This window comes from Triticum urartu, chromosome 3A (assembly GCF_056163025.1).
Source record: "Triticum urartu cultivar PI428250 chromosome 3A, HENAU_Tu73, whole genome shotgun sequence".
In the NCBI taxonomy this organism is placed as follows: Eukaryota; Viridiplantae; Streptophyta; class Magnoliopsida; order Poales; family Poaceae; genus Triticum; species Triticum urartu.
The window spans coordinates 698487444-698559532 of NC_141875.1; the positions used below are offsets into that span (position 1 = coordinate 698487444).

Sequence of the window (72089 nt, forward strand, 5' to 3'; positions counted from 1 at the left end):
GATGTCATTTGGTTGACACCAAAGGAATTTTTTCATTGAGTCTAGGCTTTTTTTTATTTTCCTATGAAATGTGGAGGATAGGAACCAATCCTATGTAGGAATAGGAATCCATTCCCATAAACCAAAGGGCTCTAAAGGAAAAAATCCTATAAGAATCTTATCCTCTAGAATTCCTATGAAATTCCTCTAAACCAAAGGAGGTCTTAGTTTTCTTATTAAACCATGTATTATGAGTCAAGTGTTCTCTTCTGTTTATTTTTTTTCAAGTTAAATTTGGTACTTTCCTGAGTTTGAAAGTTTTCAGAATCCAGTTGTAAATGTTACAATCTATGTTTGGAAGTTCAAACTATTGAGTTGAAAATTTCATTACCCAGAAATAGTGGATGCTCACTGCACACAACCTGTTGTTATAGACAGGCAAGATTCTCTGGGTTTGTTTCCAATTTTCATTGTCTACACAGCCCATGGCCGTGCTTAGATTTGCTACAGGATAGAAAGAATTAGCACACATGCATCCACCTAAATGCAAACATGTTCAATATTACTTATAACTATATTGGTACATCTGATTTCATCAGCCATGTTCCATCTGCATCTATGTGTTTGTTTCTTTCTAAAGTTAGACCGACACAGCTATATACAAGATGAATGGAAATGTTGTTCATCTTTAGTAATTAATTTTTGAAGTTTGGCAGAATCACTTGGACTGATTCTTCTGAAGGACGTACTCTAAACCCTGTGATGCTAAGGTTTTCTTTATCATGTCACGGTTTCTTTACTACATATAAACTCCTGTAAATTCACACTACAAATGACAATATTTTTTTCTGTGTTTTGAATATTCCTAGTCTTCCTTTACCATGCTCTGGTTTACTTGAGCCTCAGCCCTCTTCCAGGGTCAGTCAGAAGGAGCGGCGGGTCATCAACGGCCTCGTCAACATACACGATGAGGATGAGCGAGTTGCAAAAGGCCATCTGCTCACCGCGGAGGAGCGCCAGCACCAAATGGACATGTGGTGGAGGAGCATCTTACTCTTGATTGATAGGTCTTCGTCGAATTAAACCATGTACGAGATAAGTTAAATTCTGCACTTTCCTGTGTCATGTGGGGCACTGCTTACAGGCGTGGGCCACGCGGCCAGGAGCGACAGCCGCCGGCCGCAACAGGCGAGGCGTAGGCTGGGCAGGAGTCCTGGTCCTTATACATTAGTTCCTAGAATAAAGGAGTAGTTTGTTAGGCATAGGTTTCTAGTTTGTTAGCAGTCCATGGGGCCTTTATATATTGTATAATCAGCACCCTTTGAGGGCAAGCAATAAAGTTATTATCAAATACCTCTTTCTCTACTCCTATCCTCTCCTTCCGCGCCATTGAGCAGCCATGCAAAAACCTTAGCGCTCCTATCCACCGAGACTATGAACTACGTAGTCGAGGCCCTGCTGTCCTGGGCACTGAGACCCTTGACAACTTGGTATCAGGCTCCAGGCGTTCCTTGTCTGCTTCCACGCTGCACCCGCCGCCCAGCCCACATCCATTGCCGCCATCCGGCGCCGCCTCGGTTTCTTCAGCCATGACGGAACCCACCACCGCTGATTTGGCCACGATGATCGAGGCCCTGACTGCTACCGTGACGTCCCTGCAGACGTCCGTGGCAGCCCTGGAGAAGGAGAAGTCGGCCTCCTCGTCAGGCGCCGATGTCGGCCACGACGGACAGCACCACAACGATCAACCCCCGCGGTTTCAGAAGATGGACTTCCCCAAGTTCGACGGCAAGTCCGACCTGCTCCCTTTCCTCAACAGATGCGAGTCCTTCCATCAACAACGGATCGCCGAGGAGGAGAAAGTCTGGATGGCGTCATACAATCTCGAGGGTTCTGTCCAGCTGTGGTACATGCAGGTCCAGCGTGACGAGGGCACTCCGCCGTGGCGCCGCTTCTCCGAGCTGCTCAACCTCCGCTTCGGGCCGCCCCTGCGCACTAACCCGCTGGGCGAACTGATGGCGTGCAAGCGCACGACGTCCGTCGTCGACTTCCAGGAGCGGTTTGAGGCGCTCCTTCCCCGGGCAGGCTACTTGTCGGACACACAGAAAGTTCAGATCTTCAACGCGGGCCTCCAGCCACCCCTTAGCCTCGACGTGGAGATCCACAACCCGCAATCCCCCGCTGTCGCCATGAGTCTCGCCCGCAAGTTGGAGCTGCGCGACCAGTGCGCGCTCGCCCCCGCGCCCCCGGTTCGTTCTCAGCAGAAGGGCATCCTGCCGACGCCCGGACCACGCCTCGCACTCCCCGCACCGGCACCACCAGCCACACCCCCGCAGGCACCTGTTCTGCCGGAAGGGCGCCCAATCAAGCGCCTCTCATAGGCGGAGATGGAGGAACTCCATCGCCTGGGCCTCTGCTTTAATTGCAATGAGAAGTTTGGCAGGGGCCACAACCGCGTGTGCCAGCGCATCTTTCTCCTCGACCTGGCGCCAAACAACGACGACGACGACACGGCCTCCGCCACCGATGATGGCTCGCCGGCCGGCCCTCACATCTCGCTCCATGCAATCGCCGGCGTCCGCATGAGCGAGACCATGCAGATGCATATCACCCTTGGGGGAGTCTCCCTCCTCGCCCTGATCGATTCCGGCTCCACCCACAACTTCATCGCCGAGGAGGCGGCCCCCCGCGCCACATTGCCACCCCTACCCCCGAGAAGACATGCGTGATGGTGGCCAACGGCGAGCGCGTTCCGTGCCAGGGCGCGTACCGTGCCGTGCCCTTCCGCTCGCAGGCTACGACGTCGTCCTCGGCACGCAATGGCTTGCAACGCTTGGACTGATCTTGTGGGATTTCCGCGCCCTCTCCATGACGTTCTGGCGGGAGGACCATCAGGTGTGCTGGCGCGGCCTTGCGGGACCGGCCGGGCCCGTCCTGAAATCATGCAGTGGCCGCGACTTCCTCGACGCCATCATCGCCGAGTTCGAGGGCATCTTCGCCGAACTATCCGGCATGCCACCACCCCGCGGCCGCGACCACGGCATCACCCTGCTGCCCGGTTCCGGCCCTGTAGCCGTCAGGCCATACCGCTACCCAGCCGTGCACAAGGACGAGCTGGAGCGTCAGTGCGCCGCCATGCTCACCCAAGGCATCATCCGAGTGAGCTGTTCGGCATTCTCCTCGCCGGTCCTGCTGGTCCGCAAGCCCGACGGGTCCTGGCGCTTTTGCATCGACTACCGCGCTCTGAACGCCATCACCGTCAAGAATGCGTTTCCAATTCCGGTGGTAGACGAACTCCTTGACGAGCTCCGGCGCGCTCGTTTCTTCACCAAGCTCGACTTGCGCTCCGGCTACCATCAGGTGCGGATGCGTGCGGAGGACATCCCCAAGACCGCCTTCCGCACCCACGACAGCCTCTACGAGTTCCTGGTCATGCCGTTCGGCCTCTGCAATGCGCCGGCGACGTTCCAGGCACTCATGAACGACCTACTACGGCCGTACCTGCGTCGTTTCGTGCTCGTCTTCTTCGACGAAATCCTCATATTCAGCGAGACGTGGGCCGATCATCTTCGCCATGTGCGCACCGTCTTCACCGTCCTGCACCAGCACCGGCTCTTCGTCAAGAGGTCCAAATGCTTGTTCGCCGTCGAGTCGATCTCCTACCTGGGTCACACCATCTCCGCGGCCGGAGTGGCCATGGATCCGGAAAAGGTGCAGGCCGTGGCCGACTGGCCGCAGCCTCGCTCAGCGCGCGCGGTCCGGGGGTTTCTCGGTCTTGCGGGGTACTACCGCAAGTTTGTCAAGGAGTTTGGCGTGGTCGCCGCGCCCCCGATGGCCCTGCTTCGCAAGGACGGCTTCTCCTGGTCGCCGGACGCGGCAGCAGCTTTTACCGCCCTCAAGACGGCGGTCACCACGGCTCCTGTACTCGCGTTGCCGGATTTCACACGGCCGTTCATCGTCGAGTGTGACGCATCTACATACGGTTTCGGGGCCGTCCTTCTCCAGGATCAGCACCCGGTGGCTTTCTTTAGCCGGCCGGCCGCGCCTCGTCACCGTTCCCCGGCGGCCTATGAACGGGAACTCATCGGCCTGGTGCTCGCTATTCGCCATTGGAGACCGTACCTCTGGGGGCGCCAATTTGTGGTAAAAACTGACCACTACAGCCTCAAATTCCTCCTTGACCAGCGCTTGGCAACCATTCCGCAGCACCATTGGGTCGGCAAACTACTGGGGTTCGACTTCACCGTGGAGTACAAGGCCGGCAGTACAAACACGGTGGTGGATGCCCTTTCCCGCCACGACACGGAAGAGACGGGGGTCATGGCTATATCTGGTCCTCACTTCGACTTCATCGATCGCCTACGGCAAGCTTCGTCCACCGACCCAGCGCTCGTCACGCTGCGCGAGGATATCACGACAGGCGCTCGGCAGCTGCCGTGGTCGCTCTCCGACGGCCTCGTCACTTTCAACGGCCGCCTCTACATCCCGCCAACGTCTCCACTACTCCAGGAGCTTCTCACCGCAGTGCACGACGACGGGCACAAAGGCATCCTGCGCACGCTGCATCATCTCCGCCGCGACTTGCACGCACCTAACCTTCGCAAGACGGTGCAGGAGTATGTCCGCGCCTGTGGTACTTGTCAGCGGTACAAGTCCGAGCACTTGCACCCAGCCGGTCTGCTACTGCCGCTGCCGGTGCCCACGGCCGTGTGGACTGACATTGGCATCGATTTCGTGGAAGCGCTCCCTCGCGTGGGCGGGAAGTCTGTCATCCTCACCGTGGTGAATCGCTTCAGCAAGTACTGCCACTTTGTGGCGCTGGCCCACCCGTACACGGCGGAATCAGTGGCGCAGGTGTTCTTCGCCGAGATTGTGCGTCTCCATGGCGTCCCGCAATCCATGGTCTCTGACCGCGACCCCGTCTTTACCTTGGCTTTTTGGCGAGAGCTCATGCGCCTCACCGGGACAAAGCTGCACATGACGTCAGCGTTTCATCCCCAGTAAGATGGCCAAACGGAGGCTGCCAACAAGATCATTGTGATGTACCTCCGCTGTCTCACCGGGGATCGTCCCAGGCAGTGGCTCCGGTGGCTTCCCTGGGCCGAGTACATTTACAACACCGCCTACCAGACAGTGACCCAAGAAACTCCGTTCAAGCTTGTGTATGGTCGTGACCCTCCCACTATTCGCTCTTACGAGCCGGGCGACACGCGGGTGGCCGCAGTAGCTAGGAGCATGGCGGAGCGCGACGAGTTACTCGTAGACATCCGCTATCGTCTACAGCAGGCACAAGCGGTCTACAAGTCCTACTACGACAGACGCCATCGGGACATTCGGCATGACGTGGGCGATTGGGTCTGGCTTCGTCTTCGCCAGCGCGCCGCGTCCTCTCTCAACTTGCCAACCAAGGGCAAGCTCAAGCCACGCTTCTATGGGCCGTACCGCATTTCAGAGGTCGTCAACGACGTGGCCTACCGCCTGGAGCTTCCGGCACGCTCACGCCTCCATGACGTGTTCCACGTGGGCCTCCTCAAGAAGTTCTTCGGCACGCCTCCAACTGCACCACCGGGTTTGCCTCCGATCCACAACGGGGTGGCTGTTCCAGAACCGGAGCGCATGACTCGTGCACGACTAGCACGCGGCGTTCGCCAGCTACTCGTCCACTGGAAGGGTGAAGCAACATCATCAGCTACATGGGAGGATCTTGACAGTTTCGTCGAGCGCTACCCCGCTTTTCAGCTCGAGGACGAGCTGCTCGTCGAGGGGGGGAGAGATGTCATGTGGGGCACTGCCTACAGGCGTGGGCCACGCGGCCAGGAGCGACAGCCGCCGGCCGCAACAGGTGAGGCGTAGGCTCGGCAGGAGTCCTGGCACTGGTAGAAAAAGGGCCTATAGTCCCGGTTCGTAAGGGCCTTTAGTCCCGGTTCCTGAACCGGGACTAAAGTGTCGGTACTAATGCCCCAACCCTTTAGTCCCGGTTCAATCCAGAACCGGGACTGATGGGCCTCCACGTGGGCAGTGCGCAGAGCCCAGGCAGGAGACCCTTTGGTCCCGGTTGGTGTCACGTGTCAGCTAGCACGCGTCAGCATTTCTGTGGCTGGGGTTTTTGGTTTTCTTTTTGGAAAGGGGGGGTTTGGGGGTTTTGGGGGGTTAATTTAGGTGTTTCATATATTGTGTTAGCTAGCTATAATTAATAGAGAGAAGTGTCCTCTCTTACGTCCGTGCTTGCTCGACGCTACGTACTATACATACGTATAGAGAGGACTAGACACGCTAGTTAGCTAGTAAGCAAACGAAGGAAACAGAAGATCGTCATGAACATATATGCATACAGAGAGAAGTGATATCGACCACCTCTCCTTCTCCGAGAGATTGGTCGAACAACAAGTTCTCGTATATCTATCCGACACTACCGGCTACATATATACAATAATTATCTCTTACAAATATAATCATACGGACTCATGGTCCACATAGTATTCTCCGTCTTCAGCGATCACTTGGTCAAGAAAGAATGCCGCCAATTCCTCTTGAATTGCTCGCATGCGAGCTGGTGCTAGGAGTTCATCCCACTTCCGAAACATCTAATTTGAAGAAGGGGGTCAATACATATATATATATATATATGAATGAATGAAACTCAATACAAATGATGTTAATAAAATAAAATTGTGAATGTTGTTATTTACGTACTTCATATTGTTCGTCAGAGTACCCGCCCCGCTCACAGGTCGTGTGGCGGATGGACTCGCAGACGTAGTATCCATAGAAATCATTCCCTTTTTCCTGCCACAACCACTTTACAAGAAATAGAGGTCAATCAAACTGATAAGCAAGAATGCTAAATGGTATTGATGAAACTAGCGCTTGAATCACTAGGAGATGCGCGGAACATGCTACTATAGTACTTACTTTCGGGTGTCTAAATTCCAGCTCCTTCGGCAGTCCCGGAACTTTTCTGGTGAATTTTCTCCAAACCCTGCTGGACAAAGAAAACAATTACTTGATATCAGGAAATGAACAAAGTTGCTAATATGGTGGATAATGATCGATTTAACTTACTTCTTGAGGATTTCAGTCATGTCCGCATACTCCTGGGGATCTTTTCGTTTAGAGTCCAAGACGGTTACTACTCCCTGCTCAAGCCTAATCTCTAGGAGAATATATTGGAAACTGCACACGCATGCATAACTCATCAATTACATTACTATAACCTGGACTAATATATAAGGGAAACCGAATATGCACAAGACAGTAACACTCACTTGAAGTTGTAAGGAAAGAGTATTATATCTTTGTTTTCATTTTTTTTGAATGATCGTAGCAAGTTGGCCTCGGTATCTCCGGGGCGATGTTCAACCTCAGTTGCATCTGTGAGATATGTGTTAACAAAGCCAATATCACCGACTTGTCTTTCTTCAATTCGGCGATCTTCATTCTGCATAATATAGTGAGGATAATTATAAATACATGCAATGAAAGAGATGAGCTATATAGAGAGACTTAATGACAGAAGTAGTAGTACTTACAGACAGTAGCAGGTGATCGTTGTTTTATCGAGGGCCAATTGATTAAAAAACTGATAGAACTCCTCAAATGGAATAGGCAACAGTTCAATTCCAACGAGGTCATGCTCCGGTTTAACTCTCACATACAAAGTACTCCTCCCCCCAGACTCTCTGCAGATTTTCAAGTACCAATCATGTAATCTTCGCATCATCGTTGTTAAAGATTTTTCATCTTTGACGAGAGGCTTCCCGTACTCGTATCTGTGTATCTGCACCTCCATGGTATCATAATGTACATCGTCGGGCAGGTAATCGTCAACATTGCCATAACCGGGTTCCATCCTCGGATCGGCGATGTCGCTAGGCACCTTGAGGGGGGGGGCACGATTGCTTCGCTTGTTCGCCGAGCTGGGCAATTTGTTTCCCAGTTGCTCGTCGTTCTTTCAGCCTTTGATCACTGACTGTACTTCCTGACCGCTCCGCTTCGGCCCATGTCTTTGCAATAATGCGCTCATAGTTGCCTTTCGGCGGAGACTTGGGTGGTTTTGCCAGGGCAGCCAGAGTGCGCTTCACTTTCACCGGATCTACCTTCTCCTCCGGAGGTGGATGTCTCTTTGCTCTCAACCCTTGAAACCAGTCATCCACTTCGGTTCGCGCGATCTCGGCGTTCTCCTCCGGTGTCCTCTCATATGGTAACTTCTCTGGAGTCTTCAGAGAAGGACCGAATCTGTATGTCCTCCCGCCTCTGGTTGTACTGCTAGACGCCGACCGAGCAGACAAAGCGGTTGTCTTCTTTACTTGCTTACGAGGCGGAGGAGAAGGACTACGACGCGCCGAAGCAGCTGGAGCGGCGGCAGGTCTCTTCCGCCCTTGCTGACGAGGCGGAGAAGGAGGAGGCTGGCTGCTCGGGCGCGTCGGCGCAGGCGGAGAAGGAGGCGGAGTGCCGCCACGCGCCGGAGAAGGAGCCGGCCGAGGGCCCTGATCGTCACTCGCTGGAGGAGGCGGTGGAGGAGGCGGAGTCCCCTGACTTGTCGGAGAAGGAGGAGGAGGCGGAGGCGTCCAGTTCGGAAGGTTGATGAGCTCCTTCCGCCATAGGCATGGAGTCTTCAGAGCAGACCCCAGCCGAGTCTCCCCTTCACCGGTAGGGTGGTCAAGCTGGAGGTCCTCAAATCCCTCCGTTATTTCATCCACCATCACCCTAGCATATCCTTCTGGAATCGGCCGGCAGTGAAAAGTTGCACCGGGTTCAGTAGGATAAACAGAGCCAACAGCCGCCTTGACCTTCAAATTCATCCATTGCGTCATAAGGTGGCAATTTTGAGACTCCGTCATAGCATCCACGGGATAGCTGGCAGGAGCCATCAAGGCATGCTCCGGCTGAAGCAGCTCGGTGGAAGCCACGCTGCTTCTGTGCTGAGATGGCGGGGTAGCTTTGGGGGAGGCTTCGGCAGTACGTTTGCTGCGATTTGTTTCTCGTTCCTCTATCGCGTCTACCCTTGCTTGCAGCGCCTGCATTTGGGTCTACTGCACTTTTTTCCTCCTCTCATGGGATTTGTAACCGCCTGCGTCCGAAAACCCAACCTTCCACGGAATGGAGCCTGGCGTGCCTCGTGTCCGTCCAGGGTGCTCAGGATTCCCGAGGGCCATTGTGAGCTCGTCGTTCTCTCTGTCTGGAAAGAACTTCCCTTGCTGCGCTGCTTCGATATACTGCTTAAGCTTACTGACTGGTATGTCCATTTGATCGTTTGTCCAAATGCACTTCCCTGTTACAGGGTCCAAGGTTTTGCCAGCCCCGAAGAACCAAGTCCGGCAATGGTCTGGCCAGCTAATTGTCTCTGGTTCGATCCCTTTATGAACCAGATCATTCTTAGTCTTGGCCCACTTAGGCCGGGCTACGAGGTAGCCACCTGACCCCGTGCGATGGTGAAGCATCTTCTTCGCAGCATTTTGCTTGTTTGTCGCCGACATCTTCTTACTCTTTTCCGATGTCTTGTGGGCCAAAAATGCGGGCCAGTGATCTCTGATCTTCTCATATCTGCCCTTGAATTCTGGTGTCTCATTATTTTCGACAAACTTATTCAGCTCTTTCTTCCACCTCCTGAATAGTTCTGCCATCCTCTTAAGAGCAAAAGACTTGATTAATTTCTCTTTTATTGGGTTCTCTGGATTATCCTCTGGCGGTAGGGTGAAATTTGACTTCAGCTCAGTCCAAAGATCATTTTTCTGCATATCATTGACATAAGACACCTCAGGGTCTTCTGTAGCCGGCTTAAACCATTGCTGGATGCTTATCGGGATCTTGTCTCTAACCAGAACCCCGCACTGAGCAACAAATGCGCTCTTTGTCCGGAGGGGTTCAATCGGTTGGCCATCGGGCGCGATTGCTATGATCCCAAACTTTTCATCCGAGCTCAACTTTTTCTTCGGGCCTCGTCTCTTTACCGAAGTTGTGCTTGATCCGGAGGGCTAGAAAAAAGAATAAAGACTTAATTAATATGTGTACATACCAAAACAATGAATGCATCAATCAGCTAGTCAGCACAGGCTTAACTAATATATATACCTGGCCGGACTCGGTTCGGTCACCGGAGCCGTCATCACGGTCTCCTTCTTGCACCGGCATTGGGTCACCGGAGCCGTCCTCATGTTCTTCTTCTTGCATAGGCATTAGGTCACCGTACCCAGCTTGTTCACCCTCTCCTTCCAGACCATCGGTGTCGTTGAGAAACAACGAGACGGCATCACTTCCTTCTGCGATTATGTTCCTCAACAACGCTTCTTTTGCTTCGTCTAGGGCGGTGTCCATAGTTTCTACAAATATTTACAACATGGCAATTATTATTCAAACATGACAGATGGATATATTAGTGCCAAACGTAGAACTAGCTACCTAATCATAGTAAGCTATCGGGATGGGGTATATATCGACAACGACGACACTACATCTATGTCCCTCGACGACCCTTGTTCCCGATAAAAAAAAGAGGAAGAAGAAGAAAAAAAGAGGAGAAGAAAGAATAGAGGAGAAGAACTCCTCTATTCTTTCTTCTCCTCTTTTTTTTCTTCTTCATCTTCTCTTTTTATCCTCTTCTTCCTCTCATGTTCGGGAGCATCGCCGAGGGGTCGGGAGGTTGCGTAGTGTCAAAGGATTCAACAAAACCATGTCTTCATCATTAGGCGAAAGTAACATGTGCATGATGGTACGAAGCTCTTCAAAGTTGTTCTGGAACGGAGTCCCAGATAGGATAATTCGCTTTTTGGTACAAAGTTCAGCAAGAGCCTTCCGAATATCGCTAATTGGAAGGCCTTTGCTGAATTCGTACCAAAAGGCGGATTATCCTATCCGGGACTCCATTCCAGAACAACTTTGCAGAACTTCATACCAACATGTCCTGGTTACTTCCGGCTAATGATGAAGGCATGGATTTCTTCAATACTTTGACACTAGGAAACCTCTCTCGACCCCTCGGCGATCCTCGACCCCTCGAACCCTCGACGACCCTGGAACCCTCGACCCCTCGGCGATCCTCTTCTTCCTCTCATGTTCGAGAGCATCGCCGAGGGGTCGGGAGGTTGCGTAGTGTCAAAGGATTCAACAAAACCATGTCTTCATCATTAGGCGAAAGTAACATGTGCATGATGGTACAAAGCTCTTCAAAGTTGTTCTGGACCGGAGTCCCAGATAGGATAATTCGCTTTTTGGTACAAAGTTTAGCAAGAGCCTTCCGAATATCGCTATTTGGAAGGCCTTTGCTGAATTCGTACCAAAAGGCGGATTATCCTATCCGGGACTCCATTCCAGAACAACTTTGCAGAACTTCGTACCAACATGCCCTGGTTACTTCCGGCTAATGATGAAGGCATGGATTTCTTCAATACTTTGACACTAGGAAACCTCTCTCGACCCCTCGAACCCTCGACGACCCTGGAACCCTCGACCCCTAGACGACCCTGGAACCCTCGACCCTCGACCCTATAGAACCCTCAAACCCTCGACCCTGAAACCCTCGACCCTTGACCCCTCGAACCCTCGACCCTGAAATCCTAGAGGAGAAGATCGAAGAAAAAAAAGAAGAAAAAAAAGAGGAGAAGAAGAAAGGAATAGTGGAGAAGAAGAAAAAATAGAATATATTCTATTTTCTCTTCTTCTCCACTATTCCTCTCTTCTTCTCCTCTTCTTTTTCTTATTTTTTCTTCTTCTTATTTATTTATCCTCTTCTTCCTCTCCTCTTCTTCTTCTTATTTAGTTCTCTCGACCCCTCGTCGCTCTCTCGACCCCTCGACGACCCTCGTCCCTGATAACATTTTTTTTCTCCCCTCGACACCTCTCGACCTCTCGTCCCACTCTCGACTCCTCATCATCATCTATCACCCCCCTCGTTTTCTTTAGCATATATCCATGAAGAAAAAAGAAGTCTTCCTCTTCTTATTTTCCTTTTTCCACTCCTTCCTTTTCTTCTTCTTCTTCTTCCTTCTTCCTTCTTCCTCTTTTCTTCCTTTTCCTTATTTTACTTTTTCCTCTACACTAACCTAAAATCGATATCTACTAATTAACGACCTAAATAAAAAATGAATACATATATGAAAAAAAACATCATATGAAAAAAAACATCTAGCATCTCATCAAACACCTTCTATATGGACAAAAAAATTCAGAAATTCCAAAAAATTCAGAAAAGTGGACAGTGCGTTGCTGCTGCTCCACTTCTCCTCTCCTCTACTTCTCCTCTCCTTCTGCTCTTCAATGCATCGGGGCCGGCGGCGACCATGGAGCAGGGGCGGAGCAAGGGGCGCTCGGGCGCAAGAGTGGCACTTGAGAGGGGGGCTCACTTTGAGGGGGGCGGCGACGGCTGGAGTCCGGCGACGAGGACGGAGGGCTCGAGGCGGCACGCGGTGACGGGGACGGCAGCCTCAGGGCAGCACGCGGTGACGGGGACAAGGAGGCGGGCTCGGGGAGGCACGCGGCGACGGGGACGAGGGCGGCGGGCTCAGGGATGCCGGCGACGAGGACGGCGCGGGCTCAGGGAGGTGATGACGTGGTCCAGAGGGCTCGGTGGCGACGAGGACGAGGAGCAGCCTGGCGGCGTCGTCAGAGGAGAGGACGAGGAGATGGATCGAACTGAATCGAGAATTTCACAAGTCTTGGCTTATATAGCCAGAGCACTAGTCCCGGTTCATGAAACCAACCGGGACTAATGCCCCTCTTTAGTCCCGGTTGGTGCCACCAACCGGCACCAAAGGCCAATTTTCAACAGCCCAAAGGGCGGGAAGCGGCGGCCTTTGGTCCCGGTTGCTGGCTCCAACCGGGACTAAAGGGGGGCATTGGTACCGGTTGGTGCCACGAACCGGTACCAAAGGTGGGCATTGGTCCCGGTTCATGCCACCAACCGGGACCAATGGCCTTGCACAGCGGCGTGGTGGTGGGAGTTTAGTCCCACCTCGCTAGTTGACAGCGCCCAACACCTGTTTATAAGCTCTGCTGCCTCCTCCCTCTCGAACTCCTCTGAACTGCAGGCCTATGGGCCTAATCTGACACTGCTTTGCCTGTGGGCCTATTGGGCCTTCTGCGGGCCTGAATCCTGCCCATGTTGGGTTTCTAGTCGTATTCAGGCCGTGGTGGCCCAATAGGTGGCAATTTTTTTATTTTTTCCAGTTTTTTGTTTTTTTTTGCATTATTTATTTCCTTTTGTTTTTTGCTTTATTTTTTAATTCTTTTTGCTTTTAGGTCAGAAAAATAATAAACTTTCTGTTAGTGCCATTACTTTTCAAATTTGAATAGTTAAAATTTGAATTCTTTGAAATTTGTGTGAATCACAAGTTTGTGATTAACTTTACTATAAAAATATTTTTTTTTCCATTTTTTGTTTTGTTTTTTGCATTATTTATTTTCTTTTGTTTTTTGCTTTATTTTTTAATTCTTTTTGCTTTTAGTTTTAGAAAAAATTATAAACTTTCTGTTATTGCCATTAGTTTTCAAATTTGAAAACACTTTTTTGTTTTTTGTTTTCTTTGTTGCTTTATTTATTTTATTTTGTTTCTACTAACAACAAAATACTTATTTTTGCTATTTTTATTTTTTTTCCAATTTTTTGTTTTGTTTTCTGCATTATTTATTTTCTCTTTTTTTTGCTTTAGTTTTTAATTCTTTTTGCTTTTAGTTTTAGAAAAATTATAAACTATCTGTTAGTGCCATTTTTTCAAATTTGAAAACACTTTTTTGTTTTTTGTTTTCTTTGTTTCTTTCTTTATTTTATTTTGTTTCTACTTACAACAAAATACTTATTGTTGCTATTTTTAATTTTTTTCCAGTTTTTTTGTATTGTTTTCTGCATTATTTATTTCCTTTTGTTTTTGCTTTATTTTTTAATTCTTTTTGATTTTAGGTCAGCAAAATTATAAACTTTCTGTTAGTGCCATTAGTTTTAGAAAAATTATAAACTTTCTGTTAGTGCCATTAGTTTTCAAATTTGAATAGTTAAAATTTGAATTCTTTGAAAATTGTTTGAATCACAAGTTTGTGATTAACTTACTAAAAAATGAGAATAGATGAAAGTTGAAAGTTTCTGTTAGTGCCATTAGTTTTAGAAAGTTGAAAGTTGAAAGTTAAAAGTTGGCATGGGCCAGGGACTAATGGTCATGGTATTACGAGGGCCGAACCATAAGACATGAAAGCATTTCAAATGAACTCTGAAAAAGTTGAAAGTTAGGATGGTATCATAATTTCACCCACATAGCATGTGCATGTACAAAACGGACAATGGTAGCATATTCGTGTGTTGCAAAGTTGCGGGAGAAAGTCTTCACTTTTTCTTCGCTTGTGTCATTTGCTTATTGCGCCGTAACCATGGATAATCTTCATTGTTTATTAGGATGCTTGGGTCAGCCTTGACATTGAAGGGAGGAATTTCATGAAACTTTTCATAATCTTTAGACATGTCTGTCTTGCCGTCCACTCCCAGGATGTCTCTTTTTCCAGAAAGTACTATATGGCGCTTTGGCTCATCGTATGATGTATTCGCTTCCTTATCTTTTCTTTTTCTCGGTTTGGTAGACATGTCCTTCACATAGATAACCTATGCCACATCATTGGCTAGGACGAACGGTTCGTCAGTGTACCCAAGATTTTTCATATCCACTGTTGTCATTCCGTACTGTGGGTCTACCTGTACCCCGACGCCTAACAGATTGACCCATTTGCACTTAAACAAAGGGACCTTAAAATTAGGTCCGTAGTCAAGTTCCCATATGTCCACTATGTAACCATAATATGTATCCTTTCCGCTCTCGGTTGCTGCATCAAAGCGGACACCGTTGTTTTGGTTGGTGCTCTTTTGATCTTGGGCGATCATGTAAAATGTATTCCCATTTATCTCGTATCCTTTGTAAGTCAATACAGTCAAAGATGGTCCCCTGGACAACAAGTACAACTCATCACAAACAGTGTTGTCACCTCTGAGACGTGTTTCCAACCAACTGCTGAAAGTCCCGATGTGTTCACATGTAATCCAGTCGTCGCATTGCTCCGGGTGTTTGGAGCGCAGACTGTTCTTGTGTTCATCGACATACGGGGTCACCAAGGTAGAGTTCTGTAGAACTGTGTAGTGTGCTTGAGACCAAGAATATCCGTCCCTGCATATTATTGAGTCTCTTCCAAGAGTGCCTTTTCCACTCAGTCTCCCCTCATACCGCGATTTAGGGAGACCTATCTTGTTAAGGCCAGGAATGAAGTCAACACAAAACCCGATAACATCCTCTGTTTGATGGCCCATGGAGATGCTTCCTTCTGGCCTAGCGCGATTACGGACATATTTCTTTAGGACTCCCATGAACCTCTCAAAGGGGAACATATTGTGTAGAAATACGGGCCCTAGGATGACAATCTCGTCGACTAGATGAACTAGGACGTGCGTCATGATATTGAAGAAGGATGGTGGGAACACCAGCTCGAAACTGACAAGACATTGCGCCACATCACTCCTTAACCTTGATACGATTTCTGGATCGATCACCTTCTGAGAGATTGCATTGAGGAATGCACATAGCTTCACAATAGCTAATCGGACGTTTTTCGGTAGAAGCCCCCTCAATGCAACCGCAAGCAGTTGCGTCATAATCATGTGGCAGTCATGAGACTTTAGGTTCTGAAACTTTTTCTCTGGCATATTTATTATTCCCTTCTTCTGAGCCGTGACATTCATACTGAGCAGGCATTCAAAGAAGATTTCTTTCTCTTCTTTCGTAAGAGCGTAGCTGGCAGGACCTTTATACTGCTTCGGAGGCATGCCGTCTTTTTCGTGCAAACGTTGCAGGTCCTCCCGTGCCTCAGGTGTATCTTTTGTCTTCCCATACATGCCCAAGAAGCCTAGCAGGTTCACGCAAAGGTTCTTCGTCACGTGCATCACGTCGATTGAGGAGCGGACCTCTAGGTCTTTCCAGTAGGGTAGGTCCCAAAATATAGATTTCTTCTTCCACATGGGTGTGTGTCCCTCAGCGTCATTTGGAACAGCTAGTCCACCGAGACCCTTTTCAAAGATTACGTAGTGTAAATCATTGACCATAGCAAGCACGTGATCACCGGTGCGCATGGCGGGCTTCTTCCGGTGATCTGCCTCGCCTTTGAAATGCTTGCCTTTCTTTCGACATTGATGGTTGGTCGGAAGAAATCGACGATGGCCCAGGTACACATTCTTCCTGCATTTATCCAGGTATATACTTTCAGTGTCATCTAAACAGTGCGTGCATGTGTGGTACCCTTTGTTTGTCTGTCCTGAAAGGTTACTGAGAGCGGGCCAATCGTTGATGGTCACGAACAGCAACGCCTTAAGGTTAAATTCCTCCTGTCTGTGCTCATCCCACGTACGTACACCGTTTTCATTCCACGGCTATAAAAGGTCTTCAACTAATGGCCTTAGATACACATCAATTTCGTTGCCGGGTTTCTTAGGGCCTTGTATGAGAACTGGCATCATAATGAACTTCCGCTTCATGCACATCCAAGGAGGAAGGTTATATATACATAGAGTCACGGGCCAGGTGCTGTGATTGCTGCTCTGCTCCCCGAAAGGATTAATGCCATCCGCGCTTAAAGCAAACCATACATTCCTTGGGTCCTTTGCAAACTCATCCCATTACTTTCTCTCGATTTTTCTCCACTGCGACCCGTCAGCGGGTGCTCTCAACTTCCCATCTTTCTTTCGGTTCTCACTGTGCCATCGCATCAACTTGGCATGCTCTTCGTTTTTGAACAGACGTTTCAACCGTGGTATTATAGGAGCATACCACATCACCTTCACAGGAACCCTCTTCCTGGGGGGCTCGCCGTCAACATCACCAGGGTCATCTCGTCTGATCTTATACCGCAATGCACCGCATACCGGGCATGCGTTCAGATCCTTGTATGCACCACGGTAGAGGATGCAGTCATTAGGTCATGCATGTATCTTCTCTACCTCCAATCCTAGAGGGCATACGACCTTCTTTGCTGCGTATATACTGTCGGGCAATTCATTATCCTTTGGAAGCTTCTCCTTCAATATTTTCAGTAGCTTCTCAAATTCGTTGTCAGCCACAACATTCTCTTCCTTCCACTGCAGCAATTCCAGTACGGTACCGAGCTTTGTGTTGCCATCTTCGCAATTGGGGTATAACCCTTTTTTGTGATCCTCTAACATGCGATCGAACTTCAGCTTGTCCTTTTGACTAATGCATTGCGTCCTTGCATCGACAATGACCCGGCGGAGATCATCATCATCGGGCACATCGTCTAGTTCCTCTTGATCTTCAGCAGCTTCACCCGTTGCAGCATCATTGGGCACATCGTCTGGTTCCTCTTGATCTTCACCAGCTCCCCCCGTTGCAGCATCATCGTATTCAGGGGGCACATAGTTGTCATCGTAGTCTTCTTCTTCGCCGTCTTCCATCATAACCCCTATTTCTTCGTGCCTCGTCCAAACATTATAGTGTGGCATGAAACCCTTGTAAAGCAGGTGGGAGTGAAGGATTTTCCGGTTAGAGTAAGACCTCGTATTCCCACATTCAGTGCATGGACAACACATAAAACCATTCTGCTTGTTTGCCTCAGCCGCATCGAGAAACTCATGCACGCCCTTAATGTACTCGCGGGTGTGTCTGTCATCGTACATCCATTGCCGGTTCATCTGCGTGCATTATATATAATTAAGTGTCCAAATTAATAGAAGTTCATCATCACATTAAAACCAAAGTGCATACATAGTTCTCATCTAACAACATATAGCTCTCTAGAGCATCTAATTAATTAAACCATACATTGAAACTATGTAAAAAACATTTCAATGCGAAAACAAATGCGATCATAATCGCAACCAAGGTAACAATTGATCCAACGGCATAATGATACCAAGCCTCGGTATGAATGGCATATTTTCTAATCTTTCTAATCTTCAAGCGCATTGCATCCATCTTGATCTTGTGATCATCGACGACATCCGCAACATGCAACTCCAATATCATCTTCTCCTCCTCAATTTTTTTATTTTTTCCTTCAACAAATTGTTTTCTTCTTCAACTAAATTTAACCTCTCGACAATAGGGTTGGTTGGCATTTCCGATTCACATACATCCTAGATAAATAAAATGTATGTCACGTTGGTCGGCATAATTTTCATAAACAATAAATGAACCAATAGTTATAAAGATAATATACATACCACATCCGAATCATAGACAGGATGAGGGCCGACGGGGGCGGATACCAAAATCATCGCACTATATAAGATGCAATAATAAATGTAAGAAAATGATACAAGTATCTATCTAAACATACAAGTAAGAATATTTTTCCTTTCAGAAAGAAGATAAGAACAAGAGGCTCACCACGGTAGTGTCGGTGATGAGATCGGCGCGGGTGATCGACGGCGGTGAAGACGGGGACGGGGCGTGACGGACCGCTAAATCTAGACAAATCTCGAGGAAAATGGAGCTTGGAGGTCGAGCTTCGAGAGGAGAAAGCTTAAGTAGTGTGGCTCGGGCATTCCATCGAACACCTCATGTGCGTAGGAGGTGAGCTAGAGCACCACAAAGCCCTCTCCCCCTCGGCCAGAAAAAACAGAGCACTGTGCTCTGCTCTTGCGCGAGGGGGTATATATAGGCACCTCATTGGTCCCGGTTGGTGACATGAGCCGGGACTAAAGGGGAGCCTTTGGTCCCGGTTCAAGCCACCAACCGGGACCAATGGTTGTGGGCCAGGAGCGAGGCCCATTGGTCCCGGTTCATCCCACCAACCGGGACCAAAAGGTCCAGATGAACCGGGACCAATGGCCCATGTGGCCCGGCCGGTCCCCTGGGCTCACGAACCGGGACCAATGCCCACATTGGTCCCGGTTCTAGACTGAACCGGGACTAATGGGCTGACCCGACCTGGACCAAAGCCCTGTTTTCTACTAGTGTGGTCCTTATACATTAGTTCCTAGAATAAAGGAGTAGTTTGTTAGGCATAGGTTTCTAGTTTGTTAGCAGCTCATGGGGCCTTTATATATCGTATAATCAGCATCCTTTGAGGGCAAGCAATAAAGTTATTATCTCCTACCTCTTTCTCTACTCCTATCCTCTCCTTCCGCGCTATTGAGCAGCCAGGCAAAAACCCTAGCGCTCCTATCCACCAAGACTACGAACTACGTAGTCGAGGCCCTGCTGTCTTTGGCACTGAGGCCCTTGACATCCTTAGTTTCAACTATTTCAGATTCCTGTTGGAAATTCTGCAATCTCGAAATTTCCGGCAACATTCTGCTAATCCCAGACTAAGTTTATTTATTTAAACTAAATTTAAGTGAATTGAATTTCCGTGCATCGTCCTTTGTTGTTCTCTACCACTGTACCACATATATATGCTGCAGAGAGTGAATTCCAACGTGGCATGTTCAACTGATTTAATTTTTATTAGAGACTGGATCGGATTTAATCGCCACAGACCTAGTTTTAAACAGGGTTTTACTTACCACTAGAGGTAAATATTGGTGGAACAGAGGTAGCTTTGGTTACGGCTGAATCACTGATACTCTTTACCGCCCAAAGTTCTTTAATAATTTGCTACAATTTGATTAATTATTTTTTGTATTCATACAGACTATATCGAAATGGTTTTGCAGCTATATAACTGTTGAACATGTGGGAGTGTCGTTAGGGTGTATGATGTGAACTGGGGCCCGATCTTTCGATGAGAGGGAGATAACTACAATTTTGGGTGGGACTTGACCCTCACGATCCGGCTACCAACCGTACAGGAAGAATCGTACACGACTGATATCCATGGCAATCGCTGAACCAACTCCACGGCGTTATCGATCGAGCCAATGGCGCGATCGACCTATCCATGAAGGATTTTTCCTGCAAGCAAATCGAAGAACATGCAAGAAAATAATAGCCAAGCAATCTCAAAATTGCGAATATGCTAGATGGGATTAATCTCAGAAGACGGGGTTCCGATAGGATGTCTTGACGGTCGCACTGGCCGCTACGAGCGAAGACAAATAAAAGTAGCAATATAGCTAAATTTCTCTAAACAAAACCCCCAGTCTAAACCCTAACAAAGGCTAAGAATTTATTGTAAATGGCGCCGCCGTTGACGGTCGGTACTGCGCGCAGTCGTGTCCAATATGGACAGGTACGTACGGTCGAAGGAATCACCAGCCAGCCCACAAGGTGACCGAATCCCTTCATTATTAATTAATGAGATGGGCTGAGATGGGCTGGTGTGTACGTGGCTCTAGTCCATTAAGCCCGGTCCTCTTTCTCTTGTCTTGTATTTGGAACATTGAGCACGTAGCATGCAATATGTATGCCTCTGTTGATTGTGTGCATGCATCTAAATCCTTGTAATCTTCTCTTGTCCTCTCTTCAGCACCTTTGTTCCTGAGTACAAGCAGATCATAACATGAAGGCAGTATCAACTTCTTATTAGTTAAATCACATGCACCAAGAACAAAAGTACCTAGTCTTTTATTCGCCGTGAAATATTCACAGACGTTTTTATGATAGCTATGTCCGCATCAGTGTAGCTATAACCCTCGTTTGAACCAGATTTTCAGATCCAACATTTGGTTCCTATCCTGACCGATCAATGTAACAAAAACAATTTCACCTCTTCCGAGCTTCGTCGATGAATGGGAACTTCAATCTAGGGATTCTTTCAGCCACGTACAAAATCACAAGTATGTCGGGCCGAGGGCAAGATAAGTTTGTTTGAACTCCAAACTTCAAGATGCAGCACTAATAAGTAATAGCTGAGTACTCTTGGTCCCATACAGACAAGACAGACTCTATAGAAGGTAAAAAACAATGTCGAATTGTGCAGAGCTCAATCTTCCAGGAGAAGCATCAGTATCCTACTTAAATTTCCAGACAACACACAAGCACACACGCCACAGCACCACACCATTGAAGAGCTCGCTTTCAAGCAAGAAGAATGGGTGAGCCGCCCGTGAAGCTCATCAGCTCCTTCGGCAGTACGTTCAGCCACCGCGTGGAGGTGGCCCTGCGTCTGAAGCGAGTGCCGTACGAGCTCGTCGTCGAAGACCTTCACAACAAGAGCCAACTGCTGCTCACTCACAGCCCCATCCACAAGAAGGTCCCCGTGCTCCTCCACGGCGATAGACCAGCCATCAGCGAGTCGCTCGTAATTATCGAGTACGTGGATGAGGCCTTCGCCGGGCGGCCCCTCCTCCCCACCGACCCCTACGCCCGCGCCACCGCCCGGTTCTGGGCTCACTTCATCGACGAAAAGGTATACGCAAAGCTGTAAACGAGCACCATAGTTGTGTTGAGAACTTGAGATCCGTGCGCAGATTTTTTTTCCTCAAGAAAAGAAATACATTTGAACTTTGCAAGCCTAGAGCACATGTGTACTGCACTATGCAGAACAGTTTTTTAGTTATTATTCTTTTGAAGCATCAGAAATATCTGAAATGAACCATAGCGTCTTAGATATTTATGCCGCAAAAAAAACATGAAACCATTTCTGCACACTCTATTATACTTGCTTGCAATGTTGCGCAACCCATGGGCGATCTGAAACAATATGTTGATTAAATATGCAGTGCATGAAGCCGTTGTGGGTGGCGCTGTGGATGGAACCTAGCGAGGCACAGAGACGGTCCGTGGTGGAGGCAAAGGGGAGCCTTGCGTTGCTAGAGGAGCACCTCGGGGAGAAGAGTTTCTTCAGTGGTGACTCCATCGGGCTCGTGGACATAGCAGCTAGTGTACTGGCACACTGGCTTGGAGTCATGGAGAAGATCTCCGGAGTGACCGTGGTCACCGACGAGGAGTTCCCGGCCCTTTGCCATTGGGCTAGACGGTATGTTAGTGATGAGGATGTGAAGACATGCTTGCTGGAGAGGGGTGAGCTTGTCGCCATGTTCTCTGGGTGCAAGGAGATGTTTCGATCAATGGCAATGGCGACACCACAGTAGTGAAGTTGTCCACTTTAATTCGTCTTTTGTGTTTTGTACCTCTTAATTTCCCGTGATCTTATCCTTTTTTCCCCTTGCACTGTAGCACACTTCTATGGTTTCTGCTAAACCGGGATTAATAAAGTGAGAGCTTTCTTCAGCATAATACTTCCCTCCATCTCAATATACAAGGCTACTACACATTTTCATGTCTAAATTTGACCATCAAAATGCGAATTATATGCCACAAAATGTCAATCATTGGATGCACATTTGAAAGAACTTTTCGATGATATATTCTTGATGTCATATAACTCATATATTTTTGACTAAAATATCAAGTTTCAATTTGACAGAAAAACAAGGTGGCCTTGTATACGAAAATGAAGAAAGTACTGTGTGGCATCGGTATCATAACCTATAAATAACCATTTATACCTGACTGCTGTCAGCTGTTAACCGAGAAATAACCATTTATAGATTGATGAATCATAGCCGCTCTCACAAAATTGTTCATACTTCTATGTCAGCAAATAAAAAATCCATAGCTAACAAAAAAATCAAAAAAAAAAATCCACGATCTACTTTCTATGTCGATCAAGAAACTTTGACTTTGGAAGTTCGGATGCCATTGCTCGCTTGGAAACGTACACAATAGTACCACTACATTAATTGATACGTATGTCATTGACGCAGCTTCGGTGCCTTAAAGGCACCTGCGTTTGGGTCACTGACATATGGCCAGCCACCTGTGGGGCCCACATGTCATAAACACAAAGGCAGGTGCCTTAAGGCACCGAAGCATAGTCCCAAACAAAGTCACCATCGTTTTGCTAGATTATATTATCTCCTGTTTGATCTGCCCACTGCAATCTAATATATTGTCTAGGTAAACCAAATCGGTTGTCTGATCTGCAGCTGCATCAATGACACAGCGAGCATCGACCGGATTTCAATGACACTAATCTTTTTAATCTTTCTCCTTTTGACTGATAAGATAGTTGACTAAGCAAAACAACCAAAAAGAATTGCATGTTATCCGATCTTTATTGGAGCACCATTTGGATCAATCAGGTCCCATTTACCCCTATAACTATCGACCTCCAAACTAGTCTAGGACCCCTAGCAGGCTTATCGGCAATGGTGGAACCAGTGAAGCTCATGGGCGCCTTCGGCAGCCCGTTCGTCCACCGCGCCGAGGTGGCCCTGCGCCTCAAGGGCGTCCCGTTCGAGCTCATCCTTGAAGACCTCAACAACAAGAGTGAGCTGCTGCTGAAGCACAACCCCATCCACAAGACGGTGCCGGTGCTCCTACACGGTGACCGGCCGGCCGTCTTAGAGTCCCTCCTCATCGTCGAATATGTGGATGAGGCCTTCGACGGCCCGCCGCTCCTCCCAGTCGATCCCTACGAGAGGGCCATGGCTCGCTTCTGGGCCCAGTTCATCGAGCAAAAGGTATGATTTTCTTCTCAAGTCACTCAGTTTCTTCAGGTACGGTACGTGACATGGCCGGCCATTCATGGCGGATCGACCTTGCCTATGTACATGCAGTGCTCGAGGCCGTTCTGGATGGCGGTGTGGCTGGACGACGGGGAGGCGCGGGAAGGCTTCGTGAGGGACACCAAGGAGAATCTGGCGCTGTTGGAGGCGCGGCTGCAGGGGAAGCGGTTCTTCGCCGGCGACTCCGTTGGGTACCTGGACCTGGCGGCCTGCGGGCTGGCGCACCTGCTGGGCGTGATCGAGGAGGTGGCCGGGGCGAGCCTTGTGGGCGCCGGCGAGTTCGCCGCACTGCGCCGGTGGGCGGAGGACTACACCTCCGATGCGATCGTCGCGGCGTGCCTACCGCCGAGGGAGCAGCTCGCCGCACACTTCGCCGGGAAGAAGGACCGAATCAAGCTCGCCGTCAACGCGATGGTGGGGCGGGCGTAGTTTGTCAGTTTGGGGCATCGATCAACACAGCAGGCGTCAGATTACGAACTGTATGATTTGTCTATTATGTGTGTGTTGCCTATGGAGCGTACTGAAATAAAATTCATATTAGTATTTGTTGGCACGCAATTTATGGCAAATTATTGTCAGTATACGAAATTGCTAAAACGCTGGCGCCTGAATATTTTAAGTTATCATTGAATTTTTTGGCGAATAGTTTCGTTCACTTTATGGTTAGCAGTGTACATGCGCTTTGTTTTTTGTTTTCGAATGTATGCGCTTTGTTCTGGTGCAATTGGGCAATGCTTTTATTTTGTACAGTCACAATTTATTTTGCGCTTTGTTATGGTGCAATTGGGCAAAAAAAATCATGATTTTTACAAAATAAAAGTGCAATTGTGCAAAAAGGGCAATTACAACTAAGACAAAACAAATAATTAACACAAAAAGACTGAAAGTTCGATAAGTGATTGAAATTTCAAAAATGTTATTACCGAGTTTCACATAAATGATTAAAATTAGCAAAAGGTGATTGAAACACTATTAAAGAAAGTGAATCAAACACTATCTTTTTTCAAACGCCTTTGTTTTTGCAATTCTGGTTTTCTAATCTATGTGGGAGAAGGACAATAAGTTTTAAAGTGTTCAGTCAAGCCCAAAGTTTTTGAAATTGCTACTTGAACAAGGAATGTTGGATCAAAATTGTATGCGGGCCAGGCATAAAAGGGTCATATGCAAAGCAATTTCGTATACAAAAAGTGATTGAAACATTGAAAATATTTCAAACGCCTTTGTTTTGGCAATTCTAGCTTTCTATCTATTTCAGTAAAGGAGAATGAGTTCAGGAGTGTTCAGTCAATATCAAATTTCTGCAAGTTCCAGTGTGGGCTTTGAAGCACCTAGCCCATCAGACAATCAATCATTTCGTTCCGCACACGGACTGGCTAAAATCAGAGTTTGCAGGAGTGACAACCCAATTCGAGAGCACACAAACCCAATAGAGCTTTTCAGGAGGTGAGGCCATTAGGGGGGAGGAGTGGCGTATGCCAAAAGAACATTATCTAACGAAGTGTGCTCTCTCTTTCTTGAGAGTGGTGGCTACGTTTGCTTGTTGCGGTTGTGGGATATATTTTTATTTTACCTATGATTATTGAGCAATAAAGTGGCCATGTTAACCCTAAAAAAAGTTCTGCCAAAGGCGGCACGACGCAAGTACTAGCCAAGGTAGGGTTTCACTGGTGTCCTTCACTTGCATTGGACAAGGATCACCAGGATCCCGAGAATAGCTGGCAGCAGAGAAAAATGATTATGCTCACTGGAAGGTCGGGATAATGATCTTTTTTTTGTAATCTAGCGAATGGGAGCCATTAGGCAGAGAAAAATGATTATGCTCACTGGAAATTCGGGATACTTCCTTATACCCATGACTATTGCTTTTCTTAGACTCACAACATTTTCAAGCTGCTCTGGAACACTTCTTGCCGGCTTCGACACAAAATCTTCTTCTGGATGTTATATCATGATAGGGTCAACAACAGGAACTTGTTACATCGCAAGCATATGCATCTGGATGATTATAATTGTGTGCTCTGTGCTGACAAAACAGAAGAAACTTCTCTTCACCTCTTTCGGGACTGTCCTTTTGCATCTAGCTGCTGGAACTATCTCATCCAAGACAGGAGAAGAGGTATATCATTTCATGATGAAGCCACCTTAACCATATCCTCACTACCTTCAGATATAGCTATGGACATCATCATCATCATCATGAGCTGTTGGAGTATATGGTCAGTCAGAAATGAAAAGATCTTCAGATCAGCAGCCCCACATTTCAATACCTGGAAATTCTATCTCAAGGAAGGACTTTGGGCCTCCGGGACTGGGTGATTCAGTTTATGGACCAGGGCTAGAATACTTTTATTCGTCCATGTGTATCATGTTTCCTAAGTCGGGCATTGGATGATTGTATTTTATCTTTTTTGTACTTTTGTACTTTTTGATATATTAATGAAAATACCATAGAACGATTGTTCTACGGTTTCAGGCTAAAAAAAAACTCTTGCCTAGCCCTAGATTCGAGTCTAGCCCTGTCGTAACAGACTTGCTCAAGAAAAGAAAATTTGGAATAGAATCCGGTACAACCAAGATCGTAATGCAGGTTGACCCTTTTGGCCACCCCTAGTAGCCGTACTATTACTCATGAAGATAAGGCCAGTTTGGATGCTTCTTGATGGAGCTCGTGCCGCCAAACGGCTTGGGGAGGAAGAGAAGGGGATAGAAAGGTGATAACATTTGTGCAGACCTCACCTCGTGGTGCCGTGGTGAGACGGCGTGGAGGCTTCTTGACCATGGTGGCGCAAGATGGTGGTCCGTTTGGTGGCAGGCTCTGGAGCACCCGAGGTGAAGGTTGGGATCGGGGGAAACCCCTGTCGGCCTGTCCGACACCGACGCGGCGACGCCGGTGGGTGTCGCCGGACCTTCCTGGAGGGCGTCGGGGGCGACCCTTCCTCTCGCCTCGTCGGGTACCGGGGGAAACCCTTGGCAGCAGCGTCGTCTTCGTCGCGGTCCTTCTTGGAGGTGCTGATTGGTACCGGTGCTTCGGAGCCTTGGAGCTTGGTGGGAGATCCTCGGTAGGCGCAGTGATCGTGAAGCTTCTTCGTTTCCGTCGATCTGCCGTTGTCGGCATTCTTTTCTTTTCTTTTGCTGTTTCTCTTTCGTTTCTTTTGGGTGTGATTGTGTTGCTTCCGCCCCAGCACCTATCCTTGAATGTATTGGTTGGTTGCTTTGGAATACAAAGCGGGGGGGAGGGGGGGGACCCTTTTTCTTAAAGGTGATAACATTAACGGATTCAATAACATGGAGGGTCTTAGAGTACAAATGAAGGGCGAAAGGAAGACATGGTGACCTGCACTATGTGGACACACTCAAGGGCCTCCTTGATTCACAAGATTGCTTAAAGCACATGAATATGAAAAATACTGGATTGGAATTTCATGCCCATTGGAGTACTGTAGTATTTGAGTCTGTTTGATTGCATCACCGGAAAAACAAAAGAATTTATTTTCAAGTAGTTGAGTGGATTTCAGATATCCAATGGAATGTAGTATTACAAATGATTCCTTAGAAAAAAGTACTGTGTGATTCAATCCAATAAATCAAATGCCCACTAATTAAGAATGATCGTCAAAAAATCCTATGAAATCCTTTTAAACAGAGAGGCACTTGGTGTGGGAGGAAAACGGACAACGAACAAGTGTTTCCACTGATGCTAAAGTCTGAACAGACGATTCTCATGTGTACATCAGAAATAGAAATAGTTGTTTGAAAATATGCTAAAAATGGAAATCTTATCTGGCGTACGTCAACCGAGGGGTGGTTCCAAGAACGCCTTCTATCTGCCAGATTCGTTTGCATGAATCTTGGCATAGGATCCCAATCACGTCAGATTTTCAAACCAATTCGCTATTAGAAAAATGCCATCGAACTATTTCAAAAATTCTATAGCAACCGCACTAGTTAGTATCGCGACCCTCACCTAGGCACCTGGTTTCGAACCCTACTCTACCCTTTTATTTGTTTTTCTTTACCAGATGGCAATTTCTCCAGAAAAAATGAACATGGCAGTTTTATAACATGTCAACTTAAACATTTTTTCCTTCTTTTTGTTTTTTTCTCAAATCAAGCTTGTTTTTGTGCATGGCATTTTTTATTAGGAGACGACATTGTTATTATTAAGAGATGGCATTTTTTATTAAGAGATGGTATTTCTATTATTAAGTGACATTTTTATTATGATTATAAGAGATGGCTTTTTTTATTATGAAGAGATGACATTATTTATTATTATAAGAGATGACATTCTTTATTACTAAGATATGGCTTTTTTATTAAGAGGTGACATTTTTTATTATTAAGAGATGACATTTTTTATTAAGAGATGGCATTTGTTATTTCTAGATGGCATGCTAAGTTTATTAAGATATGACATTTCTTATCATGAATTTTTTTCCTTTCTTTCTTGTCCAATGGCAACTCAAATTGTAGGACCACCGCAAGTTTGTATATTTTTTTGAACATCCACTGTTAATTGTGATACTAGAGGACAGCATTTTTTTATAAATTCAGAGCATGGCATTTTTCAATTTTTAGTTTTTTATGTGTTTTATAAGAAAATGATTATTTTTGGTGTTCATGATATTTTTTTATATATAAAACAACTAACCGGGGCTTTTTGGGTCAATCGCAATGAACGATGTAAAACTTGGGAGCTGCCCCGGGCGAATGAAACACTCGACGGGGTTCTCCCATACATCAGATGCTAGATATTGGGGGTCATAAAAGGGAAAAAGATTCCCATCACCCGGCGGATTACAGACACTGTGTCCGCCCCTTCTGACGTTCAACACGTGTCCTGTGAGAATGAACCGAGCAACATACTAAGTCATTATCCTTATCTATTCTTCGTGTCTTCCTCTCAGCCGTGCTCCAGGACCGCCACACGCCACAAGGGTCGCAGGAAGCCACTCATCCTGCACACTACCGCAAGCCTCTCTATTGAATCCGCCGCCGGTGATCGTCAGAGGAGACCGCGGGCCGTGCTTTCTCCTCCCCTCTTCCTCTCCAACTCCTCCTTTCCTCGTCTCCCTATGCGCGCTTGCCAGACCTCTGCTCCAGCCACCATCGACGAGTTGCACCGCTTCATCCTCCCCTCTCGCTGTTCGTCGTCGCTCTGACCGATGATGTTTTTTTATACTTTCCGCAACAAGGGCCTTGTTGCAAAAGATCTTTCGCACAACATCATCTCTGTTACAGAAATTTCTTGATTCACACCACAAACTACATCTTCTTTTCAGTGAAAAAATTCTGCAACATTATTCATGTTGCAAGGGTCCTCCCGCAACATTGTCTATGCTGCAAAAACTATGAAGAAAAGCAGATCTGCAACACCACTCTGTTGCAAAAGTCCTCCCACAACATCATCTATGTTGCAAAAAAAAATTGAAGACAAAAGAAAGATTTCAGGCGAAAATAATGCTTTGGTGGTTTGCAACAAAACAACTGTTGCAGTGCGAGTTCTGCAACATATACCTTGTTGCAATTCATGACACATCTCACTAGGGGAGATCCGATGGCTATTTGTAGCACAACCAACGATGTAGGAGGCGGCAGATGTTTTCAATTAATCACCGGCAGACGCGTAGCGTTGCCCAAAACAATGAAAAAACAATGTATTATTTGCTTAAAATCCTCATTGTCAAACTAGAAAAGATAAGGATTCAGTGTTAAGAGATGACATTTTTTTATTAAGAGGTGGCATTTCTTACTTTTATATGGCATTTTTTGTTTATTAAGAGATAGCATTTTTTCTTTCTTTCACATGACAATTCAAATTTTAGGACTGCGGCAAGTTTAAATATTTTTTTAACATCCACGATTAATTTCGGATATTAGAGGACGTCACTTTTCATAAACTCAGAGCATGACATTTTGCAATTTTTATCTAGATGTTTGTAAGAAAATGATTTTTAAAAATAGCTAACTGGGCCTTTTCAGGTCAATCGGGGTCGCCCCGGCCTGCCATCCAGCGAACAATCTAAAACGATCCCTAAAAACTGTCACCGGGAGAACGAATGTTCAATGGGGGTCCTGCCCAGCGAAAGTATGCCAGATATTGGGGTCCTAATAGCATCTACAGCCCGACTCTACAAACGTCCGCGAACGCGCCCTGGTATGTCACGGACAGCGACCGATCACCCCTCAAAAAATGCATTCTACATCCAGATACCTCAAATTAGAAATCTCAAATCCATATTATTATGCGCAACGAAAATATAATCTAAGCGGGGCTCGTCCGGTTCCACTTCCTGCTCGCCCGGCTCCGCCCTGACCATGTATGGCGGCCGGCTGCGCCCCTCAGAGTGTTGGTCTGGTCGCCGGCAAGGTAGGGTAGGGCATGGGACACGAGCTGGCTCACGGGACTCAAGGCCCTGCCGTCTCCCATGCTCTACTCTTCCTCATCGGAGACCAGAACCTGAACGGTGCCAGTGGACGTCAGATCGATCACGGATCCATCCGGGGACGAGCCGCCGAGGTCGACCACGATGCGGTTGCGGTGCCTGGACTGATGCGCCACACGGGGCGCCGGAGAATGCGACTCTGCCTCGCCGACGTCCGCCGCCGCCTCCTGCGCCCGGTGCCTTGCACGACGTGCCAGCCGTGCCATGGCCTCATGGGACGATGGTGCATCCCCAATATCGGTGCGCCATCGGAGGGTTGCGTGTCCACCAGCGCATTCGGACGCCAGACAGACCGCACGGTGTCCGGGAAGGCAGCTACGGCCGGCCTAGTGCCGGATTCATCCGCCATTTCGGCGGATGCAATGGATTCCCGACGGATGGAGTCAGAGCGCAGCCGTCCACGGGCCTCCTCCCGGGCACGACGGAGCGCAAGCCGGACGACAATCTCCTCCTCGAGGCCGCATAGGATGAGTTAGGGGTCGACGGATCTGGAGGTGATGGACGACTCGAATTCGCTGCCCGCCATGCCTGAGATGAGCGGAAGGAGCCGGATACGAGCATGGGTGGCGGATGGGAGTGGAGGGGAGGGGAGTGAAGTGGCTAGGGTTTGGTCCGATGAGCGGATGGGGAGGATTTTATGTGGGTCGGGTGGGCCAGCGTGGGCCGGGTCCGACGTGACAAATGTGCCCGGGCGTGCCTAGGCGTCCCCATATCCATCCCATATTTTGGCTGGATATAGGGGTGCCGTTTAGCCCGAGCGTTTGAGGGGCCCGTCTGGGTCAAAAAATCGTGTCCGGACAGTGACCGGGCGGCCCGCCCAAGCGTATGAGACGGGTTTGAGGCGCCCGGCGTAGATGCTCTAAAACAATGGCAATTTGCTGTAAAATCCTCATTGTCACACTAGATAATATAAGGAAGTTAGTTTTTTTTTTTGAAAAGGATGGTCAATTCTGACTTTCTGATCAAGTGAAAACTGAAAAGTACATATCTCATGAGGCCATGACCACCAGCATTATACAATTCGTCTATGCTGCCAATGCTAGCCGTTCAACCCCTAGTTTCCAACTTAGAGCAACTACAGTAATGGGCTTATAGTCTGCTTATATAAAAAATTTGCTTATGTGAAGGAAAAAGACATGAAAAAGTAAGGAGAGTGAACTCTCATGCAAGAGTCTGGCTATATGCGTGCTTCAAGAAAGATGCAATAAATGTGAGGTGAAGTTTCCCGCTTTGTGCCAGTGGCGGAGGGAGTACACCGCCGACGAGGCCGTGCGGGCATGCCTACCGTGCCGGAAGCAGCTCGTGGCCTACTACACCGCCAAGAAGGACGGCTTCGTCGTCAGAGGCAATGTATTTTTTTCACCGACGAAACACTTCTAGTTCGTTTCGCATGAATATTGTTAAGAATGCTTCCGATAGTAACACAGTCATCCACAAAAAAAGTTCAGAACTTCTTTAAAACATTTTTCATTTTTTTGAGTTACTGTTCATCCAGGAGCAAATGCACGAGGGAGCCAAAATGACTGCCCCGTATGCACACATTCAGATCACGTCCTAACATACTTCTGTAACATCTCCTCTCCACCAATTATAATGTTTTTTATTTGTTGGCCAAAAATATTCATAACAAAAGGTTGGAAAATAGAATGATATAAATGCAAGTATAATAAAATTCACTCTTTGTCGGAAAAAAAGTATAATGAAATAATTAATACAATCCTTAAAGGGGTAGGTAAAATTAAAGAACATTGTAATAAGAGTAAAAAAATTGGAAAGCACACGGGAAACCACGAGCTTATTCTTAAGTCTAAAGCGTCGACAAACTTGTGGTACAAGATCTGATTAACTGCCCTGGTACGTGTTAATGACACACAAGCTCCTCCTGATCTTGCCGTTGGCCATGGTCTTGAGCTAAGATGGCACCCAAAATCACCATTGTGGCCTTGAATTTCTCCTCCCATCGATTGCTGACCTCGGTGTTGGAACACAAAACTTTACCTATGTTCGACGCCATCACAGGTGCAACAACTTAACGAGCAGGTGGGCTCAGGGTCTGCGACGAACGGCTTGGTGTTGATGGCGGTGGTGGAGGACTCCTCGAGATAGGTGGGGGAGGACTTGAAAACCTTGAGATGGGAGGTGGAGGGCTTGATAACACCGTTGGCGGCGGCGGTGGGCTTGATAACATCGGTGATGGCGGTGGAGAGCTTGGTAACCGCGGGGTGGGCGATGGTGGGCTTGACAACCTCTGGGCGGGAGGTGGAGGACTAGGCATCTGCAACGGAGGAGGCGATGTCCTTGGGACAGGAGGCATCGGATTGGGATACCGGTACCCTGCTTCGCACGTCCGCAACACGCTGCCGAGCAATGCGAGCACAGCGAGGACAGTGGAGAGCTTAGCCATCGGCCCTGTTTGGATACTCTAACACAGTTAGAGTTAGAGTTATTTTCTAACCGACTTTAACTCAAATAAGCACCTCTCCATCGGGATAGTTGGGTTAGATGAAACTAACCCACTTTAACCCTATCTGTTTGGATACTTTTAGGTTATTTAAGCCCCCAACTAATCCAAACTAGCTCTAACCCCATGATCCAAATAAGGCCATCGTCGCCATGGGTCGTGCCTGGTTGGACTGTGTAAGACATTCGTTGCTCACCATGGCCATTTATAGCCGACCAGTTACCTCCAAGCCGAGAGATACAGACGACCGAGGCAGAAATGCAAGCTGATGCACCGAACGAACGTGGGTTACGGTACAGCTCAAGCAGTTGACATCCCTCTGCAGTCTTGAGTAAAATATGTCACTTGATACTAATCCCCGCGTTGAATAGCTAGGTAGATACTCCATTAAGCATTGATTGCCGCGGTGACCACCGATCATTGGCTAACGCCGACGACGCCGGCTAAAAGAATTACACACCAGAACGAATCATGGGAGGGGAAGCTCTACTCGAATGTTTTTTCTTGCGCTAACTATGCGTGTTGACAATGCCACTGTCCTAAGAACAACTCTGTTTTATTTCATTCATAGGGCACATCTGACTCTTCTTTACAAAAGAAGAAAGAAAACAAAATTCAATAGTATTTTGGACCTTCATTTCCTTAGTGGAATCTTCATTCGACTTCATTCATTAATAGGCTACTCTCTCTGCCCCATAATATAAGACTTTTTGCAAACTCAGCTTGCAAAAACGTCTTATATTGTGGGAGGGGGGCAAAGCGAAGCCCGCTGAACGAAGCAATAGAACCAGCCACAGTTCATCGTGCCACAGACTACGAAGCATACAGAAACATCAACTCGTGCCCCCGCCAACAGCTACTTGGGCCTGTTTGCTTCGCAGGTTTCTCTTCTGCAATGCAGACCAGGGAGACGACACATAAATCTTCATGTCAACTCCATGGAAATAACATCATTATTAGGTTTAGCATGGTGCAAAGCACCTTCAGCAGAAACAATAACAATACTCCAGAAATACCTATAGGCATAGCACAATGCATTCTTTGCAGCATGAAGAACGAAATTTCTCGTCAAACTTCCAAGCATAACTACCAAAGTTCTAAGGCAGCGGCGACTTAGCTAAACTATAGTGCCGATCTCAATTAAAAAAAATCCTTAGTGCCATCACACGACTTCTGCTACAATCTTAATGTGAACTACATGGTTTGGATCCTGAATGGATTTGGCAACCTCGTTATAGTGTAAGGCTACAATTACTTGACTTACCCAAACAAGGTGTTCGAGTTGTGTCGAATATTATGTACAAGGTAGGTTACAGTTGGACTATGAGTTGTATTGTGTTTACATAGGATGTGGAGTCGTGTCCTAGTAGGACACTTGTATCCTAGGCCTCTCATATATATCCGGAAGAGAGGAGGAGAGGTTCTTCCCCTTGTGCTTCCTCCTCCATGGCCTCCCCCCTCTGGTCTTTGGCCTTCATGATGATGATGGCCCCTCCAGGATCCTCCTCCATGGCCATCGATGATGATGGCCCCCTCCGGCAGGGTGCCGGAGAGGGCATAGATTGATTTTTCGTGGCTACAGAGGCTTGCGGCGGCGAAACTTCTGATCTAGGTTTCTTTCTGGAAGTTTGGATATATATAGAAGAGTTTGATGTTGATTTCACGTCAGGGGGGTCACCGAGGCATCCACGAGGCAGGGGGGCGCGCCCTACCCCCTGGGCGCACCCCCCACCCTCGTGGGTAACTCGGAACTCCCCTGGTCCACCTCCGGTGCTCCGTGGGCTTCTTCTAGTCCAAAAATAGGCTCTGTAAAATTTCAGATCAATTGAACTCCGTTTGGTTTTCTTTTTCTGCGATACTCAAAAACAAGGAAAAATAGAAACTGGCACTGGGCTCTGAGTTAATCGGTTAGTCCCAAAAATCATATAAAACAACATATAAAAGCCCATTAAACATCCAAGATAGATATTATAACAGCATGAATACTTCATAAATTATTGATACGTTGGAGACGTATCAATGAACCTCGTTAACAAATCTCGGTGTCGTGCCTCGTGTGATTGCTTGGTCTTCGATAGATCGACGGTGGCCTCGAATTTATTTTAACAAGTGGTATCATGAGCTAGGGTTGCGAAGATCGAAGGTTGTGTAATCGTTGGTCTACGAGGAAGAAAATATCAACAAAAATCTGCAGGATGTAATATGGGCGATGTCGTCGGCGAGTTACGATTCCGAGGCGGATGTTGGTCGTAATTTTCACGGAAAGCGGTCTCGGCGAGAAAGCAGCAGGGGACGCGAGATCCCGCGTGCAGAGGCCCAGGCAGGAGCCCTCTCTGTGATGAGAGGTCCAGGTGCGGGCCTAGGGGCTCTCGGCCAGCGAGGCCCATGTGGGGCACTTGCGGCTGGTGTGTTTTGACCCGGTGGGCAAGACGCTGGGAAGTTGATGGAGGCCGCGAGACGCGTCTGCGCAGCTGCTGGAGATCTACGGATAGCCACATCGTGAGGATTTGTTTGAGAAAAAAAGGCTACAGGACCACATGTGTGTGCATGAGAGCAGTTTGGTTGGATCAAGTTCGGTCCCTTGTTCTGCTATATGGTACACGGAGAAGCAACAACAAACAGTGACAGAAAAGAACAAGAATTGTGCAGTTTGCATGGAAGTTTTTTTTCTGGGTCGGTTTGCTGTGATGGCTTGGAACACGTGGGCAGGTGGCGGAGGCGCGCGGGCAAGCGTGTCATATGGATGTGCATACAAGGCTTGTGAAGTCTGGTGCATGTCGTGCAGCCGGACATGTTCGTCTGGGTCGGGCTAGATAGTCTGACAGATCGACGTGAGTCTGTGGGAACAGAAGACGGTGGTGGGATCAACGACATCAACATAGGATGCTGATGATGACCGACTTCTGGAGCCTAGTGGTCTGATGGAAGCGTAAAACTCGTCACCGGTCGCTGATGATCGGTGGTTCTCTGCAGTGGGGGTTGAGTGCCGTGGGTTCACGACCCTTAAGACTCAATTGAGACAGCAAAGGCTCGATGCGGTAATAGCGGCGAGGCGTGCGGTATGCACGGGGCATGGAGACGGGCCAGGGATCTGGTGGTCATACATGTAGTGAGACAACTGTGAATTTGACTCGGAATGACTACAAGCAACGGTGAAATTCCGTCATGTTTCAGACAGGCGGTCAAGGAAGAGCGGTGATGTTGAGTTCAGGTAACTCTTATGCGTGACACCCAATATGTGAGTTGTTCACTTTCATGCATGTCAGTGATTGGTGTGTGATGGAGTTGACGGGTACTCTGGAAGTTGGAAGCGCAAACTAGAGTAACTAGATGATGCCCCGCGCGTTGCTGCGGGATTTTCTAAGAAAGGTGAGGATCTAAACTGAAGTGACAAAACTGCACATCCAACTTAGCATTCTGTAGAGCTGGCAATCCACATTAAGACGGTCAATAGGAAACACATGAATATAAGTGGAACTTTGCAAAAAAATAAGATGCACATGATGCCAACAGTTGCCGCAGATACATGTAGTCCCACATCATAATATATTTGTAGTTTTGTACCGCTGAAAATCATCCTGAAGTATGAGAATGTTTCTTAGTTACAATAGGTAGCGATCAAGGTAACCATTATTGATAATACTATACTATAAGTAACTGGCATGGATGGCACTGAAGCATGTATCATCATTGTAGCATAGCTTGATGTTGCCCTGCATAGTGTACAAATTTGTAGCATTGTTAGGAAGGTATTAAGTGGATAGAATGGAGACTGGTTTAATCTGTGATGTGGTGCATTAAACCTCTGATTTTGTTTTTGTAGCAGCATTACTCTGCCTGCCCTAAAATGTTTCCTGCGTTCTTGTTGTTTGTAGTGCTGCATGAAGACGTAAAATGAGAGCGTCATGGAAAATTGTGATATATTGCTGATGGTAATAGCTAATAGTAGCCTTCCCATGGAACTATACTGATTAAATATGTATAAGAAAACACTCAGAAAATTACATAAATTTAATGATTTTATAGAAGATGAAAAAAATGTTTCCTAAGCTCCCATGTATGAGAATAAGAAGCAAGCCAGATGACTATCATCACAAAAAAAGGTTCATTTCAAAAATCACACATATAGTCTTCAATGAAAAGATTTATTAGAAACCTGTGATCAACTAATGGGATAATGGAACCCTTTGTGTTCTGCATACTAATCAACCTCTTCAAAATGTTATAACAAAGTGGGCTATACAGTGATCTAGCTAGTAACGTGGTTTTTCTGAATGATCGTACTGATTTTGTATTTCTACCAATTTGTGAGTCAATCACCAGAACTGCATATATGCTGCTACAGCACAAACACGTTTGAGACCATTGGCCATCTGCATATGCATCTCTAAACCTCATATTATTGTTCAGTTTGAACTCTCACCTACACATCTATATTACACAATCAGATGAGTAGAACATCTATTTATATAGCAGCTCTAAACTCCAAAGAGACTCCCAAAGCAAGAGTATAATATATTTTCAGAGGTATATACTTAAGAATGTCCGGTCAGTAACCAAAAAATGAATTGGCCTGCAGCTATGTGCTAGAATTTATGATACAAACATTGACTCTCTGTGAATATATACTAAACGAAAGCAGGGCGAAAAGGATCAACAGGCCAAGCGCATGGTAGTGATCTAACAACAAAGAAACAACATGGTACAGGGAGACTGGGAGTGGATGAATGAGGGAGAACCTCGTACAAATATGGGATTGAAATAGATTGCAGGTGGCATTGAGGCCGCAGAGGTGACCCGGCCTAGGATGTTTCCAACCTTTCGCTAACTGCAAAAAAAGAGGGCATGCATATAGTTCCAATTCAGCATAGTTTTGCAAAAAAAAAAAAGAACAGCGAGTAATACTAACTTATTGTATGAGGAGGTTGCGGGGAAGCAGGTACGAACAGGGGCTGCGAAGAAGAAGGTACAGACAGGGGACGCGGCGTCGAGGGAGCAGATGTGTCCAGCCAACATGCAGAGCACCAGCAGGCGATGGGTGTGGTTGATTTATATAAGGGAGAACCCGGCGACTCTCGAGCAGCTCCACTGATTAATGGGGAGAGGAATTGCATCGGTTACCTGGGCAGGGGGAATTAAATCCATCCGTTTCTGTTGGAGAAAAGTAGTGGGGCTTAACTGAGGCTGGAGAAGGTGAAGAGGAAGAGGTGCTGCAGTGGAGAAGACAGAAGGCAGCGAGCCTACCATGGGGAATCCTTTGGGCGACAAAAGGGCGCTGCCGACCGCCATGGAGAAGGGTTGAAGCAGCGTTGCCGCGACGGGGATTCCTACTCTCGTGTGGAGAAGAAATCGAGCGTGTGGTGGGCCAGCCTTTTGGGCGGAGAAAAGGGAGGCTAGCGAGCGGTCTTATGGGCTAGATTTCAGCGTGTGATGGGCCAGCGTTTTGAGCGGAAAAAGAAGGGGAGGCGAGCGAGCGAGTGGTCTGGCCAGGCTAGTGCGCGGACACGAAGCGAGGAGAAAAAATAAATTAAGTGATGTCTGCCCATGACGTGGCATCACCAAATTGCATGAAAATTTCTTAGTGGGAGGTAGCTATTTAAGAATAGAGGATGACATGGCACATCGTTGATGTGTATAGTGTGCATGGTGAGAGAATAGAAAGTAGTGGGGAGCAACTTCTTAAGAATGGTAGATGTGGAACTTAATTTCGCTCGAGCGTTGACTGTGGCCAGGAAAAGGAGGGAATACAAGTTGCATGAGGAGTCACATGGAGTCTTTGGAGTAGCAGTGATACTCAAGTTCAATGTACATGAAAGTTTGACGCATGGACGAATCCAAGGTGGTGGAGAATATTCGTCAAGGTGGAGTTTATTGGAGTTGTGTCGAATATTGTATACAAGGTAGGTTACAGTTGGACTATGAGTTGCATTGTGTTTACATAAGATGTAGAGTCGTGTTCTAGTAGGACACTTGTATCTTAGGCCTCTCATGTATAGCGGAGTAGACACACGTATAACATATGCCAACATAATAGCACATGCACGCGGGGGAGCCGGCGCTGTGTGCCGGCGCCCGGGCGGCCAGGGTGCGGTATTGTGACGGTGTCATGGGGAGGAGCATCCGTAGTCAGGCCCAGGATGTAGCCATATCGGTGAACCTCGTTAATAAATTTTGGTGTCGTGCCTCGTGTGATTGCTTGATCTTTGATAGATCAACGGTGGCCTTGGATTTATTCTAACAGAAGATTGTCCAACTACCGCTGCATATGCCATTGCTTTGAGGGGCGTCAGATCAATTATGCCATCAATCGCTTGCGTCAAAGCACCCTCAAAACACCTCAGCATGACAAACAACACTCAGTTTTTTCAAGATAGATAAGAGGCAAGAGCATTGTAAGGGGAGTTGGTATATTTGGCATTTCGGACAAGCGGCCGGGCCTATTGCACGACCAGTTGTAGGCTGAAAATTTTAGCCCCCACTCATTGCAGGAGCAGAGGAAGCGCCACACACTACCAAAGCCTGTCTACCCAAGCCCGACGAGGCAATTAATTAGATTGAAATCTAGATATACAATATGTATGGATTTTTTATTAAGTGAATGTTCTCCATTCATTCCCTACACAACTAGAAAAAGGCCTGTTAGTGACGCATCTATTTTTTTCCATTAATGGCGCATTATAGGTGCGCAAAAGGTGCGCCATTACTATCCGAGATAATAGAGGCGCACCACATAGTGTGCCATTACTATGCCCAACAATGCGCCATTATTATCTGACTTAGTAATGATGCACCACACAGAAGTGCGCCATTACTAACAAATTTTTTTTCAATTTTTTTTCAATTTTTTTAATTTTTCTTTCAGAATTTTTTTCGTTTTTTTCTTAATCTCGGGTCAATCTGCTTAATCTCAAGTCAAATCGCACTCCGTGGTCAAACTTCTCGAAAGGTCACCCATCCTCACACTACTCCAACCCGAACACGCTTAACTTCGCAGTTTTATCCAACTCTAGCACCAGCTCACTTAACATGCACTTATTGATATATCTATCATATCAATCCTATTAAACCTTGTTGATGTTGTTCATGTTCATGAGTGTGATGAAATTTTGAAAAAAAAATATATCAAACTTCCCGGTCCTATTACGTATCATATTTTGAACATTTCTTCCAAAAAAAGTTCGAAACCAATTTTTTTTGTTACTAGTGGCGCACCTAGCAAATGGTGCGCAATTACTAAGTTTGAATTTTTTTTTCCATTTCCCCCCTCTTGATCTTAAAAGCCCCATATCTTTTATTCTGTTAGGTTTTTGGGGATTATAAAAATCTTCAACGGGGTTTCCCCAGTTGAATTCGGATGTAACTTTTCGAGTAGATGATTTTTCATATAAAAAACTTTTTAATCCGAATTCGTATGCAAAAGTTATGCCCATTTTACTAAATTCCAGAGAGATTTTGCAAATAAAGTCGAAATTCATATTTGTAAATTTTCCCAACAACTAGACCACATATCACATGGGAAACTTATTTTCTTTTATTTCTTTGACATTTCTATTATTTTCTTTTTTTTTTCTAAAACTGAAAAGGCGGTCCACGGGAGGGGGGTGCATTTAGTAATGGCGCATTTTGTATAGGTGTGCCATTATTAAGTTTGACATAGTAATGGCGCACTTTGTGAAGGTGCGTTATTACTATGTCAACTTAGTAATGACGCACTATCCCCAGGTGCGCCACTGTTAACATTTTTTTTTCAAAACTAGTAATGACGCACCACACACCAGGTGCGCCATTAGTAATGTGGCCTATAAGCAGACCACATACATGGTGCGCCTATAATGGCCTATAAGCCGTTTTTCTAGTAGTGCTAGGTATCTGTTCCACTATTTGTTGCTGTCATCAAGAAGAGAAATAAGCAGACCATACCCCCAGACAAATTTTGTGAACACAATTGTCAAATATTTGAAGAACACAGTGAGCAGGATGTCAATTCATATACATTTGTTGCTAAGGGCATCTCCAGCCGCGCCCCCAACAGGCCCCCCCAGGCCACTTTTTCGGCGCCGGCGCCGAAAAAACGGCCCAGTCGCGCCCCCAGGACGCCGAAAATCGCCGACTCGGACCTTTTTTCCGCCCGGCGGTCACAGGCCGAACCCGGCGCGCTGGGGAGCCGTTGGGGGCTCCGGCGCTAGGGAAAAGCACGCCTGGACCACACCGACAGGGGAAAAGTCAAGGTTTTCTTCCCCCGACTTACCTCACACCCCCCGTGCCCTCGGCCACCACTAGCTATATCCTGGCGACGGCCGCCGCCCTACTCCGCTAGATAGCCATTCCCCGCCGGAAAATAGCAGCACTTCGCCGCGGCAGCCCCTCCCGCAGCAGCTGGGCGTTTCCGGCCGCCGTTTCCGGCCGCAGAGGCGCGGTTTAACGGCGGGTACACGCCCACCGAGCGCAAGGTGTTCGGCGTTTTGCCTGCCTCGGCGATGGACTCGGACGAGGAGGAAGAGCTCGCCGCGCTGCTGGAGGAGGAAGCCGCGGCCGACGTCCAGGAAGAAGAGCATCTCATGGTGCTCGCCGCCCTCGCCCAGCTGCTGGCGAGCAGTGAAAAGCCGCGGCGAGGTGGCTCGGCGCCGGGGCGGGTGAAAGCAAAGAACCGACATCGTCTGCAAGGCTACTGCATGCTCTACTCCGACTACTTCGCCGATGCTCCACTTCATGGTGAGAGAACATTTCGGCGCCGTTATCGGATGAGACGAAAGCTCTTCCTCAGGATTGTGAATTCCATCCGGGAGTTCGACAACTACTTCAAGTGCAAGATGGATTGCACTGGCGCTCTTGGATTCACCTCCATCCAGAAGTGCACGACAGCGATGAGGATGCTTGCATATGGAGCTCCAAGTGATTCACTCAACGACTATGGGCGCATGGCCGAGTCCACCAGCATAGAGTGTTTCTACAAGTTCTGTCGGGCAGTGGTGGCAGTGTTTGGGCCACAATACTTGAGAACACCCAATGCGGAAGACACTGCTCGGATCCTAGCCCAGAATGCAGCAAGAGGATTTTCTGGGATGCTTGGAAGCATCGACTGCATGCATTGGAAATGGAAGAACTGCCCATTTGGTTGGCAAGGGATGTACAAAGGCGCCAAAGGCGGTTGCAGTGTGGTGCTTGAGGCGGTAGCCACACAGGGCCTCTGGATTTGGCACTCCTTCTTTGGTATGCCAGGAACTCACAATGACATCAACGTGCTGCAGTGCTCTCCTGTTTTTGCCAAGCTCGTTGAGGGTCATTCTCCTCCGGTGAACTTCGAGATCAATGGGCACCAATACAACAAGGGCTACTATCTAGCTGACAGCATCTATCCGAGATGGTCGACATTTGTGAAGACGATCTCAAACCCTGTGCCAGGAGGCAAGAACGCCTGGTTTGCGAAAGTTCAGGAGGCTTGCCGGAAGGATGTCGAGCGGGCATTTGGTGTGCTCCAATCTCGATTCGCTGTTGTTCGGTACCCCGCTCAGACTTGGTCGAAAGATCAAATGTGGGAGATCATGACTTGCTGTGTCATCTTGCACAACATGATCATCGAGAGCGAGCAAGAAGACCCAGTGATTGACACTGAACCATACTACAGGCAGGGTCCTCTAGCCTAAGTTGATCACCAGCAACCGGCAACTTGGACTGCCTATCTCAGTATGCGTCAGGAGATCCGAGACCCACAGGTGCATCATCAACTGCAGAAAGATCTGATTGAGCACCTATGGAGGCTTAAGAGGGACGCCTCGTGATGAAATACGAGTTTTTATTTGTTGAACAATATAATTTGTATTGAATTATTTGTTGTTGTAGTATTTTGTTGAAGTATTTGATTTTTCTATGATGAAATATGTGATAAGAAATAATTGTGTTGATAATTGAACGCCGAGACACGGCGAACCACGCCGGATATAGGCCTATTCTCGCCCATATGGGCCGTTTATCCGCCGAAATTGGGCTGCAAAGTGGGCCAATTTCGGCGCCTGGGGGCGACGACTGGGCGCAAACCCGCCCCCAGCGCCGAGTGCATCGCCGGCTCGCCCCCAGGGGGCGTTTTTTATGCGTCTTGGGGGGGCCAACGGCTGGAGATGCCCTAAGGAGTTACTTCAGTATTTTGATTTACACACAGAACATGCAAAGAAAAAGACATTAACAAGTCGCAAGTGTAATGATTCAGCAAATGTACCTTGAGAACTTCTGGGCAGTACTGATAAGCAATTGTACTGATTCAAATGGATGGAAGGACCCAAGCAACTAGTACTCGTATTCCTTCCTTACTTCTCGCCCTGGGTAGTCGGCAACAGTTTCATGCAAAGATCTATCAACCAAAGAATACTCACTTCAGTTCCCAAAGGGTCCAGTAAAGTATAAGCAGTCTCTTCGAACTCCCGGATGATCTGGACCAAGGCAGCCTGCAAATGAGGACCATTAAAGAACAAGCTACAAGCACCAATGCTATCGGTCCTCACCACTTCCTCTCCCCGGATTGCCATCGGAAAACATGGTACAACCCGGTTCTAAAAATGAGCAATAGATCACCAAGGCACTCCGCAAGCCAGAAAGTCGAACCGTTCTGATGTGCGCTAAATTTATCCCGAAGAAACGACAATACCACCAAATTGTTGTCAAGCTCGGACTCGGTAACAGCGAGACGATAATTTGGATAAATCAATGCATAGAGGGTGCCTTTCACGAATATCAGACTGTAAACGTGGCAGCCTTCATTCAACTGCGCCGCTTGCCACTAAGCATCCCCAATGCGGCAGTAGTTGATTTTGTGTTGCCATGACGTGAAGGTGAGGACAAGGTTGCCGGAAAAGATAACACCTCCAACGCATTCCGAGAGATCGGGCAAGCGGGCTCGCTCTGTCGTGAGGAGGTGGTGGATGCGGAGCTCGTGGCGGCTGCAGCCTCTGATGTCTTGGATAGCAGCGTGGCAGCCGAAGGAGTTGTAGGAGGTGATATCGATGTTGTCGGCGCAGAAGAGCCGGTCGAAGCACCGAAACCAGGTGAGGACGTGGCTGCGCGGGAGACGGAAGCGGAGGGGGACGTGGAAAACAGCCTCCGAGGTAGAAACATAAATAAAACAACAAATAAAATAAGGGGCGATTCTTGAGTAAAATGCATTCTCGAGGCGCTCAGAATCATTACTACCCGCACGTCCTACGAGTACTTAAGCCAGTTTTCATGTAGATATTTGTGGGCGGAGCCCGTACAGTATACGGAGATAAGTCGTAGTCAACCGTATCACGCACGCCACCACCGTTCCTCCCTGAGCGGATTATGGCAACGATGATTAAGGGTTTCCCTGTGTACACGGCCAAAGGTTTGTCTATGTTATTACCCTGTCGGATTGGTAGAGATGGGATAGGTAGAGGTTACTTCTGTCACATTTATCCTCCACTTCCCTAAAGATTGCACTGTCACTTGCTTTCTTCACTCTCTACTTCATCCAATAGTAATATCCTTGTGTCCAAAATTGGCAAATGTTGGATGATGCACTTCACCCAACATCACAAAAAACATTAACAATACATGAAAAGGTTATTTCATATCACGCAAAATTATTCGGTTCTAGTACAAACTAGAGTTCATCCTATTCTGCAAGAACTAGTAATTCACTCAAACATGTAGATGAAGTACATAGAGGATAGAGGCAAGTTACAAGCCAACATGATGTTGGAGATGGAGAGGAGCCTGGTGGCAGCGGCGATATGGAGAGGGCACCGGCCCTCCGGCCGGCGCCGGGTGTAGGGGTGCCTCCTCCTCTTCTTCTTCTTCTTGTCATGGCCCTCTCTTTATGGTGGAGTTGCTACCCTGGCAGTGTGGTGGCGGCTAATGGAACTTGTGAAGGATGGAGATGGTGATCTCTGGCGGCTAGGGTTGGAGGTCTTCTTATAGGAGGCTTCCTCGGGTCTCCTCTGTTGATATAACCTCCTCCCCTTCATCCAAGGGCTCTAGGGAATCCAAATCCACATCCAATACAAGCCTTGGCCGTCAAGCATTCCGTAGGGAAAATCGGGGACAAAATCGGAGCACAATCGGCGTCGTTATTGCTGATTTAGGAGTTGTCAGGAGGTCAGATGACCGTCCATACGAGAAGCTCCGCTCGTATGGAAGGCCGTCCTTCAGCCTGGCTTCGCGAGCTGTTTCGTATTTTGGTCACCATTTTTAATATGAACTCCGATTTTGACGTTCTTGGGCTCGTTGGATTGCTAAATAAAAGCTTGATGCATCTGTGGTCTTGGATCTTCATTTTGGACACTTTGATAAACGTCAAATCATCAAACTCTCCAAAGGGTATTGATCTGGTGCCTGGGACTTCTCTGGTTTGACCCCTAGCTTGATTCTATTGATGTCGCAAGCCCATGAACATGCCAACATACCTACAAAGACCATTAAATAAAGGACATACCTCCAAAGGGTATTGAAGCGGTGCCTGGGACTTCTCGGGCCATGCATGGTACCCGTCCTCCGAGGTAGGCTTGCTCGTTATCCTTAGGACGCAACGCTAGGCGACCATGAGATCATGTGGTGCTGCGTTCGAGCACTGCTCTGGGCACTCTGGACTATTAGAAAGAAGATTACTATGAATTCGGTGTTCCCTCCTCATCTTACTCACTGCATATTCAAATGCATTCTCTTCGTACAACAACCGACTCCATTGGGGTCACGTCCGGATGTTGAATCAATGCAACAAGCGATGGACAAGATGTGTAACATCCACACCATGGCGTGTCACCCTCCAGAGGTGATCTAGGGTATCCGTCTCTCTTGCGTCACGAGCCTGCATTCTCCTCTTATGGGCCATTGGCCTTGTACCTCAGTGTATAGCTTCGGATTTGTGTTCCATTTAACTCATGTCACTTTGCTAAGTTTGTCGGCTTTATTAATTTTAAACTAGACGCTTTTTTCGTCTTCGTTCTAAAAAATATGATCCTATCACACTTGATCTTTTTTTTGAATCTTGGCAGGAGAGCTCGCAAATTCATCCGGCGCCTCCATGGTTACCTCCATTGGTGGAGCTACATGCATCCCTGCAGTTGCCATGGCCCCCCAACCTGGGCAAATTTAGTGAAGAATTTTTTATAGAGATTTTTAGATTGGAAAAAAATAGAGATTTTTGTCTTCCCTAGAAATTGTGTTGTGTTTTCTCTTTGCCCCCCCCCCCCCCCAATCTTCCTGGCCTAGCCTCGCAACTGGTCACATTCTTGTTTAGATTAGCTCTGGCACACATAGGAGACAACGACAAACTGGGCCGCCATGCGAAGAACCACCGGTCGCCACCCAACAGATGTCAGAGACTGTGTGCCTCTCACGCCCCGTGCGCCGCAAATTCGTGCTTGGAGCAACTCATTGGCACCATGCTCATGCGCTGCCCTGGATCTGATGGCAATCACCACGCCGCACCCGGCAACTGTTCACGACGCCCAGGCACACATCTCCTTACGCGTCCACCATACAACACCTCGCGCGTCTGTCGCATGCTCGCCGCACCTGCCTAGGCCAGCACGTCGTGCCCCCCTAACACCCCACTATTGCCGAGCCCCCGCGCTGCTGAGGCCACATGAGAGGGCGAAGAAAGAACGGCTCGCCGTCGTCGACGCCATGTGGGTTTTGCCTAACGGCGACGGGGGAGGGGCGAAGAAGGAGAGGGTATTCGGCGGCGGCTTTGTTCCCTGCCCGAGTTGCGCGCGCGGTGGAAGAGGGCGGGGAGGGGGGGTGCTCCTCCTGTCAGACTAGACCCCTAGATATGATAGGAAAATATCTTGTGGGGCTTAGGCTTAGGTGCACCTCTGCATCGCGATTCATGCAAGAACTTTTCTCTTTTTTTTCTTCCAAATAGAACAACATATGAGCTTCAAACTTTGCAAAATAGCAAAACATTCTTACTACAATGAGAGACAAAACTTTTAGATTTTTTCGTGCATCATAAGTACTAAAAATAACATTTTTGAATAAAGAAAATCTCATTTTGTATATTCATTTCGGTCAAAAAAGTCTATAAGTTTTTTCTCTCATTGTAGTAAGAATGTTTTATTATATTGCAAAGTTTGAAGTTCATATATTGTTTTATTTGAAAGCAACGAAAAAGAGAAAATTTCACACAGTAAGTTACTCTCTCCGTTTCAAAATAAATTACTTAACTTTATACTAAAATTAGTATAAAGTTGAGTCATCTATTTTAAAATGGAGGGAGCAGTTGTCTAGTACGGGTCTCAAAACTATATTGAAGGTATATCTTTAAAAATCCACGTCCAGATATGATAAGGAGTTTGAAAACGATGGCCAATTGTGATCAATTTAGAAGTGACGCGTACATGCCCACAATTCGTGTAGGCTACCCATGCTGACCGGTCAACCGCATCTTATCCATCGGACAAAAAATCCGACAGGTCATGTGCCCCACGCTCACTCACTCGCTTAACCCAATTTAACTACCTCTAAAAAGATTCCCGTGGGAAGGCTTTCTCTTTCTAATCCCAATCAGAAGAAACAAAAGACAACAGAGGTTAGAGGCGTAAAGATGAGCTCTGGCGAGCCGGTGAAGCTGCTGGGCTCGTTCGGGAGCCCGTTCACGCACCGGGCCGAGGCGGCGCTCCGGCTGAAGGGGGTCCCCAACGAGTTCGTCGAGGAGGACCTCGGCAACAAGAGCGCCCTGCTGCTCGCCACCTCAGGATGGACACGGTCCGGGTTGGTCCGGTCCCTGACCGAGCTGTCGTTTGGACCGGCCGTCGGCAGTCCGGACCGGATCGGACCGAGTAGTGTCGCGGTTCTGTTTTCAGGGACCGGATCGCGGCAACGAAAGCCCGAGCCGGACCGAGTGGCTCATTTGTACCGGCCGATGGTCATCCCAAAGCTCGCGCCGGAGCACGGCGACGCGGGAAGAGCGCTGGAGGCAGCGGGGCTCGTCGTGGAGGTGTCCATCGACTTCGGTGACTCATGGTGGACGGCACGGCGGCCAAGCAGAGCTCGGGCAGCAACAGCGACGATGAATCTGACACGACGGCCGGTGCACGACGGCGGTGTAGGGCCTCCCGCTTCAAGTTCTACCTTCCAGATGATAGATCCGAGCATGGCGCATCCAGTAGATATGCTTTCCAGCGTCAGGGAGACCGGTGGCCGCGCGGATGAACGACGGCGGCGCAGACCAACGCACAACCGATGCGCCCACCACGCGCCCGCCACGTAGCTCTGGCCACACGCTCGCCACGCGCCCGCCACAACCTCGACACACGCCCGCCACGACCTCGACACGCCCCCGCCACGTCCCTGCAACGCCCTTGGCACGCCCCCGCCACGCCCCTGCCTCGTCGTGACATGCCCCCGCCACGCTCTCGCCATGCCACAGCTCGTGTTCGTCGGTCCGCTCGGTTAAAGGCCGGACCGGACCGAAGCTTTGTCGGGCTGGTTTGCCGAGCTCGGACCGGCCGATTTTTTCAGCGGGCCAGGACCGAGCCGGCCGGAGCCGAGCAGGCCACGAGCCGGACCGCCGGACCGGACCGCGTCGTCCACCCTGATCGCCACCAACCCCGTGCACAAGAAGGTGCCTCTTCTCCTTCACCGCGGCCGTGCCGTCGCCGAGTCGGTCGTCATCATCGAGTACGTCGACGAGGCCTTCCCCGGGCCGCCGCTGCTCCCCGTCGACAGCTCGACCGTGCGGATGCCCGCTTCTGGGCGCAGTTCACCGCTGACAAGCTCTCGCGGACGCTGTTCAAGGCGCTGTGGGCGGAGGACCGCGATGCTCGGCGCGGGTTCGCGGAGGAGACGAGGGCGAACCTGGCGCTACTGGAGGCGCGGCTGCAGGGGAGGCGGTTCTTCGGGGGAGACGCGGCTGGGTACCTCGACGTCGCCGCCAGCGCCCTCGCCGCCTGGCTCCCGGTGCTGGAGGAGCTCGCCGGAGTCGGAGCGGAGGGCACGCTGATGGGCGAGGAGGAGTTCCCGGCCCTGTGCCAGTGGCGGAGTGAGTACACCGCCGACGAGGCCGTGCGGGCGTGCTTACCGAGCCGGGACCAGCTCGTCGCCTACTACGCCGCCAAGAAGGACGGCTTCGTCGTCAGAGGCAAGTCGCTGCAGAAGCAATGAGAAGAGATGATCCACCTACTGATCATGATGCCATTGTGAGTCGAATAATCTCCTAGCTGATGAATTGGTGTGTTCTCTATTGAGATTTCAGACTTCATCAGAGGGCAGAAGTAACGATCAATATATGATGAGTTGCAGTATTGTTTCAGACTTCAGGACCAACGTACCAATCATACATTGAGTGCTAGTTGAGGATAAACATAGGATCTTATTATTATTATTATTTACGTGATATAAACATAGGATCTGAAACAGGCTACTAAGGGCATCTCCGACGCGGACCCTCGAACCTCCCACAACTGTTCAGACCGCATTGCCCGGACCGCGGAAGCCATCCAACACAATTCTGTATCGGTCCACAGAACGGTTCGGATAGCGATTTCTCCCGCAAACTGGAGACAAATCTGAGGGCTTTGCGGTAGTCCGGACCGATCTCATGCCCGCTTCTGACCCCCCGGGCCATAAAAACCTCCTCACCCACCCCTCCCCGGACAAATGTGATGCACATGCCGCTTACCATGCCGCATTCATGTCGGCCCAGAGCACGCGGAGACCAGCATCACTAGTAGAAAAAGGGCCATTTGTCTCGGTTCTTAAGGGCCTTTTGTCCTGTTTATTGAACCGGGACTAAAGTGTCGTTACTAATGCCCTGGGACTTTAGTCCCGGTTCTTACATGAACCGGGACAAATGGGTCTCCACGTGGCCCGTGCGGCGAGCTCAGACAGGAGACCCTTTGGTCCCGGTTGGTGGCACAAACCGGGACCAATAGGCGTCCACGCGTCAGCAGCTGACAGGAGCTAAGATTTTCTTTTTGAAATGGGGTGGTTTAGGGGTTTTGCGGGGTTAATTTAGGTGTTTCATATATTGTGTTATCTAGCTAATTAATAGAGTGAAGTGTCCTTTCTTATCTCCGTGCTTGGTCGACGTACGCTACGTATTATACGTATAGAGAAGACTCGACACGCTAGCTAGTAAACAAATGAAGGAAACCTCTCCCCCTCCCTTCCCGAGTCGCCCCCCGCGTGGGCGGCCGGGAGGCCCCCAGATCCCGTCGGCCGGCCCTCCCCCACTCCTCCTCCTCCTCCCTTGCCGCCGCCTAAGGGCACGGCCTGGCGAAGCCTGGTCGTCACCGCCAGCGGCGGGGACTCGAGCCATCTCGCTCGCATGGGGCTGGCGCGGGCCAGCGCCCCCGGGCCGGAGCATGGCGGCGGGCCGGATGCCACGGCGGGTGGTGGCGGCGCCTCGACGACTTCTCTCCCCCGCGGCAGGAGGCCTCGCGATCTGGTGCGTCGCGGCCGCCAGGGACGGCGGCGGCGTGACCGGATCGGGTTGCGGCGGCGCGGCCGGATCTATGCCCAAGAGTGGGCCTTGATCGCTGGTCTGCCGTCGGCACGGTGGCGGGTGCGACTCGTCGGCAGCTCGGCAGATCCGCCGGGATTGTACCCTTGTCTGGTCCTTGACAGCACGGGCATCTCCGGGGAAAACCCTAGATCTCCTTGGGGTCGAGCGATGACGGCGATTTTGCGTCGTAGTCCCTCTTTAGGGCATCGTTTTAGAGTTTACTCCGGATGAAGGGACCAGCGACGTCGGTGGCGCACGTCTGGTGGAGCAACTGCCGATGAAAATCGCGCCGACTACGGTCATGGCGGACGATGATGGCGTCTGAGATGTCGTTCCCTTCTCGAGGCATCGTCATTGCAGTCTGCGTCATCAGGCTTGGGATGCTCCGGGAGAAACCCTAGATCTGGGTCTTCCGGATCGGATGATGATGGCGTTTTATCGCTTTCCCTCCTAGGGGCATCATTTTGGAGCAAGTGGTGCTAGGGGGATGGTGGAGCGGTACTTCATCTCACACATTGATGGCGGCGGAGATCGGCGGCATGGCGCTGTGGAGGCTCGGCGTCTGATGCGCGGAGATGGACTCGCGCAGGAGGAGGTAGCTGTCTAGCGTCATGGTGACGTCGATGGCAGAGTGGCCAGACAAGGTAGAAGCCTCAATATGATCTGAAGACGGACCTGTGGAAGATGGCGGCGACGAAACACAAGTGCGTCTGACCGGATTGTGCCCCAGACCCTGTATGTGGCTCGGCTGGAGCTTTCGGCTTTTGATATTAGGTTTAGGTGAGTGGTTTGGGTAGTGGCCCAGCTAGCATCCCTTCATCATATGGATATGAGTAGTGGCATATGTTGCCAAGATGGTGGATTCGGGTATATTGTTTGTAATACTTTGTAAGGTCCTCGAGAATAATCAATAAAGTGGTCGTATGCATCTCCCAGATGCAGAGGCCGGGGGTCATCCTCCTTTTCTAAAAAAATGAAGGAAACAGAAGATCGTCATGAATATATGCATACAGAGAGAAGTGATATCGACCACATCTCCTTCTCCGAGAGATTGGTCGACCAACAACTTCTCGTATATCTATCCGATGCTACTGGCTACATATATACAATATAATTATCTCTTACAATATAATATCCTAATTATATATGAACACAGGGTTCACATGGTATTCTTCGTCTTTAGCGATCACGTGGTCAAGGAAGAATGCCGCCAATTCCTCTTGAATTGCTTGCATACGATCTGGTGGTAGGACTTCATCCCGCATCCGAAAAATCTAATTTGAAGAAGGGGGTCAATACATATATATATGAATAAATGAAACTCAACACAAATGATGGTAATAAAATAAAATTATGAATATTATTGCTTACGCACTTCATATTGTTCGTCAGAGTAGCCCCGCTCACAGGTCGTGTGGCGGATGGACTCGCAAACGTAGTATCCACAGTAATTATTCCTGGCTTCCTGGCACAACCACTTTACAAGAAATAGAGGCCAATCAAACTGATAAGCAAGCATGCTATAAATGGTATTGATGAAACTAGCGCTTGAATCTGTAGGAGATGCGCGGAACATGCTAGTAGTACTTACTTTCGGGTGTCTAAATTGCAGCTTCTTCGGCAGCCCCGGTGCTTTTTTGGTGAATTTTATCCAAACCCTGCCAGACAAAGAAAACAATTACTTGATATCAGGAAATGAACAAAGTTGCTGATATGGTGCGATAATGATCAATTTAACTTACTTCTCGAGCATTTCAGTCATGTGTGCATACTCCTTAGGATATTTTCGTCTCGAGTGTAAGACAGTTACTAGTCCCTGATCAAGCTTCTTCGGCAGTCCCGAAGTCTAAGACGCATGCATAACTCATCAATTACATTACTATGACCTGGACTAATAAGGGAAACCGTATATGCACAAGACAATAACACTCACTTGAAGTTGTAAGGAAAGAGTATTATATCTTTGTTTTCATTTATTACCAACGATCGTAGCAAGTTGGCCTCGGTATTTTGGCATGAAATTTAACCTCATTTTCATCTATGAGATTTGTGTTAACGAACCCAATATCACCGATTTATCTTTTCTTCAATTCGGCGATCTTCAATCTGCATAATATAGTGAGGATAATTATAAATATATGCAATGAAAGAGCTGACCTATATATAGAGACTTAATGACAGAAGTAGTACTTACAGACAGTAGCAAGTGATCGTTAATTTATCGAGGGCCGGTTGATTGATAACTAGAAGAACTCCTCAAATGGAACATTCAACAGTTCAATTCCAATGAGGTCATGCTCCTCTTTAACTCTCAACGTCAAAATATCTGTCCCCCCAGACTCTCTGCAGGTTTTCATGTACCAATCATGGAATCTTCGCATCATCATTGTTAGAGATTTTTCATCTTTGACGAGAGGCTTCCCGTACTTGTAGCTGTATTCGTCCACCTCAAAGAAATCATAATGTACATCGTCGGGCAGGTAATCTCCAAGATTGCTATAACCGGGTACCATCCTCGAATCATTAGCAACAATGTCGCTAGACACCTTGAGCGGGCGGCACGATTGGTCCGCTTGTTCGCCGAGCTGGGCAATTTTTTTTCCCAGCTCGTCGTTCTGCTAACCTTTGATCACTGACAGTACTTCCCGACCGCTTCGCTTCGAGAAATGACTTTTCAATAATGCGGTCATAGTTGGCTTTCGGCAGAGAATTTGGTGGTCTCTTCAGGGCATCCAGAGTGCGCTTCGCTTTCATCGGATCTATCTTCTCCTCCGGAGGTGGATGTTTCTTTGCTTTCACCCCTTCAAAGAATTTCATCACTTTGCCTCGCACGATATTCGTGTTTTCCTCCTCGGTCCTCTTGTATGGTAACTTCTCTGAAGTCTTCAGAGAAGGACCGAATCTGTATTGCCTCCCGCCTCTGGATGTACTGCTAGACGCCGGAGCAGACGGAGCGGCTGCGGCTGTCTTCTTTCGTGCTTGCTTACGAGGCGGAGGAGAAGGACTACGACGCTCCGGAGGAGCCGGAGCGGCGGCGGGTCTCTTCCGCCCTTGCTGGCGAGGCAGAGAAGGAGGCACTACTAGGGAAAAGCCTATACACAGAATTTTACCAGTAGCGCTGTACAAAATCAAGCGCTGCTGCTACTTAGTAGCAGCGCGCGTAAATAAACCGCGCTACTGCTATGACTTTAGCAGTAGCGCGTACTAGCGAAAAGTGCTGCTGCTACGTTTGAACTAGGCGCACATGGCTAGCCCAACCTAGCAGTAGCGCGTATAATGGCCCAACGCTACTGCTAATCTTCTTAGTTGCAGCGTGTATTCCAGAATGCGCTGTAGCTAACGTAGCAGTAGCGCCCTTTCTGGAACACGCTACTGGTACTTCCGACTTAACCACGCGGTTCGTCCTTCCCCACGGCCACTTCATCCCCCAAATCAACTCCACTCTCGCCGCCGCCGTCGCCCCTCGGCCGCCGCACGCTCTCCCCATGCCGCCTCGACCCCAGATTCAACGCCGGCCCCGCCCCGACCTCAACGCCGCCCAGGACGCCACCCCTGACCCCGACCTCAACGCCGCCCAGGACGCCGCCCCCGACCCCGACCTCAATGCCGCCCCCGCCCCCCGACCTCAACGCCGCCCCAGAGCCCCGACCACGACCTCGACGCCGCTTGCCCCTCCCTCGTCGCAGGCACCCGAGGTGAGCACGCCTGCTCCTCCCTCTCCCCTACCTCTGCCTAGGGTTTCTACCTCCATCAAATTAGTTAGGGTGGAAACGAATTGGATGCGGATGCGGCTCAAATGAGTTAGGGTTCATGTAAGGGTGGAAACGAATCAAATTTCTAAGATAAATCATAAAACGAGTAAAATTTGACCACTTATTTCACTTTATAGTTGGATAATTGGAATATCCGCTACCACTTTCCACCCCTATAGGTTCATCAAATTAGATGGTAATTAGGGTAGTAGTTCTTAGGTACTAATTAGTTAGTAAGAACTAGGTACTAATTAGGTACTAGAATATTTTTATTTATAGTAAGTTTATTTTTAGTAAGAACTAGTTGAATTAATAGAACTAGTTAGTAAGAACTTGTTGCTATTTTTTTAGTTAAAGCAATTTTCCTGCATCGACGTGGACGATGCCTATCCCGCATCCTCATCGTCGAGTCGGCGGAGGACGACACCTGCTTGACCAGATGGGCCATGTCCGGGACTGGGCTCCGCCGGGGTGGTACTGGGAGGCGCTACCTACCGGGGGGCGCAGGTTGGTGAGGAGCCAGCCTGTCGTTGACCCAAACCTTCTTTAGTGGCGGTCGCGTGGGCCAGTGATGGTCCAGAGGCTCGAGGACTCCGCGGAGGTGGTGCGTCACCGTGTCAGTGAGGAGGACGCGCACGTTCGTCGCTACTTGTTTGCGTTGGAGCACAAGTTCTCCAATACCTGGCAGGTTCTCCAGGGATCTCACTGGAGCTATGATCCCGTGATGGTTCCTTCTTTGTGGGTGTCCACCGCCCGCGCCGATACCCGTCGTGTGCTAGGGTTTTAGTTGTACTAGTGATGTTATATGTATGACACTATTCGGGATGTATTAGTGATAATATTCGATGATGTACGGACGCATGAGATAATTTACTTTTGCTTATTGAATGCATGCTAATTTGAGTGTTATAAGATATTTTGAAATGTATATCTTGTTTTGCTCAATATCCAAGTGGCCGGTCATGTTTGCAGGTTACACCTCCGAGTGGCCTATGTTTTGCCGGAGTGTTGATTCATTTCCGTTCTGGCAAATTTCAGGCGCTCGATATATCCTATTTTAGCAAAGGTCATGCCGGATTTTTCCGTGAATTTTGGCATGACTTTTGCCAGAATATGTAGGAAATATCGAGTGCCCCGGATTTGTGTGTTGAGTATCCTGGTAGTTGTCTTTTATCGATTTTCAATTAATGTTTTAACTATGAACATAGGAAATGTCTGAGGACAAAATGGATTTCGGTATTTGCAAATACTGCGAAGACGAGCGCGGCCTGTGCGACGGAATCTTCCTAGATGATGATAGGCGCTTCAGCATCAAGCTGGACGAGAACTTTGAAATGGATACAGTAAGTCACAACGACAAGTCTTTTTCGTAATTAAGCATAACATCTGCTTCATTTGCTTCAACTTATACCATGAGTATTATTAGCTTACGGCCAAGATATCCTACATGTTACTTTAGTGCATTCAAGATCAATGATGAATGCTTAATAGTGCAAGACTGGACCAGATATGTGATGGGGGAGCGCAGACAAGTACTAGGGGGCAGCAAACAGATGTGCTACCCAAAATTAGGAGACAAGTTCATCTGCATGCTCCAACTTGATCAAGGAGGAGAGCTACACATGTTTTATGTTGTTTTACCTAAGAGAGAGCAGCAGGAGTGATTAGCTAGAAATGAGTTTGAGGATGATGATGTGCTACACTATTACTATGATGATAAAATAGCTAGTGTTGGTGGTAATGACTGATGATTATTATTAGCTAGTGTTAGTAGTGATTAAATAAATATTGTTGGTGCTAATGATTATGATGATGATTAAATAGCTTGTGCTGGCGGATTAGATTCAAGTGGAGGCAACATGTGGTGCACATCAAAAGTACTACTAGTCCAAACTAGATCAAGTTTGGATTAGTAGTATACTTTTGACATGCACCACATATTGCCTCCACTTGAACCTAATCCACCTTCATTTGACACACTGTTATGGACATAATGATGTAAACCTCGTAACTGGTATTGTATCAATATTTGTACGATGGCGCATAAATACACTAAAAATAAAAAAAATAAAAAAAAACAATACTAGTAGCGATGGAAAGAAAACACGCTGCCAGTAGTTACATTAGCAACAGCGTGGGAGTGAACAAGTGCTGCAGCTATTTGTCCTAGCAGTAGCGCGTGCGGCACGCGTTACTGCTAAGCAATAGTTGTAGCGCCTTATTAGTAGCGCGCCTACCCGCGCTACTAGTGAGCACAAAACCAGCGCTACTGCTAGGGTTTTCCCTAGTAGTGTCCGGAGGCTGGCTGCTCAGGCGCGCCGGCGCAGGCGGAGAAGGAGGCGGAGTGCCGCCACACACTACTAGGGAAAACCCTAGTAGTAGCGTGGGTTTTTAGGCTATCAGCAGCACGGGAGGCCGCGCTACCAATAAGGCGCTACAGCTAACTCTTAGTAGTAGCGCTGTATGTACACGCGCTACTACTATTGACTATAGCAGCAGCGCTTTTACAGAACGCGCTACTATTAGTTAGCTGTAGCGATTTCCTAGCCCCGCGCTACTGCTATATCTTTCATCATTTCAACCCCGTTTCAGCTTCAATAAACTACAATTTCGAGATACTAGGTACTACTAGATATCAATTTCATAAAGCCATAAAGCATTATAGGTACTAGGTAGTATTCCCTCGGTTCTAAATTACTCGTCGTGGTTTTAGTTCAAATTTGAACTAAAACCACGACGAGTAATTTGAAATGGAGGGCGTACTAGATAACAATTTCATATATACTCAACATGCATCCTCAAGCAGTACTCTAGGTGATATCGACGATGATCATCATATGTAGTTTTAGATGATATCAACGACGATCATCATATGAAGTTCTACATGATATCGACGACAATCATCATATGTAGTTCTAGATGATATAGCCACACACACACACATATATGTAGTTCTAGATGATATCGACGACGATCATCATCCTCAAGCCTGGGCGGCGGGTGTTCCTGATAGTAATTAGGATGGCCTGTCCAACACGAAGATTCTTGCCAACAAGGAATCTCTTCCACCCAACCGAGTTTAAGTGTGTGCGACCATCGTCTGTGTCCATGTGGTAAGTACAGGTGGTGACAGAGCCCCTTGTGGTAAGGCGTAGTCTAGCTGAGCCTTCTTCATCAGGCTCGATACCACAACTCGCAGATAGGTTCTTTGGCAATTTCTGAATAAGAAAAACATATCAATTAATAAATAGCTTCGCACATACTCTTGCAAATATATTTCTATTAAGCCTATATTTCTACACTATCAAAAGACACAGTACTACGCATTTGTACTAATTAATCATGAATTCTACTAATAAGTATATATGGATTATCTACTAGATTCCACATAGCATATCATCGACTAGATTCCACATAGCATGTCATTGGACTCTACACTAAGCATATCATCGGATAATTTGCATTTGTAAGTATAACAATAAAGCATATATATATATATATCATCAACTTACTACAGTCAGTATAACATACCATTTCATGCCGATCGACCATGGTACTTGTCAGGCCGGTCACGAATGGCACCCCGACAAAGTCATCACGTGGCGGAATTATGTCCCATAGGTTGCGCACCTCCTCCTCGCTCAACCTCCTTCTTTGAGCTACGGTGGCTTCATGAAGTGGGTTCTCATCATCTTCATCATCTTCGTCATCTTCATCATCTTCCATCAGGTTGAGATAAATGACAGCCAGCTTGGGTCTTTCTGCTCTGAAGGAGAACCTGATCAACTCACCACCAGTAAGACGCATGTGGACGATGAAACGGGCCCATCCATCTCCTCCAATTGCGACATATTGCTTCCTTTCTCGACCTCCATAGTGTACGGCCCCCAAGGAGCCTCAAATGTCAAAGTGTCTCCTGTCAGCTTGTTGAATTTCAACCTCACATTTAATGGGACGATCTGTGTAAAAAAAGCAAAATGATACAATGCAGTAATGTCAACACTAAAAATAAAATAGTTGTTACATTTCATCTAATTTCTTACCGCCGCATGACGAAAACTCGGCTGGAAGTAGATGCCGAACAGCTTGCCAGTTGCAAGGTTGCTGGCGCACCTTGACTTGCATAGTCGACATAGTGGTGGTGGCGGCGGCGCCATTTTCCTAAAGCAATATGAGCAAAGGATTAACGATCCACTTCACAGGAAAGAAAAATAGTAGCATGTGATTTTAACTAAATTGGCACCTACATTTTGCCAAAAAATAACTTATTACAAAAAAACAAAAACATCTACATATCCATGTATAGAAAAAATAACAATAAAATGTTCTAAATCAACTAGCCTACTAAATCTACTAAATCAAAATGTTCTAAATCAACTAGCCTACTAAATCAACTAAATCAAAATGTTGCATATGAACTAGCCTACTAAATCAAAATGTAGCAGGGAGGGGGGAGAAGGAGGGGCGACTTGAGGAGGGAGAAGAGAGTAGGACGGAGAAGGAAGGCGGAGCAAGGAGGGGCCGGCCGGCGGCGAGTCGAGGGAGGACGGAGGAGGAGGGCGGTACCGAGTCCAGCGAGGAGGAGGAGTTGACGGCGGCACAGAGGGAAGAGGGGTAGGCGACGGCGGCCGGCGGGGGAGGACCGGCGCGCGCGCGGGTGGGGGGGGATGAGTCTGAGTGTGTGAGTGTGGATCGCGGAGAGGAGCGTACGTGGGGTGGAGATAGCGAGTTTTAGCAGTAGCACTCTAAAGGCAAAGGCGCTACTACTAAACTACCTATCAGTAGCGCAGTCCGAATAAACGCGCTGCTGCTAGAACTAGCTTCGCGGCGGGGTCGTGGGACTTATAGCAGTAGCGCGGCTTAGAGAAGGCGCGCTAGTGATACTTCTATTTCAGAAGCGCGTATTGCCGGAGCGCGCTATTGCTACATTGCAGCAGCACCTTATTTTAAAACTCGCTGCTGGTAAGATCCTGTGTATAAGCTTTTCCCTAGTAGTGACATGCTGGAGAAGGAGGCTGAGTGCCCTGATCACTCGCCAGAGGAGGAGGCGGAGGAGGAGGTAGAGTGCCCTGACTCACCGGAGGAGGAGGAGGAGGCGGAGGCGTCCAGTTCGGCAGGTTGATGAGCTCCTTCCGCCATAGGCATGGAGTCTTCAGAGAAGAACCCAGCCGAGTCTCCCCTTCACCCATAGGGTGGTCAAGCTCGAGGTCCTCAAATCTGTCCGTTATTTAATCCACCATCACCCTAGCATATCCTTCTGGAATCGGCCGGTAGTGGTAGGTTGTGCCAGGTTCAGTAGGTAAAACAGAGCCAATAGCCGCCTTGACTTTGAATTTCATCCATTGCGTCATAAGGTGGCAATGTTGAGACTCTGTGATAGCATCCACAGGGTAGCTAGCAGGAGCCATGAAGACAGGCTCTTGCTGAAGCAGCTCGGTGGAAGCCACGCTGCTTCTCCGCCGAGATGGCGGGGTAGCTTCGGGGGAAGCTTCGGCAGGTCGTTTGCTGCGATTTGCTTCTCGTTCCTCTATCGCTAGTACCCTTGCGTGCAGCGCTTGCAGTTGGGTATGCTCCACTTTCTTCCTCCTGTCCTGCCATTTGTAACCGCCTGCGTCCGGAAACCCAGCCTTCCATGGAACGGAGCCTGGTGTGCCTCATGTCCGTACAGGGTGCTCAGGATTCCCGAGGGCCATTGTGAGCTCGTCGTTCTCTCTATCTGGAACGAACGTCCCTTTCTGGGCTGCATCGATATACTCCTGAAGCCTCGTGACTGGTATTCTCATTTCCTCGTCCGTCCAAACGCACTTCCCTAATACAGGGTCCAAGGTTCCGCCAGCCCTGAAGAACCAAGTCCGGCAACGGTCTGGCCACCTGAATGTCTCTGGTTCGACCCCTTTATCAAGCAAGTCATTCTCAGCCTTGGCCCACAGTGGCCGGGCTTTGAGGTAGCCACCTGACCCCGTGCGATGGTGAAGCTTCTTCTTCGCAGCATTCTTCTTGTTTGTCACTAACATCTTCTTACTCTTGTCCGATGTCTTGTGGGCCACAAATGCGGACCAGTGATCTCTAATCTTCTCATATCGGTCGATGAATTCTGGTGTATCTTCTTTGTCGACAAATCTTTTCAGCTCATTCTTCCACCTCCTGAATAGTTCTGCCATCTTCTTAAGAGCATGAGACTTGATCAATTGCTCTTTAACTAGCTTCTCCGGATCCTCCTCTGGCGGCAGGGTGAAATTTGCCTTCAACGCGGTCCAAATATCATCTTCATAGCATCGTCCGACTCGCGGACCCTCCGCGACCAGCGCCAGGTTCTTCGGGAACGAGCTCACGAAGACGCTCGGACCACCATCGAGCGCCGGCGTGAAACGCACCACCAGTCAGACAAGTGGGCGGGACCCGCTATGGACCACCCAACACCGGGGGGCTCCAGCGGCCTACCGTACGAGGTGGGCTGCCCGGCCTTCACCCGTGAGCTACGGCAGTTCCAGTGGCCGTCCCACCGCATGTTCAAGCCCGACGTCGGCGAGAAGTACACTGGCAAGACCCATCCGTCCGAGTTCCTCAACATCTACACCATCGCGATGCAGGCTGCTGGAGCTCGCGACGACAAGGTGCTTGCCAACTATTTCCTCCTCGCACTGAAGCCCAATGTTATGTCTTGGTTGATGCACCTGCCGGCGGATTCCATTTCTTCTTGGTCGGATCTGTGACATGAGTTCGTTGGCGCCTTCACAAGAGGCCACCAAGCTCATGGCTAGACTAGCGATCCGCATATCATCCCCCAGAAGGAAGGGGAAACCCTGCGCAAGTACATCCAGAGATTCAGCCGGGTGCAATACAACATCCCCGACGTTCATCCCGCCGCCGTAATCAGCGCGTTCCATTAGAACATGCGCAACCGCAAGATGCGCGAAGAGCTGGCGATGACCAAGGTTAAGGATGTGGCCGAGCTCTACGTTCTGGCTGATAGATGCGCCCGGGCTGAAGAGGGAAGGAAGTACCCCGGCAAAGACACTGGTGCGGAAACCGACACTACCGATGAAGACGCCGCCACCCCGACGAAGAAGGGCCGACGTCGCAACAGGAAATGCAAAGGCAAGGCCGTGCTTGCCGTTGAAGGATCTGACAACACCAGCGCTGCCAAGAAGTTTCAAGGAAGACGCCCCCGGCAAGGAGATTGCCGGGTGCGCCGCCTGCCGGGCCTTGGCGGCTACCGACAAGCCAGGAAGCTCCGGCAACCAATACTGCAAGATCCACCGCACCAATGGCCACGACCTCCAGAACTGCCGACAAGTCGAGCTGCTTGCTGAGAAGCAAAAAGCTGAGTACGAGAGGTGGGACAAGGAGAAGGACCAGGATGGTGCTGAGGGATCCGCCAAGAAGCGTGGCGGCCAAGGAGGCCGCCGCGGCAAGGACAACCAGCGAGAGAGGCCTGCCCGGGGCCGTGACAAGAAACAAGAAGACGATGATTGATACGTCTCCAACGTATCTATAATTTTTGATTCCTCCATGCTATATTATCTATTGTTTTGGACTATATTGGGCTTTATTTTCCACTTTTATATTATTTTTGGGACTAACCTATTAACCGGAGGCCCAGCCCAGAATTGCATATTTTTGCCTATTTCAGTGTTTTGAAGAAACAGAATATCAAACGGAGTCCAAACGGAATGAAACCTTCGGGAACGTGATTTTCTCACCGAACGTGATCCAGGAGACTTGGACCCTACGCCAAGCATCAGAGAGGCGGTCACGAGGGTGGCGGCGCCCCCCTGCCTCGTGGGCCCCTCAAAGCTCCACCGACGTACTTCTTCCTCCTATATATACATACGTACCCCCAAACGAACAGATACGGAGCCAAAAACCTAATTCCACCGCCGCAACTTTCTGTATCCACGAGATCCCATCTTGGGGCCTGTTCCGGAGCTCCGCCGGAGGGGGCCGTCATCATGGAGGGCTTCTACATCATCATAGCCTCTCCGATGAAGTGTGAGTAGTTTACCTCAGACCTTCGGGTCCATAGTTAGTAGCTAGATGGCTTCTTCTCTCTTTTTGGATCTCAACACAAAGTTCTCCCCCTCTCTCGTGGAGATCTATTCGATGTAATCTTGTTTTTGCGGTGTGTTTGTTGAGACCGATGAATTGTGGGTTTATGATCAAGTCTATCTATGAATAATATTTGAATCTTCTCTGAATTCTTTTATGTATGATTGGTTATCTTTGCAAGTCTCTTTGAATTATCAGTTTGGTTTGGCCTACTAGATTGGTTTTTCTTGCCATGGGAGAAGTGCTTAGCTTTGGGTTCGATCTTGCGGTGTCCTTTCCCAGTGACAGAAGAGGCAGCAAGGCACGTATTGCATCGTTGCCATCAAGGATAACAAGATGGGGATTATTTCATATTGCATGAATTATCTCTCTACATCATGTCATCTTGCTTAAGGCGTTACTCTGTTTTTAACTTAATACTCTAGATGCATGCTGGATAGCGGTCGATGAGTGGATTAATACTAGTAGATGCAGAATCGTTTTGGTCTACTTGTCACGGACGTGATGCCTATATACATGATGATGCCTAGATATTCTCATAACTATGCTCAATTCTGCCAATTTCTCAACAGTAATTTGTTCACCCACCGTAGAATACTTATGCTCTTGAGAGAAGCCACTAGTGAAACCTATGGCCCCCGGGTCTATTCTCATCATATCAATCTCCATCACTTTAATCTTGCTTTGCTTTTTTACTTTGCCTTTTACTTTTCACTTTGCATCTCTATACCAAAAATACCAAAAATACTATCTATCAGATCTCACTCTCGTAACTGACCGTGAAGGGATTGACAACCCCTAATCGCGTTGGTTGCGAGTAGCTATCGTGTTGTGCAGATACGAGGGACTTGAGCATGGCCTCCTACTGGATTGATACCTTGGTTCTCAAAAACTGAGGGAAATACTTACGCTACTCCGCTGCATCATCCTCTCCTCTTCGGGGAAAACCAACGCAAGCTCAAGAGGTAGCAAGAAGAATTTCTGGCGCCGTTGCCGGGGAGTCTACGCAAAAGTCAACATACCAAGTACCCATCACAATCCCTATCTCTCGCATTACATTAGTTGCCATTTGCCTCTCGTTTTCCTCTCCCCCACTTCACCCTTGCCGTTTTATTCGCCCTCTCCTTCTCCTTCTCCTTCTCCTTCTCTTTTTCCGTTTACCTTTTTCTCGCTTGCCTTTTGTTTGCTCGTGTGTTGGATTGCTTGTTTGTCGCGATGGCTCAAGATACTACCAAATTGTGTGACTTCACCAATACCAATAATAATGATTTCCTTAGCACTCCGATTGCTCCTCTTGCCAATACTAAATCTTGTGAAATCAATACTGCTTTGTTGAATCTTGTTATGAAAGATCAATTCGCCGACCTTCCTAGTGAAGATGCCGCTACTCATCTGAATAGCTTCATTGATTTATGTGATATGCAAAAGAAAAAAGATGTCGATAATGATGTTGTTAAATTGAAGCTATTTCCTTTTTCGCTTAGAGATCGTGCTAAAGCTTGGTTTTCGTCTTTGCCTAAAAATAGTATTGATTCTTGGAACAAGTGCAAAGATGCTTTTATCTCTAAGTATTTTCCTCCCGCTAAGATCATCTCTCTTAGAAACGACATTATGAATTTTAAGCAACTTGATCATGAACATGTTGCACAAGCTTGGGAGAGAATGAAATTAATGATACGTAATTGCCCTACTCATGGTTTGAATTTGTGGATGATTATACAAAATTTTTATGCCGAATTGAATTTTGCTTCTAGAAATCTTTTAGATTCGGCTGCGGGAGGCACTTTTATGGAAATCACTTTAGGATATGCTACTAAACTCCTAGATAATATTATGGTTAATTATTCTCAATGGCATACTGAAAGATCTTCTAATAAAAAAGTGCATGCGATAGAAGAAATCAATGTTTTGAGTGGAAAGATGGATGAACTTATGAAATTATTTGCTACTAAGAGTGTTTCTTCTGATCCTAATGATATGCCTTTGTCTACGTTGATTGAGAATAACAATGAATCTATGGATGTGAATTTTGTTGGTAGGAATAATTTTGGTAACAACGCGTATAGAGGGAATTTTAATCCTAGGCCATATCCTAGTAATCCTTCTAATAATTATGGAAATTCCTACAACAACTCTTATGGAAATTATAATAAGATGCCCTCTGAATTTGAGAATAGTGTTAAAGAGTTTATGAATTCACAAAAGAATTTTAATGCTTTGCTTGAAGAGAAATTGCTTAAAGTTGATGATTTGGCTAGGAACGTTGATAGAATTTCTCTTGAGGTTGATTCTTTAAAGCTTAGATCTATTCCTCCTAAGAATGATATCAATGAGTCTCTCAAAGCCATGAGAATTTCCATTGATGAGTGCAAGGAAAGAACCGCTAGGATGCGTGCTTCCAAAGATGCCTTTATTAAAGCGTGCTCTTCCAATTCCTATGAAAATCAAGATGAAGATCTAGAAGTTATTGTTGTAACCCCTATCAAATATTTCCTTTCCAATATGAATCTTGATGAAACTGAATATGATCTTCCTTTACCTAGAAGGTGTTCCAAAAATTCGGAGTATTTAGATCTTTATGATGAAATTGATGAAAGTGGGATTGAAAGAAATAAAAATCTAGATGTTGCTAAACCCACTATATTGGATTTCAAGGAATTTAATTATGAAAGTTGCTCTTTAATTGATTGTATTTCCTTGTTGCAATCCGTGCTAAATTCTCCACATACTTATAGTCAAAAGAAAGCCTTTACCGAACATATTGTTGATGCCTTGATGCAATCTTATGAAGAAAAACTTGAGTTGAAAGTTTCTATCCCTAGAAAAATATATGATGAGTGGGAACCAACTATTAAAATTAAAATTAAAGATCATGAGTTTTATGCTTTGTGTGATTTGGGTGCTAGTGTTTCCACTATCCCAAAAACTTTGTGTGATTTGCTAGATTTCCGTGATTTTGATGATTGCTCTCTAAACTTGCATCTTGCGGATTCCACTATTAAGAAACCTATGGGAAGAATTAATGATGTTCTTATTGTTGCAAATAGGAATTATGCGCCCGTAGATTTCATTGTTCTTGATATAGATTGCAATCCTTCTTTCCCTATTATTCTTGGTAGACCTTTCCTTAGAACGGTGGGTTCGATTATTGATATGAAGGAAGGGAATATTAGATTTCAATTTCCATTAAAAAAGGGCATGGAACACTTTCCTAGAAAGAAAATAAAATTTCCCTATGAAACTATCATGAGAGCCACTTATGGATTGCCTACCAAAGATGGCAATACCTAGATCTAACCTCGCTTTTATGCCTAGCTAGGGGCGTTAAACGATAGCGCTTGTTGGGAGGCAACCCAATTTTATTTTTAGTTTTTTGTGTTTTTCTTCTGTTAGGGAATAAATAACCCATCTACCTTCTGTTTAGATGTGGTTTTGTGTTTTAATTAGTGTTTGTGCCAAGTTAGACCTATTGGATCTTCTTGGATGATAGTTATTTGATCTTGCTGTAATTTCCAGAAACTTTGCGTTCAGTGCCCGAATTATTAAAACTCATCAGAACGTGATAAAATACTGATTCCAATTGCTGCTGATCAATAAACAAATTGTCTAGGTCTTCCAATTTTGGTAGATTTTTTTGAGTTCCAGAAGTTTGCGTTAGTTACAGATTACTACAGACTATTCTGTTTTTGACAGATTCTGTTTTTCGTGTGTTGTTTGCTTATTTTGATGAATCTATGGCTAGTAAAATAGTTTATAATCCATAGAGAAGTTGGAATACAGTAGGTTTAACACCAATATAAAAAAAGAATGAGTTCATTACAGTACCTTGAAGTGGTCTTTTGTTTTCTTTCTCTAATGGAGCTCACAAGATTTCTATTGAGTTTTGTGTTGTGAAGTTTTCAAGTTTTGGGTGAATTCTTTTGATGGATTATGGAACAAGGAGTGGCAAAGAGCCTAAGCTTGGGGATGCCCATGGCACCCCCAAGATAATCCAAGGACACCAAAAAGTCTAAGCTTGGGGATGCCCCGGAAGGCATCCCCTCTTTCGTCTACTTCCATCGGTAATTTACTTTGAGTTATATTTTTATTCACCAACATGATATGTGTTCTGCTTGGAGAGTCTTGTATTATTTGTGTATTTGTTTGTTAGTGTGCCACAATCATCCTTGCTGTACACACCTTTTGAGAGAGCCATACATGAATTAAAATTTGATAGAATACTCTATGTGCTTCACTTATATCTTTTGAGCTATGTAGTTTTACTCTATGTGCTTCACTTATATATTTTGAGCTATGTAGTTTTGCTCTATGTGCTTCACTTATATCTTTTGAGTGTTATAATTTTTCTTTATGTGGTTCACTTAGATCTTTTAGAGCACGGTGGTGGATTCGTTTTATAGAAACTATTGATCTCTCACGCTTCACTTCAATTATTTTGAGAGTCTCTAAATAGCATGGTCCGGATGGGTTCAATCGGCATGCCATCGCGCGCGATTTCTATGATCTCAAACCTTTCATCCGAGCACAACTTTTTCTTCGGGCCTCGTCTCTTCACCGAAGTTGTGCTCGATCCGGAGGGCTAGAAAAAAGAAGACGAGAGTTCATTAATATATGTGTACATACCAAAAACAATTAATGCATCAATTAGCTAGCTATAGTCAGCACATGCTTAATTAATATATATACCTGGCCGGACTCCGTTCGGTTACCAGAGCCGTCATCACAGTGTCCTTCTTGCACCAGCATTGGGTCACCAGAGCTATCATGATTATGTCCTTCCTCCTCCATTGTTCGATCACCGTAGTCGGCTTCTTCACCCTCTCCTTCTAGACCATCGGTGTCGTTGAGAAACGACAAGACGGCCACACTTCCGTGTGCGATTATGTCCCCCAACATCACTTCTGTTGCTTCGTCTCGGGGGTCCATAGTTTCTGCAAAGTTTTACAACATGGCAATTATTATTCAAACATGACAGATGGATATATTAGTGGCAAACGTAGAACTAGCTAGCTAATCATATTAATTAGTGGCCTCTACGCTGCTTCTCTAGGGTTTGGGGTGCCCTCGATCGGCACCGCTTCAAGTGTTTGGGGTGGCCTTGACAACGCTTCAAGGGTATGTGGTGGCCTCGACGACAACGCTCTTTTAACTTGGTAAATTTGGGTGGCCTCGAGAGAGTTTGTCGGGTAGGGGCGCGGCGGGAGGGGGTAGGAGACCGACATCGTTTTTTCTATGGTTTGGGTGTCCTCGACAGTTTTGGTCGAGCGAGAGGGCCGGGGGGTGCTCCCGTGGTATAAGTTATGACAGTCGAGAGGGGGTATATATATCGACCACCCATCATGTCAAAGTTATTTTGGAACGGAGTTACCGATAAAAATTAAGAAGAGGAAGTAGAAAATAAAAAAAGAGGAGAAGAAGAAAAAAAGGAGAAGAAGAAGGAATAGAGGAGAAGAAGAAAAAATACACTCTATTTTTCTTCTTCTCCTCTATTCCTTCTTCTTCTCCTCTTTTTTTTTCTTCTTCTTCCTCTTCTTAGTTCATTCCTTCTTCCTTTCTTCCTAGGTAGATATATAAAACTTTTCTAAAAAAATGTTATCGGGGAGGGGGTATATCGACCTCCCCTCATGTTGAAATTATCAGGGAGGGGGTATATCGACCCCCACCCCCTCATCATGCATATATAGCTACCACATACATATATACATTGAAAAAATTACATATATGCAACAAAAACATTAATACGAATATGAACAAAAAAAATACATATATGAACAAAAACATGCTGTGAACAAAAAAATTAATGTAATAAATCTAATAAGAAATTAATCTAATAAAAACATACTCTGAACTTACATATAGCCACATACATACAAATATAAATTTTATATATATGAACAAAAAATTAATCTAATACAAAATAAAAACAGACCCGAACCGACGCGGCGGCTCACAGCGGGGGCGTCTGGCGATGGCGACGGCGGGGGAGGCGAGGGCGCCAGCGCACGGGGGCAGGCCGTAGGAAGGGGCTCAGGCGCGGGGCAGGGGCCGGCGCGGCCACGGCGTGGTCGGGGGCAGAGGCGGCGCGGCGACGACGTCGGAGGCAGGGGCGGCGCGGCGACGATGACGGCGACGGCGTCAGGCACGAACTGATGGTGAAATTGTGAAATTTTCACAAGTCCAGTTTATATACCCAGAGCATTGGTACCGGTTCGTGGCACCAACCGGGACCAATGCCACCTTTAGTCCCGGTTGGTGCCACCAACCGTGACCAAAGGTCAGTTTTTGGCAGCCCAAAGGGCGGGAAGCGGCGGCCTTTGGTCCCGGTTGGTGTCATCAACTGAGACTAAAGGGGGGGCATTGGTACCGGTTGGTGTCACGAACCAGTACCAATGCACCCCTTTAGTCCCGGTTGGTGGCACCAACCGGGACCAAAGGCCTTGTGCTACTGCGCCCACGTCGAAAGTTTAGTCCCACCTCGCTAGTTGAGAGGGGCACGCAATGGTTTATAAGCCCCAGTGCCGCACCCCTCTCGAGCTCCTCTCCATTGCAGGCTTACGGGCCTAATTGTCACTGCTATGCCTGATGGGCCTACTGGGCCTTCTGCGGGCCTGAATCCTGGCCCATCGATGGGTTTCTAGTCGTATTCAGGCCGTGGTGGCCCAGTAAGTGGCATATTTTTTATTTTTTGGCTGTTTTTTGTTTTCTTTTTTGTTTTATTTATTTTGTTTTGTTTCTACTTACAACAAAAAACTTATTTATTTTATTTTGTTTCTAATTACTTATTTATTTTACTTTATGATAATTCTTTTTGCTATTAAAGTTTCTAACAAAAAAAGTTCTTTATGAAAGTTCTTTTTTCTTTTAATGATTTTGAACAGAAAATACTTTGATAATTTTAGTTGGATCTATTTTATATAATTTTAGTTTCGATAATACTAGAGGTTGCTTATAATGTTTTGAACAGAAAATACTTTGATAATTTTAGTTTCATAAATGCTATTTATGTTATTAAAGTTTATTTTATTTTGTTTCTACTTATATATTTTATTCAAGTTAATATTATTTTGTTTCTAATTACTTATTTATTTAATTTGTTATTTTTCATGCATTTACTGATTATTTTGAGCTATAAGACTCTAAAATTGAAAAGCATTTCAAATGAACTCTGAAAAGATTGACAGTTGGCATGGTATCATCATTTCATCCACATAGTATGTGCAAGAAAGTTGAGAGGGTTACGGCAAAAATTGGATGCACTTCGTGTACAAAACGGACAATCTCTTTCGAAGTATCAAGATTTCATACGGAACTCGTATGTTACAATGGGATTTCATTTTTTTAAACTTATTTGAACTCCTGACTTTTTGTGTGTTCAAAATGCACCATTCAAAGCCACATCATCAATTTTCAACCCTTTCTGACTTCATTTGTTATTTTTCATGCATTTACTAATTATTTTGAGCTATAAGACCCTAAAATTGAAAAGCATTTCAAATTGACTTTGAAAAGGTTAAAAGTTGGCATGGTATCATCATTTCATCCACATAGCATGTGCAAGAATGTTGAGAGGGTTATGGCAAAAACTGGATGCACTTCATGTACAAAATGGACAATCTCTTTTGAAGTATCGGGATTTCATACGGAAACTCGTCTGTTACAAAGGGATTTCATTTTTAAAACTTATTTGAACTCCTGACATTTTGTGTGTTCAAAATGCACCATTCAAAGCCACATCATCAATTTTCAACCCTTTCTGACGTCATTTGTTATTGTTCATGCATTTACTGACTATTTTGAACTATAAGACGCCAAAATTGAAAAGCATTTCAAATTAACTCTGAAAAGGTTGAAAGTTAGCATGCTATCATCATTTCATCCACATAGCATGCGCAAGAAAGTTGAGAGGGTTACGGCAAAAAGTGGATGCACTTCGTGTACAAAACGGACAATCTGTTTTGAAGTATCAAGATTTCATACGGAAACTCGTCTGTTACAAAGGGATTTCATTTTTTAAAACTTATTTGAACTCCAGAGTTTTTCTGTGTTCAAAATGCACCATTCAAAGCCACAAAGCCACATCATCAATTTTCAACCCTTTCTGACTTCATTTGTTATTTTTCATGCATTTACTGATTATTTTGAGCTATAAGACCCTGAAATTGAAAAGCATTTCAAATGAACTCTTAAAAAGTTGAAAGTTGGCATGGTATCATCATTTGACACACATAGCATGTGCAAGAAAGTAGAGAGGTTTACGGCAAAAAATGGATGCACTTCGTGTACAAAACGGACAATCTCTTTCGAAGTATCAGGGTTTCATACGAAAACTCGTCTGTTACAAAGGGATTTCATTTTTTTGAACTTATTTGAACTCCAGAGTTTTTCTGTGTTCAAAATGCACCATTCAAAGCCACATCATCAATTTTGAACCCTTTCCGACTTTATTTGTTATTTTTCATGCATTTACTGATTATTTTGAGCTATAAGACCCTGAAATTGAATAGTATTTCAAATGAATTCTGAAAAGGTTGAAAGTTTGCATGGTATCATCATTTGACCCACATAGCATGTGCAAGAAAGTAGAGAGGGTTACGGCAAAAACTAGATGCACTTCGTATACAAAACGGACAATCTCTTTCGAAGTATCATGCTTCATACGGAAACTCGTCTGTTACAAAGGGATTTCATTTTCTTTGAACTTATTTGAACTCCAGAGTTTTTCTATGTTCAAAATGCACCATTCAAAGCCACATCATCAATTTTCAACCCTTTTGGATTTCATTTGTTATTTTTCATGCATTTACTGATTATTTTGAGCTATAAGACCCTGAAATTGAAAAGCATTTCAAATGTACTCTGAAAAGGTTGAAAGTTGGCATGGTATCATCATTTGACCCACATAGCATGTGCAAGAAAGTAGAGGGGGTTACGGCAAAAACTGGATGTACTTCGTGTACAAAACGGACAATCTCTTTCGAAGTAGATAAGTGACCAAATTAATAGAAGTTCATCATCTCATTCAAACCAAAGTACATACATAGTTCTCATTGAACAACATATAGCTCTCCAGAGCATCTAATTAAACCATACATTGAAATTATGTAAAACATTTCAATGCAACAACAAATGCGGTCATAATCGCAACCAATATAACAATTGATCCAACTGCATAATGATACCAAGCCTCGGTATGAATGGCATATTTTCTAATCTCTCTAATCTTCAACCGCATTGCATCCATCTTGATCTTTTGATCATCGACGACATCCACAACATGCAACTCCAATATCATCTTCTCCTCATTTTTTATTTTTTCCTTCAAGTAATTGTTTTCTTCTTCAACTAAATTTAACCTCTTGACAATAGGGTTGGTTGGAATTTCCGGTTCAACCACCTCCTAGATAAATAAAATCTATGTCACGTTGGTCGGCATAATTGTCATAAACAATAAATGAACCAAATAGTTATAAAAAGATAATATATACCACATCCGAATCATAGACAGGACAAGGGCCGACGGGGGCGGATACCAAAAGCATCGCACTATATAATAACAAGGAATAATAAAAGTAAGAAAATTAGACAAGTATCTATCTGAAGTAAGAACTTTTTTTCTTTCAGAAAGAAGATAAGAACAAGAGGCTCACCATGGTGGTGCCGGCGATGAGATACGCGCAGGCGATTGATGGCGGTGAAGACGGGGACGAGACGTGACGGACCGCTAAATCTAGACAAATCTCGGGGAAAATGGAGCTCGAAGGTCGAGTTTCAAGAGGAGAAAGATTAACTAGTGTGGCTCAGACATTTCATCGAACACCTCATGCGCATAGGAGGTGAGCTAGAGCACCCAAATGCCCTCCCCTCGCCGGCCAGAAAAAACAGAGCACGGTGGAGTGCTCTGCTGCGGCGATGGGGTATATATAGGCAACTCATTTGTCCCAGTTCGTGGCTGGAACCGGGACTAAAGCTCCACCTTCTGTCCCGGTTCAAGCCACGAACCGGGACCAATGGCTGTGGGCCAGGAGCGAGGCCCATTGGTCCCGGTTCGTGCCTAGAACCAGGACAAATGGGTCGAAACGAACCGGGACCAATGCCCACAAGGCCCCGGCCGGCCCCCTGGGCTCACAAACCGGGACTAATGCACCCCATGGGTCCCGGTTCGTGCAGAACCGGGACTAATGGGCTGGCCAGGCCCGAACGAAAGCCCTGTTTTCTACTAGTGCATTGATGCAGCCATGTGATCGGAGGGAGGGAGGGGGCGCTAACTGACATGACCTCTCGACAACCGCCGCTTCAATGTGGACGTAGGTTCATGAGGAACCAACTCCGGCCGCTACGCCGCATTGACGCGATTATGCCCAAGGTGCGCGGTCACTTTCTTCACTACCTCGGCAGCGGCAGGGCCGACGTCATGACGACACAGGAGTACGTCGACCAGGAGCTGGGCCGGCATCATAGCCGCAACGCCACGCGCCGGTCCAAGTTTGCAATTCCGATGCCGCGTCGGGCCACGATG

General features: G+C 47.1%; 2 protein-coding genes and 3 pseudogenes across 2 annotated transcripts; 4 read left to right on the forward strand and 1 right to left on the reverse strand.

The window, feature by feature from the left end:
- The first annotated feature begins 1568 nt into the window (after positions 1-1568).
- On the forward strand, positions 1569-2708 carry LOC147981788 (uncharacterized; annotated as a pseudogene).
- Positions 2709-20861: 18153 nt separating this feature from the next.
- LOC125527406 (glutathione S-transferase U8-like) lies at positions 20862-22070 on the forward strand. The gene is made up of 2 exons (XM_048691914.2): positions 20862-21246; positions 21560-22070. Exons 1-2 carry the CDS (start codon positions 20929-20931, stop codon positions 21929-21931), a joined length of 690 nt encoding a protein of 229 aa, XP_048547871.2. The 5' UTR covers positions 20862-20928; the 3' UTR covers positions 21932-22070.
- A 914-nt stretch (positions 22071-22984) lies between these two features.
- LOC125527405 (putative glutathione S-transferase) lies at positions 22985-23955 on the forward strand. The gene is made up of 2 exons (XM_048691913.2): positions 22985-23365; positions 23462-23955. Exons 1-2 carry the CDS (start codon positions 23051-23053, stop codon positions 23837-23839), a joined length of 693 nt encoding a protein of 230 aa, XP_048547870.1. The 5' UTR covers positions 22985-23050; the 3' UTR covers positions 23840-23955.
- Positions 23956-42572: 18617 nt separating this feature from the next.
- Positions 42573-44802, reverse strand: LOC125527404 (uncharacterized; annotated as a pseudogene).
- Positions 44803-46509: 1707 nt separating this feature from the next.
- Positions 46510-48617, forward strand: LOC147981789 (putative glutathione S-transferase; annotated as a pseudogene).
- The last annotated feature ends 23472 nt before the right edge of the window (positions 48618-72089 follow it).

What these genes read in the sequence shown, in the direction of transcription:
- LOC125527406 (XM_048691914.2), top strand. Translation starts at nt 20,929, where the DNA reads ATGGGTGAGCCGCCCGTGAAGCTCATCAGCTCCTTCGGCAGTACGTTC. An exon ending in CTCACTTCATCGACGAAAAG is followed by an intron (nt 21,247 to 21,559) that starts GTATACGCAAAG and finishes TTAAATATGCAG; the next exon opens with TGCATGAAGCCGTTGTGGGT.
- LOC125527405 (XM_048691913.2), top strand. Translation starts at nt 23,051, where the DNA reads ATGGTGGAACCAGTGAAGCTCATGGGCGCCTTCGGCAGCCCGTTCGTC. An exon ending in CCCAGTTCATCGAGCAAAAG is followed by an intron (nt 23,366 to 23,461) that starts GTATGATTTTCT and finishes ATGTACATGCAG; the next exon opens with TGCTCGAGGCCGTTCTGGAT.